This window comes from Cyprinus carpio, chromosome A14 (assembly GCF_018340385.1).
Source record: "Cyprinus carpio isolate SPL01 chromosome A14, ASM1834038v1, whole genome shotgun sequence".
In the NCBI taxonomy this organism is placed as follows: domain Eukaryota; kingdom Metazoa; phylum Chordata; class Actinopteri; order Cypriniformes; family Cyprinidae; genus Cyprinus; species Cyprinus carpio.
The window spans coordinates 13,174,452-13,244,311 of NC_056585.1; the positions used below are offsets into that span (position 1 = coordinate 13,174,452).

Genomic DNA, 69,860 nt, shown 5'->3' on the forward strand with positions numbered 1-69,860 from the left:
AAAAAAAATTATTTTATATTATTTGTTTGATAATTTTAATTTTTTATAAAATTATAAATTTTTTTATTTTTTTGAAATCAGCTAAAAAAAATATTATTTTTTTTATTTTTTTTGCAATTCCATTTGGTGCCACTAGTGGTGCAAAATACACATTGCTGTTTTAATTAAGATGTCTATGTTTGTCTATGCTTTCTTCTTCTTCTTCTTCTTCTTCTTCTTCTTCTTCTTCTTCTTCTTCTTCTAAGCTTATCTGGAAACTTAAAATTTGATTCTGTTGTAGTGGGAATTCATAGTTGTTTCATCAAAGCTCTTGGAGAGATCGACTCAGCAATGAAAGCTGCATAATTTTCCGCTGTCATGTTGGCAGGTGCTAAAGACCAGTGGAGTGATGAGAATCAGGAGAGTAGGAGTGAAAAGGAAGGAGTGTTCATCTAGTGAACAGACTTCCTGAGAACATCAGACGCCATCACCCTCCACTCTTCCCCAGCGCGACGAGTGACATGATGTCTGGCGGCTCCCTGCCAGAGCAGAGGCCAAGAAGTTAACCGTCATATTGTGCAGCGTGAACAAAGGCTGAACAAGCCCAGACGACGGTTGACACAGCCTTAGGTTGAAGTAACACGGCAACAGGGACGTCACAGGTGAAGAGCAGCACATTTCCTCAGACAAACAGACATGATAAATCAGATACTGACTGCAGAGAGAAAGCAATTCAATCCTCAGACACGCAGTTGCAGGAACTGATACAAACTGGGGTGCTTATGAACTGGTTTCACTTCAGGATCCTGGTTTTTAGATTGGAGCAAGTTGTGACCCAAAGCAGAACCAAAACAGTGTTATTAGTTATATACTATTATAGCGTTTATTAATATTTTTAATTAGCTTTCCCTTTTTATAATTTGTTTACATTTTTCATTTCAGTTTAGTTTTTTTCGTCTAATATTTCAATTTTATTTTATTTCAGCTAAAACTAACAAAATGATTTTCAATTGTTTTAGTAAACAGTAATAACATTGGTACAAGAGTAAACAAAAATGTTCTTAAAATAAAATAATATGACATTAAAATAAAAATAAAAAATTATTATTATTTATCAGTGTATTAAGTCAATAATGCAAGGCATAATACATGGTAGTCTGCAAAAACTATTATTTTTATTCCTTATAGTATTTAATGAGATTTTCAATTAGTTTTATTCTATATTTTAATTTAAGTTTTGATTATTTTGTTATGCACTTCTGTCATTTTTATATGTATATCTATTATATATTCTGTGTACCTTTCATTTATATTTTTTATGATTTCCTTTTCCCTTTTAAAAGTTAAGACTGCTATCCTACTTGTGCACAATTATATCATTACTTGCATTTTATAGATATCTAATGGATATCCATAGAATTGTAACACCAGCAATGTAGTTCTTCTTCTTCACAGCTGGTGTGTTTGTTAATTTAATTTTTGTCAAAATTGAAATGCTTTCAGTTACGGCTTTCACCATTTAATGTCATGTTTAAATCCCCAAATTGTCCTGCAGAACCAGTGCAGAAAATGCAGCGATACATCAGCAGATTCAGATACTCGTCTCACTCTGTCTTGCGTGTTATTGGCTGGCGGCTGAGTTTCTCCATCCAGTCCAGTGCATATATTGGAGGTCTGATTGGTTGTCTGGCTGTATCTGTGTTAGGTACCTGCTTTCCATTTTCTAGAATCTCTCAGTGTCCGTTCTGTCACAACACGGTATACTTCTCAGCAATGAAGATGGATTACCAAAAGGAGCGTACAGCTAAGAGGAGGAAGAGAGAGAGAGAACATACAATAGCTCCACATAAATATTAACAGAGGATTATTTTCAAGGCTGAATGTAAAAAACAGAGGAGGAACAAACGTCCCTCTGCCTGCTACCTAGCTGTCCTCACCCCTTCATTCATTAGACCTGACCTTTGACCTTGCAGAAGGTGATCACGAGATCAAATTACAGGCTGGCCTGAGGTGCTGGGGAAGGCTTTATGGGTAATATGCTGCAGTGCACATGCGATGTTTCTGTCATACGCTGTCAGGCAGCGTTCAGGTGCTGTCTTTCACCTTCTGTGGATGTTGAGTCTGTCGGGAATCTCGAGGGGTTTGCCTGAGCACAAATGGGGGCTTTTGTTATCAAACAAACACCTTTCAGATGACTCATGTTTGCACACAGCGCGGTGAAATGTACTAGTTGAGTTAAGCGCTTTATGTTCTAGTTAAGCTTTATATAATAGCATCAGCTCTCGCAGTTTGCAGAATCGAACAAAGATGACTTGTGCACATTTGCAGTGGAACACTATTACAAGAACATTTTAATTAGTTTTAACGCAGACGTATAATGAAAATGTTACTTAATTGATTTTTTTTATTACTTATTTATTAAATTATATTCATATATTTATCTACAATTATATTTTATTATCATTACTACTACTACTACTACTAATAATAATAATTTATACTACTTTAATTATTCTATTCTACTTTATATTAGTGTTTTTGTTTGTTTGTTTTTGTTGTCTTGCTTTCAAAATATGCCATCTCATGGAATCATACAAATTATTTGCTTTAATTTTATGAGTATTAACTTCTTCTTATTATTATTATTATTTATAATAATAATAATAATAAGAAGAAGAAGTTAATACTTGGTAAAATTTGGTAAAATTTAATTATTTAATATATATCATATATCTAATATATATCTATATAGATATATATAAGATATTATATTTTTTATATATATATTTATATTTTTATTTTTTATTAGATATTTTTATTTTTCATTTTTTTTTTTTTTTTTTTTGATTATTGAATAAATTATGACCTGGACATGTTCTTCACAGGTTTAATATGATTTACTGCTGCTTTCATGATGGTAGCTTGTTCTGTCACTTCAGTACTGTACTCGACACAAAGAGTTATAATATGTCCAGTAATGTCATTTTCTGTCATAGTATATCTGTCTGATGTAACAGAATGAAAGTATTGTAGCAGTCTGGGCAGAGACTATTAACTGTCCTCATGTAAGAGCCCGAAGAGTCTGAGGTGACGCTGAACAGCACTTACCATTGGATTGTCTTTATTAGCTATACTGTAAAAGTGGTTTGGTAACCTAGTGAGGTTATTCAGATTGGTGATGGATTGCTTTGTGTTGTCTGTTGACTTTAGTGCTCTGTTTTTTTTTTTTTTTTTTTTTGTTTTGTTTTTTTTTTGCTGAGCATTTTGGGTTGTCACAAGTAAATGATGTCAAGCAGCTGAAAGATGATTGTTTTCCATGGATTATTCAAGTAAACAGAACTAATCCACAGACAAATACACTGAGGATCATGTTCCAGAACTATGCTTGAGAATGACTTAAAAGATCAAGGAAACTAAATAATGCTCAAATATTTTATTTTTTTTGTTTTTTTGGTTTTTTGTGTTTTGTTTCAGGTTTATGTTTCATGTTTCATATTTTTTTTTTTTTTTTTTTTTTTTTTTTTTTAACAACCAGAAAACATTGTAGCTGAGTTGGATTAATGTTTTTGTTTTAGTTCAAATAGATCTACACTGGAAAACTGATTTTGGGATCCAGTCCCATTTCCCAATCATTCATATGATAGCATTGTTTGACTGTTTGCTATTTTTATTTACATTGTTTTTAATCTGGCTGCTGCTGGATTGTGGGCGAAGGCATCGTTTGGTCCAACATCTACACATTACAATTCTGGTAATGTCCATTCACACTTCAAACTTGTTTCCTAAAAAAACCCCACAGTAAATAGTTTTAGGATAAATCTAATTTTCATTCATTTTCATTTTCATTCGGTTGCCGTAATTTAATTGGGTTTTTCTTTTCTAATTTAAGTATAAAGTATAATACACAATACAAACATAAAAAAGGAAATACACTGTAAAAATAATTTTAGTATTTTGATTATTGGAAATTGCTTTCTACTTCAAAAATTCATGTACGCATATACAATATACACACATATGTGTGTGTGTATAGATGTAGAAATCTTTTACAAACATTTATTTAATACTTATTATAGTATACAATAGATTTGTGGGTATGTCTGAACTATGACAAGCTCTTATGTTCTCATTTGAGTATGTGTTTAGAAGCATAATGCAACAACACCAGCAGCAATATCTGATAGCAAAACCGATGAGAGGTGAATGTCACAGTGGAGACGTCTAAACCGAAAGAGCAAGAGATACAGTGAGAGAGAGTGAGACAAACACGCAGAGAGAGCAGCTTTTAAAAGGATTTTGTCGGTTATTGACTGGTTGCTCTCCACTGCTAATAGCCATTTAAAGATTATAGGCCTGCTGGTGGAAATCAAGGCCTTCATTGTTCTCCTTATTGCATTCTGGCAGATGGAGGCTGACACAACAACACGCTCTCTCCCCGCGGGCAGCCTCACTCCGCACCGCTTTCCATCAGCAGGCATTCTATTGAACCGGCCCTAATAACTAGCCATGAATTATTTATCTCCATAGTATATTGAAGGCCAAGAGGAGGAAGAGGATGACGTGAGGAAGAAGGCGGGGTGGGGGTCTGCGCGAAATCAGTGTGCAGGTGCCAGGTCGGAAGATCTTGCGGTCCGCCCCAAACACTCCCAGGGTGGCTCTTTCCCGGAACGCAGCGAGCATTCCGATCACGGGAAGGGAGGAGATAAAATATACCGGAACGCAGTAAATGTCAGTCGACTGATGAAATGAAAGCGATCCATTAGAGGCTGGCCAGGGCGGCGGTGCGGAGGGCTAATGTTTCCCGGTTGTTCGGAGGGCCGCACGGCTTTTAGTGGGCACGCCGGTGCCGCAGGGAGCAAAGCTCTTCATCTAGAAAGTTTGGCTGTGCTGCTTTAATAGGGGAAGGGTACAGGACATCTACAGAGACAGAGGATCATAATCTTTATTATTTGGGAATTGTGGCCTCGGCACCTTAGGGGGGCCAAGGTTGGTCCAACTTTTACACATTACAACTTTGGTAATGAACATGTTCACACTTTTCTACAAGAAGTCACACAGCCTTCTTATGAAGAAAGAAAAAAAAAGTGCTGTTTCAAAAAAAAAAAAATATATATATATATATATATTAATTCTCATTACTCTCACTGGTGGTTTTTATTCACTTATTAATCATTTTTTAATGTTATTTAACTCAATCTGAATTAACGGCAATATAAAAAAATACTGATATATAAAACTATATTTACTTATTTGTACTAAATCTAAGCTGTAATGGCTTAAAAGTCATAAATTGGTTCACCATCACATTTGTTGTTGAGTGTTTCTCAGAGGATTCTTTTTTCCTTTCTTGCAATTTTACACAGCGTCTAGAGATGGCTTACTGGAATTACATGGCCAGTGGCAAAGCTGTTTTCATAATTCCAAATGATTCAAAATTAAATATGTAGTGTTTGATCGATACAATTTCCTTGGTCCAAATATAGAGAAATAATGAGCAGCGGCTGAAGAATCCACCTCAAACGCTCATTATGGACAATAATGATTTAATTGCCAGGAAATGCTGTTAAAAACACTCTGTCATTTTAGTTTGCAGGGGATCATTTGCAGCCTTTAATTAAAACTCCAACACAGATTCCTCAATCACCTGGTTTTCATAAATACATATCAGATAAATATTTTAAAGTTTATTGCTTAAACATTATGCTCCAGTTATGTGAATTAATAGTCTCATTGTGTCAGTAACGCAGTCTTGATCTTTTTAGAATGATCTGTGATTTAGTGACTCACATAACCTAACCATAGGAAGCCTGTCTTGTCATTTTCCTTTTGATTTAACATGGCAGCATATGCATCAATATGACTTAAATGGTGTGTGTGTGTGTGTGTGTGTGTGTGTGTGTGTGTGTGTGTGTGTGTGTGTGTGTGTGTGTGTGTGTGTGTGTGTTTGGGTCAGTGCCACATTTCAGTCTTATGGCAGGGAAAGAGAAGAAACTTTAATAACAGTTTGGAGTCCAGCCAGAGTCAAGACAAATAGCCTTGGATCACTTCCAATGAAAACATGCCAACTGTCCACAACTGGCATCATTATTGGCTTCTTCAGACCCAAAGGAAATGCCCCCAAATGACACAATTTCCATGCCAGTAAAGAAACGGAGACAATTAACCTGAAACTTTGCAGAGCTGTAAGACCCACAGACCAAATAAACGCCTTCTCAAACATACTTGAAAAATGAGAGAGAGAGAAAGAGAGAAAGAGGATGCAGGTGTCACTGAACTGAACTACAGTTCTGCTATAATGAACTCCACTGAAGCAGAAGGAAACTTTACATCTAATGCTACACGACTGGCGCCATGTCTGCTCTCCCGTCCATCAGAACATCAAACAGAGAGTGACGCAAAATCCAAGACAGTTCTGGGATGATCCATGTTATATGATATGCAGTAAAGATGCTGAAATATTCCAGTAGATCTAAAGCGGAAGGTAGATAGATAGATAGATAGACAAACAGCTATACACGACATGATCCTACGTATGTGCATAAAAAGATGCATTAGTTAATTGGCAGATGGGTCTTAAAATCAATAGATAGATAGATAGATAGATAGATAGATAGATAGATAGATAGATATGAACAGATGGACAGACAGAGAGACAACTGGACAATTGGATGGATGAATGGATGGATGGATAGACAGATGTAGAGATGGATGGATAGACAAACGGACAGATAAACAGATAGATAAATGACCGGACAGATGGATGGACGAATCGATAGACAGACAGATATAGAGATGGATGGATGGGCTGACAAACGAACGGACAGACGGCCAGGACAAACGAACGGACAGACTTTTTTTTTTTTTGAGTTTGCCACTATGAAGAACATTTCATGTCATTTCAGCCAAGTTTACACAAAACTTGTCAAGCCAAAGCATTTTGTCTCTGAAAAGGAGTTGTTGAGATGGTGTAGGATGACTTGAGAAGTCACTCAGTGCTGTGTAGGAGAGATAGAGAGAGATGAAAACAGAAAGAAGGCAAAGAATGAGTGAAGGATGCCTGCAGGGTAGAATGAAAAAACCCAAATAAACATGTAGGGGAGGAACCTTCCACCAGCTTCTCCTAAATGAACCATCTGGGTACATGAGAAAGAGGGTGAAAGACAATAAACAAAAGAAGCAGGGGTGCCAGAGAGCGTCCGACCCTCCTCCAGGCAGGCGCTTGGTAGTTCTCCTTAAAAGGCCATCTGCAGGGGTGCCAGCTGTGCTGTAAGAAGCATAGTCGGAGCCGCAGCGCACCCTGCAGGCTGACAGTGATCAGGCTAATGGGTCCGGTCGTTGTACATCTGCTAGTGTGTGGAGTGGATTAGAGAGGTAATTAAGGTTAATGATCCACCCGCTCGGATCTGTGCTTCACCACCTCAGGCTACATGCTAGCGCTAGAGTAGATGCTAACTCCCGCCACACACAGGTGGATTGGACTGGATTGAATGTTTGGATGTTTATGGTGATTTGGTGGAAATTTGTTGATATGGTATGCTAGCAGGGATTCAGAGTTGCGCAAAATTAAGAATTGAAGAATTGGCAGTTCATGAGTTCGATTTTAAGTGAATTGGCTAATCTATCCATCTGTCTATCTATCTATCTTTTTTTTTTTTTTTCTTTATATTTTTTTTTTTTGTTTTGTTTTTCTTCCTTACATTCAGATTGAAGTGAATTGAGTTCAAATTTCAATTGAAGAAATTGATTGGAATTTAATTGGAATTTAAAAGGCATGGTGGATTCAAAATCTTGCTTAAAGTTGTCTAATTTAGCACTATATTCATTCTGAATTCCATTAAGTTTGTTTTTTTGGATTATTACTTGAAGTCAAGCTTCTAATTTGTTCTTCTATTTTGATTTTACAAAGATGCACATGTATGACAACATGGCAGCACACATTTGGCAAATGCTTAAAATGTGTAAAACAATGCATTATTGATTATATTTCAGCTCCAGGAGATTTCTTTGTGGACAATGAAACACCAACAAAGCTAGCGATGCCATTGCTATTTTGTTTCTATTCAATGCATGCATTACATACCCCATATTTTGCATCTGTAGCACTTTAAGCAGTTTAGCTTTATTAAATATCATTGAGTTTTGATGAAAACCTCCAAAGTTTGGTCTAATGAGCCTTACGCTGTCTTTGAAAACATATCTGCTTTTCATATACATTGTCGAAAGAACTGATATAAATAGATGCCATCACAATAATTAATGTTCTCCTCATATAGTTGTAATTATTTTATCACAGTCGGAATGTCTGACATGGCCCTTTCTCTCAAGCAAATATGAGTGTAAAGTGAGAATGGGGATTTTCCACGGACATAATGCGTGGCATAAATCATCTTAAATGTAGCGCCTTTCATCTAATTGCTCTGCTTTGTGTAGCGAATGCAACAGAAGGCCATCCCCTTTGGAAGGAAACATGGTCGTTTTTCACAGTATAAACTGATCAATTGAATAGGACATCAAAAAATGAAATTTGAAGAAGCAATTTTTTTGCTCTTAACCGTTTTTGAAATACCACAGTAATAGCAACAAAGTGGTTTTTCCTCAAAAATGCAGTTTCTGCTGATCAAATCAGGATTTCAGGGCAGCACATTTGAGAGTTTGAACGACAGGACCCATCAGACTTAAGTGAATTATGACCCTGTTAAACCAGGTTTTAGTGCCATCCAAAGCAGACACTTTTTCCAGCCTTTTCCTGTAATTTTTGAAAGCCTTTTTGCTGTAATAAAATATCACTTTTTCCAGCATTTATGCATTAAACGCCCATCATTCTCATGTCTCTGCTCCGATGATAATCAGATTGCATCTCGCTTCCTTTTCTACGCCTCTCTCGGATCACTCTCTATAAAGATGACACGGGGCCTGCAAACTGGACCAAATTGACCTCTGTGTCTTTCTGTCACTTCAGCTTTTCCTGCAGTCATTCGTGTTATGATTACATCATCTAAAGAAGCACTGAGGTGCTTGTGTGACTGTCACAAAGGGCTCTGATGTCCCATCATGCAGCTCTTTACCCATAAGATCCTGGGACCAAGTCCCCCATATATTCACTGCTCTCAAACTTGGTACACATACTGAAACCAGCTCTTGCAGCATGTCGGAACATCACCAACGACCATGTTTACAAAATCCTGATGTCCCCAACAGGTCATTTTACTAAGAGAGTAAGAAACTCTCAGTTTTATTTCTCATAAAGCAAACCCCCCCTCTTATTTCACTGTGGAAATATGATGACTGTAATGTGGTAACTCATTGAAAACCATTGAAACCCAGCTGTGGATATTGGCAATTAAGTCAGGCATAATTGTTTGGAAATGAGAATAAGAGGCGATAAAACAGGATGGAGGAATTGACGATCACTCTCTGAATTATCCTGCACACTTCGGTCTGTGATGAGATGGCTCACAACAGGTTTGATTCTGCATTACTGATTTGGGTTGTTCAGTTCACATTAACAATAGTGCGCCCCTCACCTCAGGAAGGCCTATTGCAATTCTAAGAGTGCTCATGACCAGAGGCAAAGATAGTTACCCATCCATAACCAACAAACCTCAGCACCTGCTGTAGCTTCCGGCGCCCATTTGTTTTCACAGCATGATGTCACAGCCGATTTGGCTGTCCCGAAATGCATTGCAGTAAGGTTTTTAATTCGTCTCAGCCTCTAATGGCACATTCACTGTCCATTCGTTCACTGTTTGATGAACATAGCACACAAAAAATGTTGGGAACTGGCAGGAATTGCCCGATTTTATAAGTCTGCCTAGTAACAAAGGCATCTACAAGGTACTGGGTTGATACAGTGAGCACATTTAAGGAGGAACTACACTGACTACACTTCTTTTGAATTTGAATGCAAGGAAGCAGAATTAAAATGAACTGCAAATAAAATAACTGTCATGACTCACAATGATAGAGAGATGACAGATAGATTTATTGTGTGTCTGTTTTAAGTATAATTTCAATTAATCTCTTTTTTTATTTTTAGAAAACAAGATGCTAAGTCATTTTGCAGTGTAAGGTGCTTTGAAGCAAACATCCACAAATATACCTTATACCATTTATTTTTTAAATTATGTATGTGAAAAATTTATTTCTTCTCATTATTATTTTTTATTTATTATTATACTATGTCTGGCCGATCAACACACAGTTCCACTAAATTAATTGATTATTATTATTTTGGTGTCAACTTTTTCAGATAAACTCCACACACAAACAAGGCAGAATGAACTGTGTGGGTTATTGAATAATGTTAATGAGAGTAACATCTTGTTATTTAGGGTAGCTATGATTATTTTAGCTTGAATCAAAATAAATAAAAATAGGAGGCGGGGGGGGGGGGAGGGGCAAAATGATAGAAATACAGGGTTTGATGTATGATAATAAAAGTGGATGTTAATCAAAAAGATGAATGAACAACTAGACAGTTGATTTATTATGTTGGTGACAGTACCTGCTGGCGAACCCATGACAGCTTTTCCTGATGGCATCCTCAACACTGCAAACACTGCACTCTTCCATTTCCTTACAATAGGCACTGTGTCAGTCTTAAAGGACAGGCGGTACTGTCAGCAGCGGCTGGGTTGGATTAAAGACAGGCAGTAAATAAAAATATGCCACATCACCGTCACAAAGCTTCTCTGGGGATCATACATCTGTCAGTCACTGACTGCTGTCTGTCTGGGCCAAATGAAAATGCATGCATAAGAAAACTTGTGATTTGAATAAGTTAAAGGAAAATATACTTATACTTGAAACATGAGTACGGCTGTCACTTTAAAGATAAATATTAAAAAGATTATTAGTACAGGTACTGAATGCATTATGTTCCTTCAATGCATTGCTGAAAGATTAAAGCAACAAGAACCATGAGTAACACCCTTGCCAAGTCAATATGCATGTTTGTTCTGAACACACTATTCAATTTTTAACATGCTGTACTGCAAATATTTATTGTTCCATCCTATTAATTTGACTATATACATTATTAAACAGCAAACAATTCCTCTGAAAAAAATCTGAAGGACATCAAAATGGCCTGATCTGACGTGTTTGCATAAGCAAATGTGAATATCCGTAAGTTGCTGCACTCTCAGAAATAAAGATACCAAAGCTGTCACTGGGGTGGTACCGTTTCAAAAGGTACATGTTTGTTCTTGTTTGTTTTTTGTTTGTTTTATTTAATTATTTATTTATTTGTTTGTTTTAGTTAATAAAATGGATGGAAAAGGTACCGCCCCAGTGACAGCTTTTTAACCTTTATTTCAGAGAGTCTGTGTATGGCTGGCATTGTGGCTACATTTAACAACATGTAGCCTGCTGTAGTCTCCTCTGTTAGGGTTTGTTTGTGTGAAAGCTGATCTGTGAAAGTGCCATAGACGAGCTGCATCCACAGACTCTGAGGCCTTGAACTCAGAACGAGCTGAGATGGAAAAATACCTGCATGTTTACTACTTACTGTAGTAGTCTAATCAAATCCTGCTTTCACAGGAAAAAGCTAAGTGAAAGACTAGCTCTCCGCAGAGCAAAATAGAAGGGTTAAATGATACATTCCTGCAAATGGAAGTCCATTTGTACAGCACTGTATTCCGTTTATAAGAATCAAAATTTTAATAAGGTTGAAACCACAAACTCTGTTAGGGCTCTGTTTGCTTATGCATTTGAATAAAGTAATGCCTTTAAAGACAGTAATAAGACTGTACCAACTACTAACTAATAGGGAAGCTGGGGCTAGTTGTCACAGCAGTAATATCTCAACTATTTTGAGTCAAAAGTAAAAATGCACAACTGTTTTCTCTGTGGTTTTCGGTGTTGGTTTTAAACTGTTTCTAAAGTTTAAATGCACAACTGTTTTCTCTGTGATTTTGCTGAAATGCCATTAAATATCTCATAGCATGACTCACTGTCAGGTCAACATGCTTAATCTTTTGCATACAATAAATAGGCCTAGGCCTATAGGCTATCCTTATATATATATATATATATATATATATATCTAATATATATATATATATATATATATATATATATATATATATTTCGTAGAAGTATCTCTTTAAATAAAAAGTGTGCAAACTAGCCCCAATCTCTCCTAACAGTAATCTTAACTATTCGCTTTAATAGCCTAATGTTGTTCTTGTATTTTGTAATAGTGGCATTAAATCAAAATGATTCATCTTACCGCCAGATCACTGTTCTTAAATATTACATTTTTTCCCAAGTGTTGTTTAATCAGTGGAATTAATATTCCCCCTATGCCCATGTGGATTTTTTATATGAGCCAGTCTATGAGCAGCTGGTTGTGAAAACACCAGTCAGACTGTGCCACCCAATGCCACTGCACGCACGAGCCCCGTTACTAATTCACAGCCATTTCCAGTTAGTGTGACAACAATAACCTTTCATCCTGTCATTTATCAATTAGAAGCGAAAAAAATGTCCAGCTGAGAGCTGTGCAATAATGTGCAGCTGTGCTGAAGAATTCGGCATCCCTTTATTACTTTGCGACAAAGGGGAGACAAAGACATATTTCACTCACTGCGTGACTTAATGAGGCCGCTCACAATCCATCATCTTAATGCCGCCCAACAGAGGACGGAATTCTCGCGGAAGTTCCTTCAGCAGCCAACGTGGTTCTCGCGAGAGTTCCAGCGGAGAGCGAATGAAACAGCAGCACGCGCCACCTGATGGTGTTAATGAGGCATTTCCTTTGGCTTTTTCCAACTTCATCTCGATTCTGAGCTCTTTGATAATGTTAAAGCCTGGGAAATTAGTCATAAACTAATGATTACTGCATGATATATATATATATATATATTTATATATATATATATATATATATATATATATATATATATATAATTTTTTTTTGTTAAAGTCGTTCTCCATACATGAGGACAAGATCAAGTTTACGCAATTAGGTAAACAGGAAATACAGAGATAATTATAGAAAATATAAAAATGATCAGAAACAGAGCTACATAATGTTGAATTTAATTCTCTTTTTTGTATTTCTTTCTTTCTGTATAACACCTTAATTATCATCTTTCTAAATAAATAAATATAATAATGAATTAATGAAATGTAATTCATTAAATTAACTGAATAACTCAAACCTATTTTTAATTTACGAATTTATTTATTTACGGTTGATCCTCCAGATATAAATTTCTTTGCACTGTATGAAATATAAAAATCCGCTGAATAATTATCTGTCAGCAAGCGATTCTTTCCTCGATTCTTTGCAGTCGATATGGTCTCCGTTCATCTCTCCTGTGGATATGCATGGTTTTTTTCATTGACCAGCGCAATATTAAAATGCTTCATTCAATGTCATGACTGCTTCATTAAGTCTAACGTCTTTACTGCATGTTTCTTTTTTCCCCTTTTATTCCAACTTTCTATATTTTTCAGTTTATGTTCTTATATTAAGTAAATTCAGATTGTTTTCCAGATTTCTTAAAAAAAAAAAAATTATAATACACAATGGCCAAATAATACCATCTTAAGAATTTAAATATGCTTATTTCATAGTATTTTAGTGCAGGCTAATGAAGATTGTGACCACATCCTCTTGCACTCAGTTGAGATGAGCCTTGTGTTTACACTCTAATGAAATAATGAGAGATGGTGTGTGTGTGTGTGTGTGTGTGTGTGTGTGTGTGTGTGTGTGTGTGTGTGTGTGTGTGTGTGTGTGTCAGGTCAGGCTGGGCAACTAGTAACCCAACCCTGCATTTTATTGAGATGTCCATTAATCCTAGCTCTCTGCCCATGACCTCTGACCTCGGCTGACCCCTGCACATGGTGTTGCTGGCCAGAGGGACCCGGGCACTGCTGCGTCCGGATTGCGTCTCCCATCCTGACAGCAGCCCACTCTCTCCCATCGGAGAGGGAATCATTAAGCGCGAATCTAAAACGAGGGCCAGGGGAGAGCTTTATCCACACAAATACAGTCATGAGAAAGAGGCTCGGCTCTCATCTCAACGGATAGAGTTACAGTGGACTGAGAATGATTCAGCTTTTAATTGCATTCTTCTAACTCCATATCATATCTTCATCCATCTCTCCCTCTCTCTCTCCTGGTCTGTCTCTCTGATTCTCGCTTGCCCAATCGTGTTGCATGCTCACCAACAAATGCCTTTTGGAGTAAAAATCATTCCAAATTGGAATTCATTTTCAAAGGGCTTTTAAGAAGACGAATATGAGAGCCACTTACTTTAAATGATCCATTTATTTTAACGCTCAAAGTCGTATCGTTTACCTGCTGCCTATAAAAGAAAACCCTAACCTGCCACCAAGAGGCTAAAAATAAAAGCCATGCTGAAAGCGTATAGATAAGCTTTCGTGAGGTATCACTGCTTTCTCACCGATGGCCTGAAAGAGAACACCTGATTGGCTCGCTGTCTCTCCTCGAAGCTGTTGTCACCTATCCGAGCTCTGGTGAGCAATTACCTGGCCTGTCGGAATCCAAGCCGAACAGATTGAATTCTGATTGATTTCTGCCCAGGAAAGAAGAGAGAATTTAAAGGTCTTCTTTTTAATTGGGTATTTGGTGTGTGCTGATGTGAGGAACTTGTCCCTCCCCAGGGATCCTTTATGGGGCAATAATGGTGCTGAGAAACAGCCTGGTCTGCTCTCTCCCTGGAAGGCCATAACCCCACATTTGTCCTGAGTGCTTTTCTATTATGCATTGATAGCTAAGCATCAATCAATAGGGGAGGGAAGAGAAAACCCAGCGAAACCAACTTCTTAAGTGTAAAACGCCTCTTAATACCAAAGCTTTCAAACAACTTAACCTGGGTGCTTTTTTTTCTGCTCAGCGTCTTTGAGAAGACAGAAGTAAGGAGAGACACTGCTGATGTTTTATTCACAGCAGGGAATGGGTTAAGGGTAAATACGTGCCACAGCATTTTTTTATTTTAATTTCTCTTTTTTTATGGGCTTTTAGAAAAGTCTGGCATGTGCACTTTTGCATAACTTTTGGCAATAACGATTAACCCTAAACAGACTCTTTGCAAATATTTGAGATTGTCCCACTTGGATCATGAGCAATAAAGCACTCAATGCATAAATCAACTATTTAATTAAGTTCTGTTTTTAAGTACAATTCTCAAGAGTGGATAGAAATTATTTGGATTTATATACAATGCTCACACATAAACATAAACCCTTAAAAAGGGCAAAATAATATTCAAACGTACACATTTTATGCTGAGCTTAAATTTTAAAAAATAATTATAAAAAAACACATCTGTGTTTAAATGCTATGATTTTATCATTTGTGTATGTTACAAATACATGTATCCACTTGGCTGGCCTTCGTAATCTTCATCATCGACATTCCCTTCTTCGCCTGATATTCTATAAGCTTGGTTTTCTTTTTTCCGGAATTCTTTGCTCAGCTGAGAACCTGGAAAATATAAAGAGAAAAATTCAAATTAATTGTAGTATTAATTTATGATGCATCAAACATTTTTAATGCTTTTAACAAACATGATTTTTATTTTGTTTAATACACTCTTAAAAATAATTGTTTCAAAAAGGGGTTTTGTGACGATGCCTTAGGGCCACAGCTCTGCACAGTTTAGCTCCAACCCTAATCAAACACACCTGATCCAGCTAATCAAAGTCTTCATGATTACTAGAAGCCATTTTTGGTTCCCTAGAGAACCTATCAGTGAACGATTCTTAAATTAACCACTTTTTCTTAGTGTGAGGAGCATTTTAAAAATTGGAAGATTTTTCAAGAAACTTTTGTGTTTTCATGGATGTTTAAGGTTCATCATGGAACCACGGATGCCAATAAAGCACTTTTATGTTTATTAGAAAGTTCTATAATTTATATACTATACTAATACATTTTAGTAGATGTTTTTTTTAATTAACAGAATGAAAATGTAGTGAACAGCCATTACCAGCATGCAAATAGGATCTATTTATTAATGCACTAAATAAAGAGCAGCATGTTTACTTTTGATCATATTAAGAAAGCTCAGCTTTTTCTCAATATTTTTGCCCACAACTTCCTGTAAAACACACGCATGCTTGATACATTTAAATATTCTCTTTCTATTTTTCTCTATAGCCTGTAAAAACCTATAGGAAAGGGTCTGTCCTGTGTCTAGAGTCACCTTTTACTTCCACCTATCCCATAGCAGTCGGGACATTCCGGGAAGCGAGGGATGGGGCAAGCACTGGTGGTGCAGATAAGGGGCAGTCTAAAGGATCAGACCCCCAGAGAAAGAGATAACAGCCAGACAGTCACAGCAACGACCTGCCACATAATACACAAGCCCTTCCACCCCTTCTCCCTTTCCCTTCCAAATCTCCCCCCATAGGGCACCTCCCGACCTCCTGTCATCACCAGCCTTTACGTTCCTGCTGGAGAAAGCCCTCGACTGGTGTACGGTTATCATCAGCTCTGTCGGATTCTCGGAAGGCCAAGTTCACCTTTAGTGATGAGGAGATGATAAACTTTGATAGTGGCATATGCGAATCGATCAGCTCCCACTGTTGGTGCATTCGCTTGTCTTTTCTGACCACGCCACAGACCGCAGAGAGAACATGAATAACCTAACAGACCTCTCTCTGCAGTGTGGACAGATATTTTTCAATGTTAAAAGAAGGCAGATGTTCAAATGAACTTGTTGTTGTTTGCATTAAGTTAAATAGTCTGTTAAAAAATACTTTGGATTGTAACTACATGAGGAAATCAACTTGTAAGACCACAGGAGGTAAGTACTAGTCAACTAACATTACACTGAAAACTCACAAAGGAGATCTCTTTGATAAAATAATCTATTAATTTGTTTTTATCAGATTATGTAGTTTCAATCATATTTGAAGTATACCAATCAAACTTATTATTATTAATATGTATTATTAATTTAAAAGAATAATTTTTTATTCTAATATATATATGTGTATATATATATATATATATATATATATATATATATATATATAGATATATTATATATATATAATATTCATATTTATTTTATGTTCATTTAATAATTATTTATTTATTAATATAATATATTAATAAACCAATAAAATACAAATAATTTTAAAATAATTATCACCATATGAAAATAATTAATAACTAAAATAATTAATATTTGTAAAATAATTTTAAAATATTTTTTTTCCTATAAAGAAGATAAATAAATTGAGGGCAAATGGAAATCTGACTGGTATATGTTCAAATAAAATGGAAGCTACATATTCTGATGTTTCTGAAACATAATGCTTATATTTTATGTTGGTCTTATATGTATTGGTTTTGTGTATATGTTATTTTGGCTGCATCTTTGTGGCCTGCAAAGGAGAGGGGTATGTTGTTTCTGAAAGTTAATGTTTGTTTTTTTTTTTTTTTTTTTTTTTTTAATTATAGTTAGGTGATATAATTTTTGGGTTTTCTGTATATTTTGTTTTATTTTTATTTTTTATGTTTTTTTTCATATTCTTTTCATCTGACCTGCTGTATCATCAACAATGAACAATTTGTTTAATTTTTCCCAAGGAATTTTAGGAGAAACAGCTGAGACAAAGTTGACAATTAAAAGTCTCCTGAGCTATGATCAAGTAACTTCAGAACAATACCATTTCTCTGGGAATATGTGTGTGTAAAACATGGAAATAGTGTTATCTGTGTGTGCGTGTGCGTGTGCGTGTGTGTGTGTGCGTGTGCGCGTGTGCGTGTCTGTGTCTGTGTCAGTGTCAGTGTGTGTAAGCAGCCCCAACAATCATGTTTTTTCAGCTTGTTCACCTCTGACCTTGTTTTCGATTGGCTGTGTTTGTGTCTATGAATGAGTTTGTTCTCAGACATACCTCCATATGTAACCTGTAATCTGGCGGAGGCAGACACCTCTCCGAAGGCGTTCCTGGCGGTGCATGTGTACACACCTGCATCATTCAGCCCAACTCCTTGAATCTGAAGCCAGCTAGTCAATTCAAACCGCCGCGGACCTCCACGGGCCTGTAATTACAGAAACACACACCATCGCACATTTATCAAAACCAGAACTGTTTGAGAGAATGAGACTAGAATGTAAACGTGATGTTTGGGAGGTCATTTATCTGTTTCAATTTTTTTCCTGTTTATCTGTTTGCATCTTTGGTTCCATGCAGATTATTAGAATATAAGAATTATAAGGTTCTTCAGATTATTATAATGCTCTTTACTAAGAAAATATTTACTTTAAAAAATGTTATTTTAAAAACTGTTAAAAATTGTGTTTCTATTGCATCAAAAAATAAAAAATAATAATAATAAGTTTAAGTGTTTTTGTTGTTGTTTGTTAGTCTTTCAAACTTTATTTTTATGGACAATGCAATAAAAATTCTAAAGATTACGTACCTATCATTATGTGCACACTGATGCCAATTTGAATGGTGCTTGGCTGTGTATTTGTTTCTATGTTGCAGTGTTGGTTACTACAATTTTATTGTCCACCAGGTACAGATTATTGAATGCGCACATACCTGTACAGCCATGCTTGAATCATCAGCAGGAAAAGAAATAACATCCTCTTCTTTACTCCACTGGATTGAGGCCATTGGATACGATGACACCTCATAGGAAAAAATGACATCACTTCCTTTGGTTATGATGATGTCATGGGGAGCATAAGTGATAACTGGTTCTGTAAAGTTTGCAGAAGATGGGACACTTTGAGATTTTTTTTAACTTTAGAGTTACTAATTATTATTAGTATAATAATTATAATAAAAAATTCTAATAATTTAAGAAAAAAAAACATCCTAAAGCAAATTTCTGCTACTCGATGCTTATTTCACACTAACTACTGTATTTACTGTAGCCATTGGTGCTGTATTTTGGTTAGACTGGTTAATTATTTTAACGTGTGAGACTGAACACTTATGAGCTGCTAATCTTAAACATGACGGTGAGGTAAATACAAACTTAACAGCTGACTTCGTATTCCCACAGCTGAACAAATGGGTTTTCATTCAGCCTTTTCCATGACAAAACTTTGAAATGTGGTGATTATACTGGCACTCAGACTCTATCCATGACAATGGTTTCTCCTGAGAGGACATTTACATCTATATATACATTTACATTAGCAGATGCATTCATTCCAAACTGATGTGGCCGTTACTTTAGCTGAGGTCGCTGAGCAAACAAGTTCTAGTACTATACTGTCAATATTGTCAATATTGCCAACAAACAAACAAACATATTTTTAATGATGATAGAAATAATCATATTTTGTTGAGAGAAAATGAAGCATATTTTAGGATGATTGCAATTGCGAATTTTAAGCCCCCCACCCCAATTCTCATTATCCTAATGCAAAAACATCACATACTCATTATTTTAAAGTCAATATAAAATTTTAACATTTAATATACAATATTTAATCATTTAATTTTATCAATGTAATATTTAAAGACATTTAAAATATATAAACTGTAATTTTAATATAAATGTAATAAATATTGAGTGTTTAGCAGCATAAATGGCTGCTCACTGCTCCGGGTGTGTGTTCACGGTGTGTGTGTGTTCACTGCTGTGTGTGCACTTTGGATGGGTTAAATGCAGAGTACGAATTCTGAGTATGGGTCACCATACTTGGCTGTATGTCACGTCACTTTCACTTTTAAAAATTTAAATGCACTTTAAAAAGTTGTAGTAATGGAAATCACCATTGAGAATAACAGGAATTACAATGTATCTATATATGTATATATTAAGATTTAATCATAGTACTTTCAGAGATACTCACTTGTCTTGCAGGGTCCGTGGTGCACCATTGTCAGCATCTGCCCTTTGCCTTGCTTGTGTTGGCCCGCCCGAAACTGACATATATTTTTATATGTCTTTCCATCAGAACCACAGAGTGCTTCCTGCTTGCTGCACACACAGATGGCTCTGGGTTCACCTGTGGGGTTTCTGCGTGGAGCTCTGCAGTGCAGCCCTTCTGCACAGCGCCCATAGAAAGTAGACCCAGATCGAGGTTCCGGGTCACACAGCTGCCCCTCATTGTTTCCACATTCCCAGCAACACCCGCACTGGTCATGAACCAGCCGGGCTGGACAACCCTGCAGCTGCCAAACATCTGGGCACCGCTCAGGGTGGCACTTTTTAGGGCATCCCTCACCTGGTTGAATGCTCTTCTGCCAGTCAAAACGACCGAGGTGCTCTAGATGGAAGGACTCAGATCCTGAAACTAGCATCAGCACTAGTACAACTAGTAAATAAGCCATTGCCTGACAGGTTAAACTGGTTGAAGTTTATAAAAACAGCAAATAGATGGGAAAAAAGTCCTTGTCTCTGATAGCAGAAGTAACTTTTATGTCAGTGTAGAACACCAACAAATGCACTCTTGAAGGGCATGAGTGTTCCTCACCAGTCACTAGGCCTGAAAATCCCAATATAAAGTGTTTCCAGGATTACCATGAACATCAGCAAAGCCTTTTCTCTCTGAGCAGTCCTCAAAGTATGCTTACAAACTAACCTGTGTTGGCAGTGTCTCAGAAGTGCAACAGGCTGAATGAGCAAGAAGGTGGGAAAGAAAACACAAGAGGCAGTTCTAACTTTGGTGACCCCCTCTTAAACTGCAGGGTGCCTCCCCCCATTTGCCCAACAAAAGTGTAAAAAAGGTGTGAACTGGGAAATGAGCAACAGCCAGTTAAAATGCTCAATTCTGATTCGGGGAGGGGGTGAAACAGTGGATACGAAATCATGGGTTTTAAACCAAACTGGACACAGAAAGGGTCATAAATTAACCCTTACAAACTTGGTCTATAGGTAGCATTGGCTTTTTTGCATAATTCACACTCCCCGAGCCTGTGTTTTCACATAATATGGTAAGTGTATCTCCTGTCAGGTACTGGGATTAAATATATATATATAATCACGCACGTGACGTTTCAAGCAGAACTGTTAGGTATTTTAGAGACGTGCATGTGATGAATTGAATGTGATCCAGTACAAACGAGCTTATCTGTGCTGTAAAAGAAAGTGAGAAGACATTTAGCTCCTCTCTCTCACTAATGTCCTTAGTTTATCTGCTGCTCTCCACACGTTAAGCCAAAACAAACAATTAGGCAGCCATTAAGGGCCCATTGTTAATTGTAAATAATCCATCATTAATATTGATTAGCTGTGGTGAGCAGATCTCATTCACTTCTTACCTCCTAATGAGTGGGTCTTAGTAGGCTAATTGCTTCAGGCTATTTCCATTCAACACCGGAGAGGCTGCAGCGAGCTCTGGAGTGTGCCTTGAGTTTTACTATTAACTAACACAGATTGAACGTCCATGATAAGATCAGACCCCACTCCAATTAACTTTCTCTGAGAATCTTTCCCAAGGTTACAATGTACTTTTCCTGTCCGAAAAGCACCATAAAAGCAGGTGTTATGACCCACACAACTCAAGTCTTCTGAATCTATATGCAAAGCACAGGACATAGAGACCTTTTTTATGGTGCTTTCTTAATTGTTTGTTTGTTTGTTTGTTTTTTGGACCTTGACAGCCCCTGGTCATAGTGTGATGACATTTTCATTGTTTGACTGTCCTTTAAGGGCTTTGACTGGAAAATACATTACTTTAATTAAACATAGACTACTGTATGTCTGTAAATGCATTGTTATAGAAAGTCATACTCAACTTCTGACGGTAACGTCAAAATTTTTTGCTTGAAGGCAAACCAGCTGTCTATAATTGTGTAAACTCTTGTTGAGATGAAAGCAAAAAGTGTCACATTTTCTCCCCATATGTGAGTCAGTGGAGCATGATGTCTGCTGGAGTTTTAAATATGTTGTCAATGTCAAAAATGTAAGAAATAAATCTACAAATGAACTTCATTTCATTTATATTTCTTATATATATATATATAATATATATATATTATATATATATATATATATATATATATATATATATATATATATATATATATATATAAAGAACTCATATATTTCATATATACAGATTGCAAATATTAAAATAATGAAAAAAACTTTAATATCCCTAAAATTAGCTTAATTTATTTAATATTTGCATATGACAGAATTTCTTTATTTCTTTATTTATTTTGAAAATGACATTTTATGTAATATAGCATTGTATATTTTATGTATATTCAATGTATATTTTACCTCAGAAATGATTGTGCTTTCATGGAAATATTATAGTGGATAAAATATAAAAATATAATGCAGAATATAGTTTCTTATTGCTGTGTTCTGTATTTTGGATGGAAATATGATCCTTTTTTGCACATGTTAGTGACTGAAGAAACTTTTGGAGGATACCAGCAGTGTAAATGTAGCTTATCATAACACAATAGATTAAAGTTAGTACAATTAAAACAGGATTTATCAGTTTGGCTCACCCAAAGAAATCAAATATTCTTTAGAAAACCTTTCATTGTCATTAGAAACCCATGAAAAGAAAGCTTGATGTATAAATCATTCTTATTCGTGTCAATTTCTGTTTTGCAGTGTAATGGGTACTTTGCTCCTGTGATTTATTTTCAAGTTGACAGGCATGTCAGATTCATGAAGATCAGTTGCCTTATCCTGTCTGTCTGTTTCTCTCATGTGTCTCACACTCACACACATGCTGTCTCACAGTCTTCATGGAGCCTCCGCAAATTCAATTCCTTTTAACAATGATGTCACCAAGCAGAGGTCACATATGGAGCAAATGCTTGTAAATCCAAATGGCTGTATAGTGTATTAAACAGGGCCTGCAATGGAATTACAGGAGGTGAAGCAGGGGAGAGATTCAGCTCACCTCGGGGACTAGATATATTGGTTTGTGATAACACTGAAGCCATGAATCAGCTCAGTGTGAGCCCTTATCATGGGCCTTGAAATGATGATCGATAGGATCTTCATGAATTTCGGCATGAATTTCACTAATTTACAATTTTACATGCTGTAGTTTGATAAGTTCCTCTACAAAACTGTGAAATCACCTCATAGCTGAAGCAATCAGGGATCGTTTAATATTTCATATTGAATTTTTTTTTTATTTCTTGTTTCTTTAGAAAATATGTACTTCATGAATACAGACATGACAGACAGACAGACAGACAGACAGACAGACATAGATAGATAGATAGATAGATAGATAGATAGATAGATAGATAGATAGATAGATAGATAGATAGATAGATAGATAGATAGATAGATAGATAGATAGATAGATAGATGTAAATATATAAATATTGGCTACACATATAATATAACATATATGCAGTATAATGTCACACATATATGTGAACATGTATGCAAAATATATGTATCTAAATATGAGCAAATGTATTGTGTCGTGTGTGTGTATACGTATATGTATTTGTATACATATGTATATATATATATATATATATATATATATATATATATATATATATTATATATATATACACACACACACACACACACACACACACCATTGAAAATCACCATTTTCAAAATCATTACAAGCACCGACAGCGATAAACCGAAAATACTGTTACTCGTTGGTTGCTCAGTAACACTTTTATGAATTTTTACAAGGCATGTGACAATGTGATACGTGCAGATTCCCAAATTAGTAATGAGTATAATTTATAAATCCGCCGCTGTCAACAAAAAGAAGCACTGACTTCCTGCGGGTTTCCATCAAAATAAAAGTAGTGTAAAATAAATTAATTAATAAATGATCAGCGTTACTGTAAATAAGTATTTTTTAAATTGTTGTTTTGTATTAGTGTACAATGTTTAAAAATAATAATGTATTCCATGTAGTGGCATTTCATTTAACATTTGACATAATTTATTATTATATATATAGATATATATATATATATATATATATATATATATATATATATATATATATATATATATATATATATATATATTACACAGTTACATTCCCTAAATACTTTTATAATGATGTAACCCAGTTACTATTTTGAGAATTAACTGTAACTAATTACTTTTTTTAAGTAACTTGCACAACACTGGTCACTACTATTGCACTATAACGCTGCTTCTGCCACCTTTTGACAATAGATTTACACTTCGAATTAGGTTGTCTGTCATTAATGACAGTAGCTCATTGGAAAAGGATTAAAAATGCCCTTCATTGTGTTTGCACTAATAAATGCTGCTGCCTGCCAGCTGAAATCACCAATAAAACGGTGTTCCATATTTTTTTATATCATCTTAAATATTAATATCGCAAATTTTTTTAAATATCATGATATAATTTTAAGGCTATATCGCCCACCCCTACTATACACATGTGGTCAGAATTGTTGGTACCCTTTGTAAATATGATCAAAGAAGGCTGTGGAAATAAATCTGCATTGTTAATCATTTTGATCTTTTATTTTATTTATTTTTTAAATACTAAATATATATTTTATATGTATCAATATATGGCTATACATGGTTCATGCATATGTTGCAGAATGTTGAAAAATATACAGTCGTGGCCAAAAATATCGGCACCCTTGGTAAATATGATCAAAAAAGGCTGTGAAAATTAATCTGCATTGTTTATCCTTTTGGTCTTTTAATTAAAAAATTCACAAAAATGTATTGTATAATAATAATTTAAAACGGAGGGAAAATATCATTATGAAATGAATTTTTTTTCTCAAATACTCGTTGGTCACAATTATTGGCACCCCATAAATTCTTATGAGTAAAATATCTCTGAAGTATATTCCCATTCATATTCACAATTTTGAGCACTCCAGCATGATTATAAACATTAAATCATAGAGCTCTGGCTTCCTGTTTCACAGAAATATAAAGAGGAGGGAAAACAAAGCCCAAATTCCCTTAATCATCCATCACAATGAGAAAAACCAAATAATATATTTCTGATTTGCAGTAAAAGATAATGGAGCTTCACAAATTGGTGAAGTGGGTTTTAAGAAAAGAGCTAGAGCAGTGAAAATTCCCATTTCCACCATCAGGGCAATAATTAAGAGTTTCCGACCAACAGAAAATGTTACAAAACTGCCTGGAAGAGGATGTGTGTCTATATCGTCCTAATGTGTGGTGAGAAGGAGAGTTTGAGTAGCTAAAGACTCTCCGATGGTCACAGCTGGAGAATTGCAGAAAATAGTTGAGTCTCTGGTTCAGAAAACCTTTAAAAAATTTGTTGTGTGGTCCTGCATCAACATGTGTTGTTTGGGAGGGTTACAAGAAAAATTCTCCAAGCTCATTCAGAAACAAACTAAAGCATATTCAGCTATCAGCCATGACTGGTAACTTTAAATGGGAATGGCTTCTATGATCAGATGAAACAAAAAAATGAGCTTTTTAGCAGCAAATACTCAAGATGGGTTTTGGTGAACACAGAGAAAAAAAGTACCTCATGTGTACAATGAAATATACTGCTGTATTTTTTGATGTTGTGAGCCTATATTTCTGCTGGAGGTCCTGGACATCTTGTTTAGATACATGGCATCATGGATTCTATCAAATACCAACAGATAAAAAATAAAAAATCAGTAAGTGACTGACCTCTGTTAGATATCTTATAATGGGCCATGTTTGGATCTTCCAACCTTACAATAACCCAAATACAAACCTCAAAAACAACACAGAAATGGGTCACTGAGCTCAAAACCAAGCTTCTGCTATAGCCATTCCAGTCTTCTGACCTGAACCCTACAGAAAATGAGAGGAGTGAACTGAAGAGGAGAAGCACCAACATGGCAGCTGGGAATTTAAAGGGCCTGGAGTGATTCTGGATGACAGGAATGGTCTCTGATCTCTTGTCAGGTGTTCTCTAACCTCATCAGGCTTTATAGGAGAAAATTTAGACCTGGTAAACTGGCAAATTGAGGTTTCAAAAAGTATTGAATAAAAGGGGGCCATTAATTGTGGCCAATGTGTATTAGAGAAAAACATTTATTTCATAATGATATTTCCCCACATTTTAAATTCTAATTATACAATGAGATGATACATTTTTTTGTGAATTTTTTAAATAAAAGACCAAAAGGTTTAACAATGCAGATGAATTTTCACAGCCTTTTTTGATCATATTTACCAAGGGTGCCGATATTTTTGGCCACGACTGTATATTTTTCAACATTCTGCAACATATGCATGAACCATGTGTAGCCATATATTGATGCATATAAAATATATATTTAGCAATAAGACAGTAGCCTACTACAATTCTTTTATTGAAATACTCATTCCTTTTTATTAACACATGGGTTTACATGCAAAATTAAATGTCTCAAAAATACATTCCCAATATGCCTTTAAAGGTCCGCAATTCTATACAGATTCAGGCAAATAAATGTCCACCTTTAATAATTCAGCAGACGCTTTTATCCAAAGCGACTTAAATGAGGACAATAGCAATCAAACCAACAAAGGAGCAATAATATGTATGTGCTGTGATAAGTCTCAGTTAGCCTAACACAGCCTAACACAGTACATGTATCAAGTTTATATATATATATAAATACCTTATAAATACTTGCTTTTGAGAGATGAACTAAAGATTTTGAGTAAGTTACAGGCTTTTGCAGGTAACCCATTGTGTGGTGCTGTTTGTACGAATTGTTTTGAGAAATGCACATACTTCTTTGCAAATATTAAGGATGTTTCGAGAAATGCACCAAAGCCACTGAGAAAAACTGTAATAAAAAGGAATTAATATTTCAATAAAGCAATGTAGTGGGCTACTGTCTTATTGCTAAATATATATTTTATATTTATCAATTTATGGCTATACATGGTTCATGCATATGTTACAGAATGTTGAAAAATATAAGAACTAGAGTCCCATATATCAAAATATATTATTTCATATATTACATTATATCTTGTTTCGTAAGGATAGATAGATAGATAGATAGATAGATAGATAGATAGATAGATAGATAGATAGATAGATAGATAGATAGATAGATAGATAGATAGATAGATATTGTATATTCATATGCCATGTATACTTACAGTATATTGTAATGTAATGTAGTTGTTTTCATTAGGTCCTTTTGCTAAAGCATATATTCATATCACTCTTTTGTTTTGTTCTCCAATATAAAGATGCATTTCCTTGAGAAAGCAATATAAATCCCATTCAGCACGTCACCTGCTGTGAAATCACAGTACGATGTTTTGTCGGGCTGTGTAAGCATGCTGTGTTGAAGGTATTGAGTTTAGCGTAATGGATTTTGGAAAACATTTCTGCTGACATTTTTGAATTGTATCTTAATTTACTTGCACCGTGTAGCCTGTTAAAGGAGGAAATGAGAATATTAAACAAAACAAGTCAAATACATCAGTGCAATTATTTTCTCCATCCCCGTCTTTGCAAAATAAACCAATCCACATTTATGGCACTTTCATTATCCATTATTTCCCTTATTATGAAACACCTTATAACCTGTCAAGTCTTTTATCTCACCAGGCAGGTACTTAACTTCAGTGTTATTAACACAATCCAACTGCCATAGACTCACCACAGGATGCTTTTCCTGCAAAGTGCACCCCTTGATTTCTTTTTAAATTGTTTTAAAGTGCCTTTATTTTCCTTTGACAGACATTAACCTCACAGTGTTAGCCACGACTTGAGGACTTGGCACGCAGGACATCAAAATGGTCAATCAGAGCCAGTAATATTGGTCAGGGTGGTTGATTTGGTCTCTTTGCAATCTTCCAGTCGGCATGAATTGCTGAGACGGACCATTTAAGCAGCATAATTCCATCATTTTAATAGTTTTAATGCTCAACAGGTACGCAGATCTTGGCACCGTCTGCTGTGTTTCCCAAAAGTCACACCCTGTGCCAAGCTGGACTTGAATAATCGAAGTGGTTTTGTGTGCACTCATTCATCTGAAGTGCTCTCTCATAAGTCTTTCTCCAGAGACGAATTTGAGCGGGAAAAGGCGGCACTGTTTCTACATTAATGAGAAGCTCTTTGCTGCATCCCAACTGGACTCTGTAAAGAATGGCTATACGACCCAACATTACACAGTTTTACAGCTATTTATCACATCAACCACAACTGACATACATGTGTGTACACATTTTGATCATGAATACTTCTCAGTATACACATTTTGATATTCAAAGAAGTTTTTGGATTTCGCACTCATCTATGACAATGAAAATAACACATCTCAGATGTACTTAGTAATGCATTTCATGGCTTTGGTGACTTATTTTTTTTTTTTTTTTAAAGGACCTAATATGGCCACCATACTCATAAATGTGCTAATCACATATTATGCATTATGCATGACTATATATATATATATAATATATATATATATATATAGTATATATATATATATATATATATATATATATATATATATATATAGTCCTGAAATGGACATAAGCCACCGAAGGCAAAACAGACACCCGGCAAACACAGATGCAGCACAACAGCAGAACTTCTACGGTTACACAAACTTTGCTTTCGCCCCCTCTAAATCAAACCCCTTTACCAGCATCTGCCATCTGTTCCAGGAGAATCTGTTTCACTCCCCGAGCCAAGCAAGGCCGTTATTGGTCCTAATGGCACTATCAGCTAAGCCGCTAAACCCAATTACTGCTTAAAAAGGGAGGCCACCCCAGCTAATCATGGCCGCCTAACCTGATTTGGCTGTGATGAAGAGATGGGATAAAGATCAGTTAATGCAGGGAGAATGATCTCACAAATACAAAAAACTCAATTCATTTCTCTGGGAGGCCAATCTGTCCGATTCAACGCTAATGGAGTGGAGTTTCATTAGACTCGAGGCGGGCTGCTCGTTCTTATCAGCCTGATGACAAATAATATCAAATAAGGGTGATCTTCATTAGGGACATGTGTCTCAAAAAGCTTCAATTTGTGAGGGGTTTGAGCAAAATGTGTTTATATACTGATCGGAACATCATGGTGGTAGGACATGACTAACATGAAAGTTTCTAAAGTGTACTAAAAGGAATATAAATTTTAGCACACTAAAATAACTCAAGATTATTCATACTTAGGGATTTGAACAAAGCCTGTGTTTGATGTTTTAGCATTTGTGTATCATTTGTACAGACATGAATAATAACTTTAAATCATGTAGCTTGTTCAAAAGAGTGAAGTCTTTGAAGTGACTTTTCTCATCTTAAAAAAATGAAGGATGGATGTGAAAATCATAGAGATTTGGGCCAGGAAGTATCCACCTGCCTAGCAATAGCAACGCACTCAGAACAACAATAAAATAGTAGCATCTGCTCTCATATATTTACTATACTTTTAATAATAATTCATTTACTTTTAGTTATTGCAACAAAATCTGTGTGCACACTTAGCATGATTTACTTTTTATTCTGTTAATTAAAGCAAGGGGTTTTCAATATTAAAATGCCATGAACCACCAGATATGATCCATATATGATATTATTGTGTAGAAAATGTATATTGTAAATGTGAAAAATTTGGAAAATATTTAGGCTACAATATTAAAAAAAAAAAATAATTCTACACAGTATAGTCCTCTACTGTTAGATGTATTTTTTAAAGGATTGATTAATTGATTTTTTTTTTCCCCCTTCTAATTTTTAGATAAATTAGATTTGTGAATTTATCATCCAGGCACTAGAGAGAGGCTTTGAGCTTATAGCTTATCAATTTTTATTGTTTATTTATTTGTATAGTTGAACATTTTATATGTCTAATTTAATATTTTAGCTGCTTTACTGTTTTTTTTTTTATTATTATTATTCATTATTTTAAAATATATAAATATAAATATATAGATATATACATGTTCCTGTAAACTTTTCCTTTTAAAGCAACAACCAGGGTCTTAATTTTTTCTACATTTTCTAACTAAATTTTCTAATTATTTCTAACTTTATAGCAAAACACAAGCGTCTTTGTTTTTCCTTACGGTGAACATCTTCAAAACGCAGCCTTTTTTCCTGTGCGGTTTTAGGCCTTAAAGTCAAGTCCTCTTAACACACTGTTGACCACACCATCTGTTAATAGGTCTGGTCCGACAGCGCGTGTGCATGCGTGTCCACCTGAGGCTAGAAACTCATTTATTGGTCCGCTCTCATCTGCAGCCCTGCAGTAAGTGTGAGTTGCATGAGGCCACAGTGCTGAAGGGCAGGTCTGGCCTAACAGAGCTGGGCCAGGCCTTACAGACGGACATTAGGCCAAACCGGAGTTAAAATCCTATTAGTTTCAACTGGGAATCAGATTATCGGCGTCTCGAGAATCACTCGTCTGGCAACTAGGGTCTAATTTACGCCAATCAACAGCAATTATTGAGGGGAAGGGGAGCATCTATTAGGGAAGCTCATCCACTTAGGCTAATGAATGGGGCAGATTCAATCTCTTACTGAAGAGACGTATTTGGGAACTGCAGCTGGGGGCGAATGCACTGCATTCAAGGGGCACCACTGTTATCTGACTGTGTGTGTGTGTGTGTGTGTGTGTGTGTGTATGTGTGTGTGTGTGTGTGTGTGTGTGTTTGTGTGTGAGGAGAAAAATGGACTACATTCATTCATATATTGAGTTTTATAACGGATGGCAGCCGTATAGATCAGACGTTTCAGATTTTTGGATTGCGTAGTATATTACTTTTGCACTTGGATCAATATATGACAACCTGCGTTATTTGCTTTGTCAATATACTGTCAAACTGTTCATGAGAGAGCTGTGGCTTGCTAAAGTTAATGTACCCTGCTAGACTCTGACTTATTACCTAGAAGGAGAAAAAGTAGGAAAAATAAAGCATTTTATTGTTTTATTAATTGATTTAATGGTTTTAATTTGTTAAATTACATGGAGGGCTAACAAAAGGTAATTGAGTAATTGACTGAACATGCCAACCGAAGTTCTGTTTTGAGAGTTTGAGAGTTGGAAAGAGGACGGTGGGAAATAAGAAGGATTGTGGTACCCTCTAGTGTTTGAAAACCGCAAGTGTTTCCTGCACAAAATTAATTTCTTAAAAAATAATAGCTTATAGTATTTAGTAATGCAAAGGTGTTTTTCCATTACAGGAAGAAATTGAAAAATAAAAAGTCAAACCTGAGAGATAAACCCAGAATTGTGAATTAGTAAGTCGCATCTTTTTATTTATTATTATTTTTATTATTTTATCCCGTGAAGGAAACAAACTTCCATACTAGAGACCTAATACTAATAAATTAATAAATGTAAAAAAAAACGTAAATAAGGTCTAGTTCAAGCAATTTTTTTTTTTTAAGTTTAATGAAGGCCACAGTTTGTCAGACTATATCGTAGTTCATATTCCATAACGCAAGATGTCAGCCTTCAACTAAAAAATGCGCATGGAAAAACAAGGGAATAAGAAGAATATGAAAGGTGAGTTGTCCTTTGAAAGCTGAAGAGGAATATAGATGCTTTACTTACCAGCTCGTCCACTCTTCACTATTTAACAAATGCGGAACATGAGGACGCTGGACTTTTACCTCTGCGTTTATAAATGGTAAATACATAGTAGTAATCAAGACACTTATAATAAAAATTGTGGATAATTGCACTTCTCCAATATTTATTATGTGTTGTAATTGTTGTTGCGTAAAAGCCAGAGAAAAAGGATCGTTATATATGGACCAATCAGATGCGTTACTGTGAAGCACGTGACCTAACACAGCACTAGCTCTGGAGTGTCTGATCTCTTTCTTCTCGTGAAGTTCTTTGTTCTCCATCTAGAAACATCAGCAGCGTCTCAACATGGCGACTAACAGCACGGGCTAACGACGAGCTAGCGTCTCCCCCTCTCACCTGCCGTTAAAGTCTGAAGAATAGTATGCAGCAGCCGTTGAAAAAGTCCCAGAAAGAGTTTACATAATGGAAACGCGGGGGATTGAGCAGATGTTCGACTTCCAGCGGTAACTCACTCACATTTCAAGCTTGAAATGATAGCAGTTGCAGAGCTAATGTAATTAGCCGTAGCATGTTCAACATCAAACTCACAAAAACACAACCGTATGAAATCTTTGAATAATCTTCAGATATATGCATATGAGACTGGGTAGTAAACATAAATGTTTTCTTGTTGCTTTTGCACAAATGTAATTTAATAAACCATATTTGCCATAAAGGCTAATCACACAGTGTAGAATAGTAACGTACTATATGGTTTATGAGAGTGTTGCAGTATGTAAGAAGTCTGGCTGTGTTAATAGTTCATTAAAATATGTTACATAATAACATTTGCTGTTATTTATGTCAACAGTAAGGCTTGTTGCATTAAAAAACTGATCTAAAAAATCAGAATCCATTAGCGTATATTATATTAGCTGATTTTCCCACAAAAACCAATAGGTTTCTTAGGCTTGTCTTTCCGAGCTCTTAGAGTGACTCATACATGACGGCAGAAATAAAGCCCTAATTAGTAACCATTAGTTGAAATGTGTGCACTGCTCAGGTCTCGGACACGGACAGACAGATGTTGGTTTCTGGCAAACGGCTCTTGTCAGAAATAGATCCTGAAACTGGTTGCTATTCCTGTCATCTCATTCTACAGGTTACCAAATGATCGCTTCATCCTGCTGCTGTTGTTGCTGTACTCCCCTGTCGGCGTGTGTTTGATGCTACTGCGAATATTTATTGGTGTCCATGTGTTTCTAGTGAGTTGTGCATTACCTGACAGTATTGTCAGAAGGTAAGAGCTTTAAGAGTTAAAAGACGCCTTCTTTAGATGTCTGGTGTCATTTTTTTTTTTTTTTTTTTTAGTTTTGAGTGTTTTAAATATTTATGTTTACCTTTAAGTATTTAGTTTTTTCTCAGGTTTAGTAATTTTAGTACTTAGCTTTACTTTGTTGCCATGGCAACATTTCTAATTTTCATGCAAGTTTTTTTTTTTCATCTACTGTTTATTTTTTTATTTCAGCCTTTTTTTTAAATGACTAAAATTATTTTTAATGGTTTTAGTTACCAGTAATAACACTGCTGCAGTGACCTCCTCAAGCTTTTTTTGAACAGCATTCATATGTAATTATTTCACATACAGATTTATAAAGAATGTGAGATTTTTGTACTTAATTTGTCACAGGAAGGATATTTAATTGAACTTCAAAGAAGGTAAAAGGGTTTTAAAAATTGTGAATAACTTCGCACCTAAAATACGTGGTTGTCATGTTCTGCCTAATACATGTATATAATTTTAATGTCAGATTTTGAAAATGATATCATATTTCTGTTATTTGTCACTTTTGTTTTGGCAGATTTTGTTTTAGAGTTCGGAATTGTTTTCAGTATTGGTCTTTGTTGTTATAGGTTCATAGTGAGAATAATGTGTTCAGTGCTGGGTCTGCATGTCCGGCAGAATAGCCCACACTTGAGGGACAAAACCTCCCGACTTTACATCTGCAATCACGTTACACATTTCGACCACAATATTATCAACCTTCTTACCTCCTGCAACACGGTGAGTGTTTCTGTTTGTCTTAGTGTTTTCCCAGCATGATGTAATCTCTGTCTCCTCCTCCCCTGCTCTGCCCTTGACCTCTGTGTCTTTCAGTTTTTTTTATTGGTTTACTCGCACAATGAGGTCTATTTCTCCTTTGGCAGCTGTGCTGACTTAATGTTGGGTAGAGGCCAGTGAATGAGGTTCAGTTCTCTTTATTTGCTTACTTCAAATGATTCGCTTTGTTTGGTTGCAGGGCAACGGGAGTAACTTGAATTCATTTTTAAACATTAGGTCATGCTGCTCAGCTTGAATTCATGTCTGCATGAGTTGACCAAGGTTTTAGTTAGAAAAAATAAATATATTTATTATACATTTTAAATGTGTATTTTATTTAGATTATGAATAATTTATTGTAACTGCAAATAAAAATAAACAAAATTGAAAATTCACAGTCAGTGTAATAAGTAATTGTATTAATTATATTAAATTTATATAATTATGTTATATGTAATTACATTATATGCTCAGTATAAATAAGTTTATTGCTATCGTTCAAGATGTTTTTTAAATAATATTTTTATTCTGCAAGGACACATTAAATTGATCAAAAATAACAGAATGTATAATTATCCAGAAGATTTACGTTTAAAATAAATGCTGCTTTTTTTAACTTTCTATTTAACAATGAATATATATAGATAGATAGATAGATATTTTGTTTGAATGTATCACAGATTTTGCAAAAAAAATATTAAGTAGTGCATCTGTTTTCAACACTGAGCAGCAAATCAGCATGTTAGAATGATTTCTGGAGGATCACATGTTTTTCTAGACTGAAGTTATTATGATGTGTTTTTATGTTTGGATAATAGGATTGTTATGATGATTTATGTATGTTAAAATTTGAAATCAGTTACTTTAAATTGTGTTAATATGTCTTAGTTTTTTTTTTTGTTTGTTTGTTTTTTGATCAAATAAATGCAGCCTTAGTGAGCACAAGAGACTTAAACACATCAGCATCCTAAAATATTCTTCCCAACCACTAACTTTTAGATGGTAGTGTATGCATTGCTCAGATGTATTTTAAAATGTACTTTTACCTTCACACAATGCTCCCTACTTGATTCTGCTTCAATAATAAAATAATAAGGCACTATAATTGCTAATTGTTTGACAGTATGGAAAAAAGCAGAGAAACTGTTTGAAACAGTACCTAAATTTCATAAACTCTCCCCTCTATGGAATAACACTAATATATTGACAGGAAAGAAACCTTTCACTTGCCCACTTTGGGCTGCTAAGGGAATTTGTACGCTGGGAGACATCTATAGTAAAGATGGTTTATATTCATTTAATAATCTACAGACTTTGTTTGACATACCTGGTTCTTCTTTTTTTCTTTATTTGAGACTGAGATCAGCCATGAAGGCTTACGGAGTTCCATGGAACACATTACTACCTTAGCATCCACTGGCAGGATTTTTTGATCCTGGAAAAGAGTCTAGAGGACTGGTTTACAAATTTATAACTCCCTTTTAAAAACTCAGTTAAAAACAGTGTAAACGTTTGCCAATTGAGGTAGTGTGGGAAAAGGACTTAGAGCAGGCTGGACTTCGGCCTGATTGGCTTACGGTATGGTCAAATATGAGTGAAACATCTCGAAATTGGAGTCACCAACTTATTCATTTTAAAACTATCCATAGAGCCTATGCGACGCCATATAGACGATACAGAATGGGATTAATATCTGATCCTAACTGCACTATATGTCAAAGATCTGTAACTGGTACAATGTATCACATGTTTTGGGAATGTTCAGTAATTAATCATTTTTGGACTCAAGTTGGTCGGGACTTAGAAGAACTGATTGACCGTAAGATCACTCCGGATCCTTGCCTGTGCTTGCTGAATGATGTCTCTTCTTGGAACCTTGGCACAGTGGACAAAAGGATTCTTTTTTCGGGTTTCACTGCTGCAAAGAAATCAATAATCACACTTTGGTGGGACACTAGGCAGACATCTCAAGACTGTGGTTACTAAATATGCAACAAATAGTTACGATGGAATGCTCCTTAGCTAGATTTAATAAAGCTAAACCAAGAATGGTACAGGCCTGGCAAAGAGCTGTAAAATCTATCGGTGACCTGTTCGTTAGGTAGTGAGATGTAGATGTATCTCCTTAGAATTGTGAAGTATCCATATCTAGGGTATTACTATGTCATCTAAAGTACTTATCTTCTATGTAAGTGCTATGTAGTGCTGACAGAATTGGTTTCTTATCTCTGTTTTGTTTAGTTTTGATTGATTTTTATTAATTTTTTTGTTTGTTTGTTTGTTTGTTTTGTTTGTATGTGTGTGTTCTTTTGAAAATTTAATAAAAAGTAAATCAAAAAAAAAAAAAAAAAAAATAATAAGATACTTTACTTACTATATATCCTGTCCTTTATTTTCCACAGTTCATTACTGTGACCATATGTAACCATGTTTTCTTGTCTGTCTGTGTGTGTTTAGCCACTGCTGGAGGGTCCTGTGGGGTTCTTGTGCTGGGCGAGGGGTTTTATGGAGCTGGGTCAGGGTGTACAGAGCAGGACGGAGCTAATGGAGACCCTCCGCAGGTATTGCTCATCTCCTGCCGCTTTACCCCTCCTACTCTTTCCAGAGGAGGACACCACCAATGGCCGAACGGGTCTCCTCAAGTTCAGGTACTTCAGCATCATGCATCTGCCGTTCCTTCTTTACTTTTAACTGTAGTAAAGTCAAATATTTTTAAGTATTTTTTTTTTTTTTTTTTTCAGCTTTTAAGTAAAGCAGCTTTGAAGAAAAACATAATGTTAATGCTTATATCTAAATATCTTCATGCTTTAAAGGCACATTTAAAAAATTACAAGCAATTACATAGACAGTCAGATGCCGATATGAATAATGTTTGATAAGTTTGGGCCGTTTTGATGCTGAATCTCCAGTGATTTAAATGTGGATCTGTTCTGGGAGGGTTGCCAGGTCCTTTCTAAGCTTCCTTGAAGGGTCTAAGATGTGATCAAGCTTTACTGATCCCTAGGTTTAGCCTTTACTGCCTGTAAATCAGCTGACACCCACTTTGCCATTAACTTTTAGATGACAACATTTCCTTTTTTCTTTAAGAAAGACGCCATTTTTAAAAGACCAACTTCTGTTCTCTCCTCAGCTCTTGGCCTTTCTCTGTGTCTGACGCCATCCAGCCTGTGGCATTGCTGGTGAAGAGGCCTTTCATAGCTTTGGTAATTACATTCAAACCCTTTTTTGTAATCCACTCTTGGTCATTATGGTTGTGACCCTTGTGGTTGCCAGGTGTATATCTCTTTTAACCTGGTTAAATTTTTAAACATTACAACAACAACAAATAAACTGCTTATTCTGAATGTGTATTTAATCCTCCCTTGAAAACTTTATGTCAGTGCTGCACTTGTCATTTCTGTAACTTGTCCTTTCTCGCTTCGCTATGAAACCATCCACCCGGGCATTTAAATGTGACTGAATAATCATGTCTAGAGTTTCCATATCTCTTTTTCATCCTCAAATTCCTGTTAATGCACACAAGAGGGTCCTTGTGAGAGTGTGGCTCATCAGGAGGATATTTATAGCAGTACTGATAAGTGATTCACAGTGCAATAGAAAGACGGACTGTCAAAGGTCGACAGATTGGCTCATAGTGACCTCGTGCTCCCATTACAGCACTGAAAAAAATGGTTTATAATTTTTTTTTTGGTGAACATTGGAGTATGTATATGATCCATTCCCTCAGCTGCTGTATTACATCAGGGTTTTCAACATTTTAGATGCCACGTACCCCCAGTTATGATAATCTTAAAGGGATAGTTCACCCAAAAATCAAAATTATGTCATTAATGACTCACCCTCATGTCGTTCCAAACCCGTGAGATCTCCGTTCATCTTCGGAACACAGTATAAGATATTTTAGATTTAGTCCGAGAGCTTTCTGTCCCTCCATTGAGAATGTATGTACGGTATACTGTCCACGTCCAGAAAGGTAATAAAAACATCTTCAAAGTAGTCCATGTGACATCAGAGGGTCCGTTAGAAATTTTTGAAGCATCGAAAATACATTTTGGTCCAAAAATATCAAAAAACTACGACTTTATTCAGCATTGACTTCTCTCCCCGGGTCTGTTATGAGCGCGTTCACAGCACATCCGGTTCGCGGAACGAATCACTCGATGTAACCGGATCTTCTTGAACCAGTTCACCAAATCGAACTGAATCATTTGAAACGGTTCGCGCGTCAACAATAAGCATTAATCCACAAATGACTTAAGCTGTTAACTTTTTTAACATGGCTGACACTCCCTCTGAGTTCAAATAAACCAATATCCCGGAGTAATTCATTTACTCAAACAGTACACTGACTGAACTGCTGACCGAGCCAGATAACGAACGAAACATTGCCTCGTTCTCGAGTCAAGAACCGGTTGCATCGGTTTTCGGATCACCGGTAGTGATGGGAAGTTCTGTTCTTTCTCCGCGAACCGGTTCTTTCGGACAGTTTGATTCAATAAACCCGGTTGCCGAAAACGGTTCACCAGTTATTTTGCACTCGACGTAATGACTTCATTGGCGATGATTGGCCTTGATTCAAGCCTTCGGTTTACCCGCGCTCATAACATTAGCACAGAATCAGTTCAGAATCAATCACCAAAAGAACCAGTTCGGTTCAGACGCGCTGTGTGTCAGTCTGCTTCACGCATGCGCAGTATCATCAGCTCCTCGGTTCTCGAACCGGACGCGTCCGACAGAAACGGTTCTTGACTCGAGAACGAGTCAATGTTTCGTTCGTTATCTGGCTCGGTTCAGTCAGTGTACTGTTTGAGTAAATGAATTACTCCGGGATATTGGTTTATTTGAACTCAGAAGGAGTGTCAGCCATGTTAAAAAAGTTAACAGCTTAAGTCATTTGTGGATTAATGCTTATTGTTGACGCGAACCGTTTCAAACGATTCAGTTCGATTTGGTGAACTGGTTCAAGAAGATCCGGTTACATCGAGTGATTCGTTCGCAAACGCGATGTGCTGTGAACGGCGCGCTCATAACAGACCCAGGAGAGAAGTCAATGCTGAATAAAGTCGTAGTTTTTGATATTTTTGGACCAAAATGTATTTTCGATGCTTCAAAAAATTCTAACGGACCCTCTGATGTCACATGGACTACTTTGAAGATGTTTTTATTACCTTTCTGGACGTGGACAGTATACCGTACATACATTCTCAATGGAGGGACAGAAAGCTCTCGGACTAAATCTAAAATATCTTATACTGTGTTCCGAAGATGAACGGAGGTCTCACGGGTTTGGAACGACATGAGGGTGAGTCATTAATGACATAATTTTGATTTTTGGGTGAACTATCCCTTTAAAATTTAAAAGGTGTCTGTCACACAACTCTGTTCCCCTTTCGGGCTTGAACTGATGGTAAAGGGGCATAGAGGACCTACAATAATGTACAGTATTTGAAAAATAATGTGTTCTTTGAACATTAAAGCATGTCAACATATTCTGCAACACCAAATATACATAATAATGATCTTTAAAAATAGCATCATATGACCCCTTTAATGCTGGGTCTTTAATTCTAAGTGTAGATGGTTCTACTCTGGAATTTCAAGCAAACTAAAAAAAAAAAAATGGGGGGTGATATTAGATGCTCATTTAACATTTTTTCCTCATGTTCAGAACACTGTCAAGACATCATTTTTTAATTTTAGAAATATTGCCAGATTACATCCTGTGTTGTCATTCCCGGTGCCTGAAAAGTTCATTAACATCTTTGTATTTTCTCGCATTGATTACGGCAATGCTTTGCTGGCCGGGGTTATAAAAGCTACCCTAAATAAATTACAGTTGGTTCAAAATTCAGCTGCTCGAATCCTGTCTGGAAACAGGACAAAGGATCACATCACTCCTGTCTTGGAGTCTTTACACTTTTTTAAAACTCTTTGGATCTTTAAAGGATAAACGCTCTACTGTAGCTTTAAGTCTTATATATGTAAATTACCTGTTACAATTTGCTTACCTGTTTGCATGTGAAATCAGCTGGTGCAGCTCACACTGACATTCAGGACAGGACGTGGGAGCGTGTTGCTCAATACTATATAGGTGTTTTATGCAAATTGTGGGTTTCATATGTTACTGTGCTTATGGTTGTGATGGTAATACTTGGACAATTTCTGAATTACCTGCTTTTGTAGCTCTGTAAATGATCTTGGTCAACTTTAGAGGGTAGGTTGCATTGTGAATGTGAAAGTATGTGTATATAAGTGTCAAGTCATCTACATGCACATAACTGTATTCTGTTAAACACTAGCATGGGGATGATATAAAAGGTCTTTCTTGGTTTTTCTCTCTTTTTTTTCTTTTCCAGAACACACCAGAATCCTCATGGCTGACAGAGCTGCTATGGACCTTTTTTGTACCATTCACAGAATACCATGTAAGGTACTACATATTACAATCTCTCCTTTGTCCAGTGGCTTTATTTTAAATGTACAATCCTCTATTGCTGCTCTCGCCAGGCCAGCACTGGTAATACGACAATAATTAAGCTTTTTAGAATTTAATAGGCTCAAGTGTCTTAGGTATGCAGCTTATAAGAGCGACAGTTTCAGTTTTAATCTTGAATTTTTGTGTATACCTGCCTGTTGCTAAATACATTACTTTTATTACTGTCACTTTTGAATATTTGGTTAGTATATGCTTTCACACAATTGCAAATATTTTGTTTTATATGATGTTGACATTTAGAAATAGATGTTAGTGTTTAATGATAATGATAATGATTTGTTGTAAATGAGTCAGAAGCATTTTGTGTTCCTGAATAGGTTATGTTCTTTCTCACTCGTGTTAAGTGTTTTTCATAAAAAAATGTAAGGCATTGTTTTGAAATGCTCTCAACCAGATGGCTTCCACCATTGTCTAAAGAAGACGGTGAATCCTATCAAGAATTTGCCAGCAAAGTTCAAGAGGTAAAGAGGCTTTGTGTGTGTGTGTGTGTGTGTGTGTGTGTGTGTGTGTGTGAGATGTCTGTGTATTATTTTATTTATCAGAGGTTGCATTTTACCTTAATGGTAAGCATAAGAGACTTTAAGAAATCGAACTGACCCCAATTTTTTTTTAATGGTAGTGTACACTTGTGGCCAAAAGTTTTAGCAGTGACATAAATTTTGTGAGAAATCGATCCATCAATAAATTTTGTGTTTTGCAAAGTTTGCTGCTTCAGTATTTGTAGATTATTTTTCCACGTTTCTATGGTATACTGAAAAACAATGATAAGCATATCATAATGTTTAAAAGCTTTTATTGGCAAAAAATAAATAAAAATACAATGAGTCAATATTTACAGTGTTGACCATTGTTCTTCATAACCTCTGCAATTCACTCTGGCATGTGGATATTAGCTTCTGGGCCAAATCCTGACTGATGGAGATCCATCAAAAAACCATTTTTTTTTTTTTTTTTAAGTTAATTTTTTGGGGGCCAATGAAGCTTTTAGCAGTTATTTAAAATGCATCTGATCACTCTACACAATAATTTAGAAACGATGTGAATGAACACCGCAACAGCTTAAAGGGTTTGTTCACCCAAAAATGAAAATTTATTTTGCTTTTTACTGAGGCATGATGGGTGTTTGTTGTTTTTTTCTTTCTTATTTATGCAGTGGAGTTATATATAAAAAAAAAATGTCTTTGATCTTTCAAGCTCTATCGTTGCAGTCAGCGGGTGTTGCATTCCTTCAGTCCAAAAACGTGAAATAAAAAGCGCCCTTCCATTAAAAAAAAATAAATAAATAAAAAGTGTATCACACGGCTCCGGGGGGTGAACAAAGGCCTCCTGTAGTGAATCAATGTGTTTTTGTAAGAAAAATATCCATATTTAAAACGTAATAATAACTTGAATCTAGCTTGCGCTCACTGTTGTGAACTAAGCAGTTCCGGGGGAATGACGTATGAGGTCAGCTTTGCACATGCGCTACTCAGAAGTGATGTTGGTTACTGCATGATGATTGGAATCGCGAAAATGGCCTTAAGCTAATACCTAAATAAACTGTGAAAAGAAACATCACGGACGAAATGGTCCTGAGAGCGCTGCACGAGCTTGCAGCGCTATCTGCAGGACAGTTCAAAGCATTCAAATGATTCAAAGCACCAAACGTGAGCAGAATCAGCACTGAAATGTGATGGCAGTGAAAATTTGAGCTTGCTAGTGCTCTCATAAAATTCACAACAGTTGTGCTGTAATTATATAATAGGCTGTAGTGTGATGCACTACATGTCTGCTTGTTCAGGACTGTTTTTAGTTGTGATTCACTTAGTGCTGCTCTTGGCTTGAGCTGCTTTAATTTGCAACATTCGTCAATAGAAACTGTTATAAATCTGTTGTTGTTTACAAAGAAGTTTCAGTGTCGTCATCCTTCAGAAATCATTCTAATATGCTGATTTGCTGAAACATTTCTCAGTTTTGCTGCTTAAAATTTTCGTTGAAACAATGATACCACTCAAACATTTGTATAATATTTAAAAAAGAGAGAGAAATTAATAATTTCATCATGCATGAAAGTGACAAAAAGTGAGTGAAGATATTTAAAATGATTTCTATTTAATAAATGCATTAATGAATTTAATATTTGATAAATGCAAATAAATGCGGTTCATTAAACTTTATATTTATCAAAAAATCCTGAAAAATAAAGTGCATCATCATTTCCACACAAAATATGAAGCAGCAATTTTTTTTCAACATTGATAATAATCAGAAATGTTTCTTGAGAGTCAAATAAATTGTAATATTTCTAAAAGATCATGTGACACTGAAAACTGGACTAATGAAGAAGAAAATCCTGCTTTGCATTACAGGAATAACAAAATTGTATAATGTATTAAAATTGGAAAAAAAAAAAATAATGTTTCACTTTCTTTTTCATTTTTTTCTTTTTTTTTTAATCAAATAAATTCAGCCTTGATGAGCAGAAGATAGTGATTTCAAAATCATTAATAATTGTAATGTTTCCAAACTTTTGTTTTAATAATAATAAATTAATAAAAACTACTTAATAATAAAAAAATAAATAATATTTGTATTTTGTATATTGATTAATTTATTATATTTTATATTATATATTATATTGTTGTCATTGTTTTTTTGTGATGTGTTTTATTTTTTGTGTTTCAGTATGTATTTTTACAATATAAGATATATTTGTATATAGCCTACTTAAATATATATTTTTAATAATGAGTGCTGTGGGCGTGGCTTGGGGCGTGCTCAGATTTTCCTTATTTTTTGTCTCTAGCTGATCACATGCTAGTTAGCTTCCTCTGCTCCTGTTAACAAACGTTGGTTTTCACGAGACTCACCTGTGTTTTTAAGAGATTCACAGGTCTGGTGTAGTACGTTGGTTTTCACGGGAATTGCTTATGTGTAAAGCTGATGTCGTAAGTTATGTTCAAGTGGTTATTACGTTTTGAATATTGATATTTTTCTTACAAAAATGCATCGTGTCACTACAGGAGGCCTTTGTTCATCCCCAGGAGCTGTGTGAGACAACTTTTCTTTTTTTTCTTTTTTTTAAGGGCGCTTTTTATTTCATGTCTTTAGGACTGAAAGAATGCAAAACCCACTGTCTGCAAGGATAGAGCTTGAAAGATCAAAGACAATTTTTTTATATAACTCCGACTGGATTCGTCTGAAAGAAGAAAGTCATATACACCTAGGAGGCCTCGGGGGTGAGGAAAACGTAGCCTAATTTTCATTTTTGGGTGAACTAACCCTTTAAGCAGCAAACTTTGCAAAACACAACATTTATTTCACTCCCAAAACTTTTGGCAATGACTGTAGGTCTATTAGTCCTATTTCCAAAAATCAGACTGCCGCGATTTCAGTCAGACTAAAGCGTTCTTAGAAGAATTATTGCACAAGATCTAGTGAAACAAACATTTGAAGAGCATGTAAATGCATTTACAAGTCCACTGCCTGTTGAAAGTATGCGAGTCATGCTTCTGTAGCAATAAATGCTTTCTGAAATGCCTTGAAATTAAATGGATTTGAAACCATTTTCAAATGTCATACTTGGTTGAATTACCATTAAAACATCTTCAGACAAACCATTACTACTTTTCACCTGCCTAACCTTCAGATCTATTTCTTGTACAGTTCAAAGCTTTGACTAGTTTTGGTGTGTGGTTTGATGTAATGTCCATTGTGTCCCTCCGTCAGCTGCTGGCCACCGAGCTGGGTGTGATCTCCACACAGATCACTAAAGCAGACAAAGCCGAGCACATCAAAAGGAAAAGACACACTGCCGCTGAGACTGCACATTCAAGTAAGAACGGATTCAATGGTGAGAAATGGAATTATGATGTATACATCCATAATGTTAGATCACTGGATCTATATAGAAGATGCATTTAGTATTGTAATTTAACACCAAACTAAATTTTTGTCTTCAGATTTGGGTGCCAGACCTCGCACAGTGGCACAGGGTTTCCTGGGCACAAATGCAGGAGCTGAAGACTCACGAGTAGCATGTATGGCACAGCAGGTGAAAGAGGTGCTGCCTGACATCCCGTTTTCGGTCATCACCAGAGATCTGTGTATGTCATCCTCCCTTAACGCTTTGCATTAACAGATTAGCTTCGTTTGCTTCAAAAAGCATATGTGCCATTATACACTTCCGTGGCTCCTGCATATGCGTACTAATGCAAAACTGATTCCTTGGGATTAAGCAATGCAGTTTGAGCCAGAATAGATTTGGTTAAGTTTTCTTTTGTCTCTGTACAGTGCAGACCAACTGTGTGGACACAACCATAACCAACCTGCTGGAGCATACTGAGCAGTTCAGCTCGGAGGCGGCTGCAGGCACACCTTTAGGTTCAGCCAAACAAACATCTCTCTCCACCCTGTCTGTAACAGCATCCACACCTAATTTAAAGGTACAGATGACCCTCACATTCTCACCCATTCAGAAAAATGCAGGAGCAAATGAATCTAATGAATTCTTTAGTCAAAATTTGTCCATTTATTACACAAAATTTATAAATAAAATTTGCAATATTCTTTATTGCACCACAGCAAAAACAGGCCCTGTGTTTTGGGTTTGATCCTATATTAGTGAATTACCTATAAATACTACCGCCTCAGACTTTTTTCTGACAGGATATTTATGTAGATATGTCTGTGTATTCATTCAACAGCCAGCTGCCAAATCTTTTGGGAGAACACCCATAGACAGACACATGTCTCTACAGGAGAGAAAAGAAGCCTTATACGAATATGCAAGAAGGTAATAGTTTTAAACTTTTAAATGATATTTAAAATGTTAAATCTTTGTGCCTGAAATTCATTGTATGCCAGTATACACAAGGTTTGTTGTAAAATAAAGGTATGTTGCACTCCGTTTTTATTTGAGTGGAGTAATCTGATTCTTTATTTTCTATTCACCCCACCTGCAGACGATTCATCGAAAAACATGGACTGAACAAAGTGGATGATCTTTGACCGTGGACAAAGACTTACCTGAGGAATTGTTTAGAAAAGACAACTGCTTAACAGAAAATCCACATAGACGAAGAAATTATAGAGTTGACCCAGAATGAAACAACATTTGTGTTCACCAAACATGCCGAGAGATGGATGGATTTTTCCTTTCTTGTTTTTGTTTCTTTGTAAATCTTCTTGCATGGCAATCATGCATGTCTTTTTATTATTTCTCTCTGCAACAGAAAACAATTATTTTGGTAAACAATTTGTATTAAGACCCAGTGACCTTGGCACACTTCATATTATTTTTATAAGGTCCTTGGATAGAGATTAGGGGATCAGAAACATATGAAGGTGAGCCGAAACACAACTTGAGGTACGTTATGTTGTCAAGGATACATGTTGATACAATATCAGCTTTTAAAGACATTAAAAATCATAGAAATGCAAAGACTGCTCTCATTGTGTCTCTTAATACATCACCTGCCTTTTATTTATCCTATTGATGCAATATTTTATTTTTTCCATGAAAATGTGGTTGTGGGAGATGCATGTTGAATTCTTGAATAGGCATATAGCATTTAGCTTTAAAATACTTTTTGGAAAGATTTATTTTCAGATGAATGATGGGCACCCAGATACACAACACTAAAAAGCTTTAACTGGTCAGCTTTAACACATTTACACAAAATTAGCTTCATAGATAAGCTTTAAACCTATTCGATTTTTATTTCTTTATTGCTGCCATATAAATGAATTATCACCTTGTAATTGTCATGAGAGAGACTAAATTGTATGGTTAAACTGTGAAAATGGCTTCAGCATTGATTTTATTGTTCTTTACAAGCAAGTGCGTTTTGGAAAATATCCCTGCAGCCCCTCCCATTTCACAAAAACGTTTGATTTTTTTTTTTAGATAAGCGCGTGAATGTCTAGAGCCGTTATTACCGCGCTTCCAGCCAATGGCCATAAAGACTTTCTAGTGATGTCAGCGCCTGTACGAACCAATCATAACAATGAGCATACAAAGCAGCCAATGAGAATGCTGGAGAGGGCGTGCAGCAACCAATGAGAATGATGGAGCTGTAGGCGATTTCCCTAGACTGAATAAGTAGGAGCACATCTCTTACTGCGACCTCATTGTCGAGGATTTTGAGTTACAAGGGGTTGGTTCGGTTATATTGTGGTGTTAAACAAACAAATAATCAAGGATGAGGGAGATTGTGCATTTACAGGCTGGACAGTGCGGCAACCAGATTGGTGCTAAGGTAGGAACTGAACATATATTTATTTTTAATCGTAGTCTGTTAAATAACAATAGGGCTTTGGGGGTTAAAAGGCTAACCCGCGGCTTTAAGAACATTAATTTGTTCTAGTTTAAGAGATTTCTAATACACTGCGTTCTATTCTGATTATCGCTTTTAATGTCCACTATCAAGAGCTGTTATCGTCTAAATATGGTCCTGAATTAATCTCACACGCAACAAGTTTTTCAATAAAATCTTATTTTTTGTATCCTCAATATTGAAGTGACGAAAACTGACACGATTTTTTTTTTAAAGAAACGTTTATTTTATGAAAAATCATAACTATTGGAATGAAGTAATGGTGAAACAATGCGTTAGTTTTAGGGTGTTGGCCGCACCGGACCGGCGTAATGTCCGATTCAAAAGCGAATCGGTTCTTTTTGATGATTTGGATGAGCCGAATTGCTCGAGTTCTCGCTCCTCTACAGATGACACCCGACTGTACAGGAGAGTTGACGCAAGCGAATCACGAACCGTTTAAACGAGTCGATTCGCTTGAAAGAATCATGTGTCGTAATGTGGCCGGTTGCATCTGGTTCAGCTCATGGAAAAGTGCGGGAACGCTAATATCTTGACGCAAATACCATTCATGCCCCGTGCAGAAATGGGATTTCAATCGTTTTGCCCCATTGAGCAATATTCGTTAACATTGGCGACATTAGTGGAACAATGACTCGCGCTGTTTCTTTAAGATCCCGGTTGGTGTAAAATGGCCCCGGTGACTTGGCAAACTCCATTTTACAATTATGGAGAGCGTGTAACGGGATGCGTTGGCCATTCAGTGTTGGATTAGCCTGCTTTTTAATCCCTTCCTTTGACTTTTTTATGAACTAAATCCATTTAAATACTTTTTTGTCCAAGGTCCAAGAAAATTTAAATGGCATTTAATTTAACTTTCTTGTTCCTATTTTTGAATCCATCTCGTTTTAGTTCTGGGAAGTCATTAGTGACGAGCATGGAATTGACCCGACTGGCAGTTACCATGGCGACAGTGACCTTCAGCTGGACAGAATTAATGTTTATTATAATGAAGCCTCAGGTGAGCAGAAATCTGATACGTTCTGTAATGTTCATTCACTTGACAATTTGCATGTGCACATAACCACTTACGATTTGTCCTAAAATTGTTCTCCTCGTCTAGGTGGAAAGTATGTTCCACGTGCTGTGCTGGTTGATTTGGAGCCTGGTACAATGGACTCTGTGAGGTCCGGTCCATTTGGTCAGATCTTCAGACCAGATAACTTTGTTTTCGGTAAGTTTTAATATGCACCCAAACGCAACGCTTGGCTGCCAACTGTTTAGTTGGGGCATTTTGGGACATCTGATTTAGAAAAGCTTGATCCCGCACTGGCTCTGAACAAAATTTGAATGCCAGATGGGTGACCTGATATGGACCTAGTTCCCTTTTTGCATAGAAGCAACTAAACGCCCAAGCTTTTTTTTTTGTTGTCCTCTGATAGGCCAGAGTGGTGCTGGAAACAACTGGGCCAAGGGCCACTACACTGAAGGAGCTGAGCTGGTTGACTCCGTTTTGGATGTGGTCCGGAAAGAGGCGGAGAGCTGTGACTGTCTGCAGGGCTTCCAGCTCACTCACTCCTTGGGTGGAGGCACAGGGTCCGGTATGGGCACCCTCCTCATTAGCAAAATCCGTGAGGAGTATCCTGACCGTATCATGAACACCTTCAGCGTGGTGCCCTCCCCTAAAGTCTCAGACACCGTGGTCGAGCCCTACAACGCCACACTGTCTGTCCATCAGCTGGTGGAAAACACAGATGAAACCTACTGCATCGATAACGAAGCCCTTTACGACATCTGCTTCCGCACTCTCAAACTCACAACGCCCACATACGGTGACCTCAACCACCTCGTCTCCGCCACCATGAGCGGTGTCACTACCTGCTTGAGGTTCCCTGGCCAGTTGAACGCAGATCTTCGTAAACTGGCGGTGAACATGGTACCCTTCCCTCGCCTTCACTTCTTCATGCCCGGCTTCGCTCCTCTGACCAGCAGGGGCAGCCAGCAGTACCGTGCCCTGACCGTTCCTGAACTCACCCAGCAGATGTTCGATGCCAAGAATATGATGGCCGCTTGCGACCCCCGTCACGGCCGCTACCTGACCGTTGCCGCCGTCTTCCGTGGCCGCATGTCCATGAAGGAGGTGGACGAGCAGATGCTCAACGTTCAGAACAAGAACAGCAGCTACTTCGTCGAATGGATCCCCAACAACGTCAAGACCGCCGTCTGCGACATTCCACCCCGCGGGCTCAAGATGGCCGCCACCTTCATTGGCAACAGCACTGCTATCCAGGAGCTGTTCAAGAGAATCTCCGAGCAGTTCACAGCCATGTTCAGGCGCAAGGCTTTCCTGCATTGGTACACAGGAGAAGGTATGGATGAGATGGAGTTCACCGAGGCGGAGAGCAACATGAACGACCTGGTGTCTGAGTACCAGCAGTACCAGGATGCCACCGCTGAGGAGGAAGGAGAGTTTGAGGAGGAGGGCGAAGAGGAGCTTGCTTAAGTTAACCAGTCGGTTCTGTTTAATGTCTTTTCCTTTTTTCTAATCTTGTGACTTCATTTTGTTTTTCTTGCTGTATTTCCTGTCACTTAATACCTTTGGTTGTACCTTTTCGTGTTAATGTTAATAAAACAAATATTAGAACGTGACTGGTTTACTAGTGTTTCTCTAAGGCAAAAGTAAAAATTATTAGACATTTGAAAGCTAAGGGGGTTGGTTAACTGAGCCTGAATTTGAACCACTTTTGCATTTTAATTGTAACTTGAAGATTTAAGATTATGCAACAATTTCAAAATATATGTATATTAAAAGTGCAGATTTGTGTATTTTACAAACATGATTAGAACATTCCAGAAATGTACAAATATGCACACAAATCCTACTTATTTTTACACATAAATGCACATACTGTGAAGTACAATAATCTTTCTATTCCATCCGCAGTCTCAGTTTGTACACATTTGTAAAGCATCTTTTATAATTTCCTGATGCATGTTAAAAATTCATTACACAGAACTGGTGTTTCACGTGACCGTCTGCTCTGAGGTGTTCAGCATTCATACGAGAGGAAGCGTATAGCCACTGCCTTCCTCTAAACCAACCACTTACATTTGCATGGACAAAAGCCCAGGCCACAATCACATCTCTGCTCTGTCTCTGTGGCCCTTGGCTACATGATCATTTCATTTCTGATGACCTAATCTGAAAGTACACTTAGCATGACATTTGATTGGACGACTATAGCAATGGATTCTAATGAGAATAAATAGTAGCTAAGTGATTAAAGTTTCTCTTTGTCCAGAGCCATGTGGTTATTGCAGTTCCTGGGTTCATTTGCAAAAATGTTAAGAGATCTTGTTGAGCTGCCCAGGATAATGTTCAAACTCTTTCTCAGCCTCCTTACTGAACGAATCACCTGGAAGCACAAATAATACAAAATTAAGCTGAAATTGGCAACCAACAAGAAAATTTGGTGCTCATCTAAAATATCTGATTAAGCACGTCATTTCATTCCCGTCAAATGTTTAACACAATCAGGCAGGCCTGAAGGTGCCAGTGAACAACAGCCCGTCTCACCAAGATGACATTTATGCAAACAGACATGGTTGCCATTGTATTTGCAGTTGCACCGCGTAGCATTGTTGAAGTCGCTCTCAGCTACCTCAAAGTTGGGGTTTATTATGACCTGAAAAAGATAAAACTGGTACTGGAAAACCTGGCTGCATAATTGTAATCAAACTTGATCTATCTAACAGAGCATAATCAGCAAAGTGTGTGGACTTTTTATTAGTAAATACTAATCCAGGAGGGTCTTTTCCAGAAAACTTCCACCCTCTCTCTGTGTACTTAACCCATGTTAGTCCCCATGAAATCAAAATTTTTGTTTTTTAGCTTTTAGTATCAATATGTTAGCCTTAAGGTTATGAATAAGCTGGTGTGTTTCAAACAATGACAAAATTCGCATTTAGATATAAGCATTCAAAACTTGCACTATCTCACTTCAGCTAAAATGGATCACGGATTTTCATGACATCACATCGCACTTCATCTTCTCATCAAATCTTCTGACCAATCACATGCTCTCTAGAATCTGTAGGTCCCGCCCCTACACTATAAATAGACGCTGAAGTCGCGTCTGTATTGTAATTAGTCACTTGTTTACAGAATAAGCATTTTCTGTGCATTGAATGGCACGTAGTGCACTATATAGGGGACAGGGAACGATTCAGACTGTAAACATGCTTTCCATCAAGGAAAAAGAAGTCTAACCACCGCACCGCACACACTCTTCTCCTGTCCAGAGGCACAATAGCAAGGAGCGGAGCACATTCGCGTGTCTGCGCAGACCAAAGAGTATCGGACCTATTTGAATTCTACCCAGAATGCTATATTTTATAGCAATATGGATGTGATTGTGGCTGTCATGCCCTGTCAAATGCGGCTTTGGTCTGGCCAAGCTGTGGTATAAACGAACGCTATTAGCTATTTAAAAAGGGGACGGGGCTGTCCCGCCCTGTTTTCCTGTTTCAATTAAAATGACGTCAACACATAGAATAACGCTGCTACGCACCTTAAAAACCCGCCAATAAACCCAGAGAAGAAGAAGAAGAACGCTGCGTGTGTCAAAGCATTTTAGGGGACCTTTAAGGTTTATAACATCATTAATCAATCCAAATCCTATTACTCTTCTAACCCTCGCGTTCCTGGACATGATGCTGAGTGCTGTGCTGTGACGCATCTCCAACACTAGAGAGCAGAACTGCAACAGCTCTTTGACAGCTATTTGACTTGCTGAAATGGGGTCCTACAGGACCAAAGCCTGCTCATGTAACAGTCTCTCCCGTAAGTATGCTATCTATCCATCTATCCATCTATCCATCTATCTATCTATCCATCTATCTATCTATCCATCTATCCATCTATCCATCTATCTATCTATCTATCTATCTATCTATCTATCTATCAGAAATACATTTCTACCAAAGAACCAATGTGGTTACTCTTTCTGTGCCAAGGTAGCACCACAACTGAATACCTGTAGAATGTAGTTTCCTGGTTTAACATTTGTGATGTCAATCCACTGGCAGTCGATATCATGTCTGTACAAGTCCTAGCAGCCCACTGTGATGCCCTGCTCACCACAAGTTGGGGCACTTGTAATGTTTCGAAACACCTGCAACAAGGTAAGCAACACCTCAGTGGAGATCCAAGCCAGTAGAACACTGAACTATTCTAAGGTGTCCTTCACACAAAACGTGTTTTTGCCATGATTGTTGCATTTCACTGTGCTTCTTTTCCATTGTTTTCTATTTAAATATGCTTTAAACACTTGTCTTTGGCCGTTACTCTCTGGCCTCACATCCTTTACAGCATCTCAGGTGACATGCTATCGAAAAAGCGTTTTAAAAAAAGGGCTGCATCCAAAAACTTAGGCAGCAGACTCGCTGCCGTATGAGGCAATGACTTTGCAAGCAGCGTTTTTGCACGAAGGCACCTTATGAAACTGATTTCTGACAGGCTTCTGAGGCAGCGTAACAGTTTAATGATCTACAACAAAATAAAACGAGTTTTGGTAATAACTAAACAAATATTTCATTACTATAATACTGATTTCTCACTAGAAATAATATCAAAAGTGCAAAAAGTTAGTGAGAAATATACATTTACACACAAACTGACCACCAAACGCAACTTTCAGATGCCATCTTTATTTTTTAGCTCAACAGTCACGGAATGGAACGCACAGGATTGTGGGATATCAAAGGCCGGAAGTGAAGGATACATCTATGTTGCCTTCAAAATTTGATTAGAAGTACCTCCGGAGAAAGGAAGTAAAGCAGAATTTGGATTCGGATGTGCTTTGTAGATGAAGTCAGTATTTTAGAGCTTATGGATGCAGCCGAGGTCATATAGACTTTTCAAGTATAACTTTTTAAAGCGTTATGAAAAAGTGGCACTCGCAAGCGCAATGAACGAAATAGAAAATCTATGGAAGCCTGTTTCTAACACTGAATAGAAAATATAGTAATTGCGACTTTTTATCTCGTAATTCTGAGTTTTTTGTTGTTTTTTCTCAGAAATGCCTGAAATAAATTCACAATTGTGACTATGTTACACGCAGTTGCGAGATTAAGTGAGAACTGTGAGATATAAACTCGCAATTATGAGAAAATATCAGTCTTTTCCACCCTCAGAATTGGACTTCGTAACTCACAACTTTGAGATACAAAAACACAATTCTGAGAAAAAAAGTTTATATCATGCAATTATGAGAAAAAAAGTCAGAATTGTAAGATAAATGTTCGCAATTACCCTTTTATTTTTTATTCAGTGGCGGAAACAGTCTTCCATTTATTTCTGGGAGTTGTGAGTTCATGTCTCACAATTCTGACTTAATAACCCACAATTGCGAGTTTATATCACACAATTCTAAGAAAAACTTGAAATTGTGAGTTTATACATCGTAATTCTCAGGGGGGGAAAAGCCATTATTTAATATTCAATGGCGGAAACAAGCTTCCATAAAAATCAGTGCTGTAGAAAGCAAAAACATTCTGTCTGAATGGTCTAACTTAGCCAATGTGGTTAGGATGAACTGTTTTACTGGTTTTAGAAGGTTTTTAGATAATTGGAGACCAACTAAACCAGCTTAGATCAGCTAAGACCTTCAAACTACATTTGGCTGGTTTAATGTCTGTAATATTTATTTATTCAAATTCAAAGTAGCCTATTGAATAATAGTAGTTGAATAAATGTAATGTGACATCATTATAACTGATGAATAAATTTCTATACCTAGAAGTTTAGGGACCCCTAGTGGATAAAGAACTGCCTTGACATGAAGTTACTCAAAAATCACTCGACATAAATATTTTTTTCTTTGAACTTTGGCAATACGTAATAAATGAACCTCAGTAATAAAGTTTTTAAAAAAATATTTAAAATATTTGGGCCAGGTTTTACAGACAGGGCTTAGATTAAGCCAGGATTAGGCTATACTTCAATTAGGGCATTTTAGTAGTTTTTATAAACATACCTGTGCATCTTGAGACAAAACAATGTCACTGACATAATTTATATATAAGTGCAAGGTTTTATTTTTTTTATTTATTTATTTTTTTTGTCAGTTGAAACAGCTCAGACATGTATTTTAGTCTAAGACTAGGCTTAAAGGGATAGTTCACCCAAAAATTAAAAATTCATTTTTAAGGGCTGCCATTTTACAGATGCAATAGTTGCTCAAATTAAGTAGAAAGAAAACAAGAAATTATAACCGTGCAGACATAACAATATTAATATTTAAGGATTAGACCTTGCTTCACCTCTGTGTAGTTAAATGTTAGAACCATAACAAACAGAAACCACCGTGAGTCTGATATAAGCAGCCCTGGATTATGTCAACACACACGTGTTCATTTAAAGCAGAGACCACTAGCATGAACTTTCATTCACCCTGTAGGTGCAGGGTCTGAAAGCTTCTGCTGTGGTTTGTAGGAAGAAATTTATATCATTTTATGACCTTTGGAATAGACATTCAGTCTAACTTGACCACTAGCGCTCCATATTAGTAAAGCCATATGGGTCCATGAGCTGCAGCTGGATCAGCATGAAGCAAAAGAAGATTCAGCAAAGCAGCCAGATGCTCAAAAGAAAAACAGAGTTGACAGATCCCTGTTCAAACCAAGCAAACCAATCCAAGTGCTCTATGTGAACAACATTAGCATAAATGAACATGAATCTATTTATGCATAATTCAGTCTGAGTTCAAGTCTTGATGCTGTCATGCTTAGGCCTGAAACACACTCTGTGCTTGGCTAGTGCATTGAAACATAAGCCTCTTTCACACAGAGATACTGGAAAATATACAGATAATGTGTCCCATGGTTTGTCCCAGGATTGTTTGATTTTGGATCATTCACACTGTCAGTGATTTTCCAGAATCTGTGGGTGCGTGCACACAGTCCATAAAGACATGCGACATTTGGACATGACGTATGATGTCACTCATACCGTTTCACTAAGCTGCTGAACGATCTCATCTTCAGCACGGATAGTGAGGAGCTCCCTAATCTCCACTTTATTCCAGTTTGTGCATATTTTTTTCGTTGTGAACATTGATCTGCCTTCAAAACACCCGGTTAATAACTACGACACACCTTTTACGGCATTGGTCCTGGCTTTTGTTCAGGGCTCATTCTAGGACTGACCCAGCAATGATATACCCATCCCGGGATCATTCCTGGGATCAATCACGGGGCATGTTTACGTTCACACAGAAGGCACTCTGCCAATTTTTCTGGATCAACACGCTATGTGAAAGGGTCTATATTTAAGTACATACTTAACATGCTTTCTTGCATTACTGGACAGCATCAAACCTCAGCACTGGAATGAACTTCAAATGTCTGAGGCATTAAATTGGAAGTTTAGCAAAGTTTAATTAACTTGCTTATCTTTAAATTGTTTGCCATGACATTAGTTGACCTGAAAGACAAAATTGACTATAGAAAAAGACAGTTTATAGATGATGGCCATTGTATTGCCCATCTTAGGGCAATGCTGATAATACATTTACAGTAGTCCATGCATTAGGCACCATGAACTAACAATGACCCTTTTTTTTTATTATTTACATCATTTATTTGTCTAGGATCCAAGATGGATAAATGCTATAAAAGCATTGGTAATTTTTATTTCATGTTAAACTCATCTAGTCACAGTCTCATTGTGTGAATAATCATATACTTTTGCAAACTATTCTATTTCAAACTTTCAGGGAAACGTTTTTTTAGTGGTGGTGATATTAAATTCATGTGACTGTGGCGTAATTCGTTTATAGCCTACATTTAGCGTTTTACTTCTGGTGATTGAATTTAACCTCATGTTAAAGGAGCGTTTTAATAGTGTATGTTTTTGGGTGTTAAACACATGCTCTACATGAAAGATAAGGCACATATATGGCCGGTCAAGTATATGAGATCTGAAAATAAGCCACAGCTCAAGTGTTTAACTATGGCATTTGTGCCACATCCAGGAGTGGCGGCCGAGCCGAGGCCAGAAGTCAGACTTGCTGATGTTGTGTATCTGAGAGGAGAATGTGCATACATACTGGACACACCTCAATGTTTTAGTAACCTGATCTGGACTATTTTAACTTCCACTGCTTATTTGTCTGCTAAGTGGCAAACTAATTCCACAAAAATGTAGCCTCTAGCTAATTTATTTATTATTCTACACCGTTCAAAAGTTTTAATTAAATGCAGGCTAAATACAGTGCTAACCAGGTATGAGTCAACTATGCTAATGCTTGAAGTACAAAGTTCTATACTATCACATACTATCTATAGTGATTTTAGTGGATTATTGTGATCAGTCGCAGAGGCTATAGGGTATTTTTAAAAATTAAAGTATTGCAGGGCTAAGAGGTCTTAGCATTATGCCCTGTTCACACTGTTTTGAAAATGTATTGTTATGGTAATCAGTTGAAAACTTCCTGTCAGTGTGAACGCCTACACTGGGAAAAAAAAGAATCTTATAATTCCATGCAAATATCTCTAAACATTCCTAAAACATGATATTAATTTGAGAAGCAAAATGACACAAATTACGTCTTGTATTTGGAGAAAATTAAATGTGTTTATGCCAATGGGATAGAAAAAATTAAAAATAAAAATTGTTTTCACTTTGAAAGTTTCTTTTTCTGACCCCACTGGGATTTTTTAATTGTTTTAAGCTTAAACTTAATTTTAATACATTTTCTGAAGACAAGACTTGATATTATTAATGTCATTTTGCTTCTTAAATAAATATATTTTTATTAAAGACTTTAGATATTTGTAATGGAAAACAAGACAAAAATACTAATGAACAGAAATAATTGTTTGCAGTCTATTTCAGCGGTGGCTGAATTACATAACACAAAATAGTTTTCATGGATCATCAGCCTACTTTCCTTTACTACTTTCAAGAAGCAACCTTTTCTGTTCAGATATTAAGCTCATTCAGCAATCTTGTGAATTCAAAACCTGCACAACATTTGCGCCCATGGAAAGTTCAGCAGAAACACCCATCAATCGTAAAGAATTTTTCCAGATTTTCCCACATAATCAACACAGAAATTGTAGAAAGCATACAGATTCTGTCTGGATCTACTTATTATTAATGCACTGCAGGTTAAAAACTGTGCCAAAACATGCTGTCACCACTTGATCTGCTCAAACTGCTTAAAAACATAATTTTCAGATTTGAAAACCCTTGTAAAAAAATGTCTGTCTAGCTATCTCTTTACATGTCAACCTTCTGATTGCTCTGTGTCTCTGTAACTCTGACCTTTGTAAATACAGCTTTGCATGTGATGCTTGAGATGTGGTTTCTGTGCAACCCCGCAACATTAATATTTTTTATTCACCTGAACTATTTATATGTGTGCATGTGTTGTATGTTATACAGCGGTTATCTTACTCTCAGGCCACTGCTCGCATGTCCCAACCCCAGCTGTCTGCACACTACCATGGCCTCCCAAGACGTCCATCTGTCCCCGCAGACCAAACCCCAGTCCCTCACCCCACTGCCTGTAGAGAGCAGCAGCTCAACACTCCCTTCCAACCGCGTTCGACCCCCTGTCATACGGATCTGTGATGGGTTACAGAGCAAGCATGTGAAAGAATTAAAAGACTTAAGGACCTTGACTTTGATCATTTAACCTGATAAGCAGGGCTGATCTAGGGCTGTGAGAACTTGATTTTACCTTGCATTGCATCACCTATTTGAATAAAAGCATGCTCGTTTTAAGTGACTTTACAGATTTGCTGGTGCAGTGCTTTAGTTTGGATCAGCCTCGAAAAGCATTGTTAGTTTCATAGTTGAGCTAGGAAAAACGTTTACACAATGCATAAAAATGCACATAAGGGTTGTGTTTTTTGCAAATGAAGGCACTTTGATGAGAGACTTAAAGGTTTCCTCTGTGTGGACTCTGAAGGTTGATACATCAGAGACAATTCTGGTTAAGTATATTAATTGTTAAATAAAAGCAGATTTAAGGCAGTTTCTTCTCCAAACACATTACTTTAACTGTAGAGTCATGATTTATATGTCTGACCGATTTCTCAAAGCCCATGTAAAGGATGTTGCAAATGACGGAGACGTCCTCCATGTGTTTGCAGTCTTCGGCAGTGATGCTCTTATGAGGACAGTCCCACAGGCTCTTCTCATCACCATGACACTGAACTTCATTCATGTAAATGCGACCCATGCCTATGGAGATGAGATCATAAAAGGCTTTGAATGGAGACCATATCTGTCTGTCAGTCTGTCTGTCTAGCGATCATTTTATTTAACTGATTATCTGTCTGTCTAGCTATTTTGGGGGTTCAACAGATTACAAAACTTATGGTTCAGATCGTATTATGGTTTTTGAGTCACAGACTATATAATTTTTTTGGGTGGGGTATAGGGGGATGAGACTAATGTAACTTTTTATTTATTACTTAACACTTTAAGTACTTCTGTAATATCACATCAAAAACTATTAGCCTAACTAATAACGTTTAAACTTTATTGACAAGTGAAAAGTCAGTAAAATAAGAACAAATACACAAATTACAAGCATAGAACAAAGTTACAAATAACAAAGTCTAACAGTATTATTCAGGTACAGGAATGTTATTTTGTGTAAAATAACACATTATAAATTAAATATAGATCTTTAGTGTTAAATATTATTAAATTAAATATAGTTATTGTATTAAATATATAATCTTTGTTAAAACATGGTTGATGCTTGATTAACATAAATGACAAAGACAGCAGAAGGTATTTATAGTCTATTTATTTTGCCACTTTAAGACAAAATGCCCAGCTCCAGTATGATACACTTCTGATGTCTTTCTGTTTATGTTCACATCACTTAAGACATAATCGACTGTGTTTACGAGAATGGATTGAGAATGTTTTTTCGAGAATGGAATATGGATCACAATCAGTTGAACCCCTACTATTTATCTATCTTTCTATCTGTCTGTCTATCTGTCTGTAAGTTATATGGAAGCCCACCTTGGCCCATTCGTGCTCCGGTCAGAGCCCCTTTATCAGTGCCGAAGTCCAGCTCTCTACACACCACACTGGAGGACGGCAGGTTCCAGCGATCGTCACACACAAACACACACTCACTCCCCTTCAGGACCTTCACACGACCCTCACCTGTCTTTGCCCCACCCTTCAGACGCACCTGAGACTGGAGAATGAGAAGGAGCATGGCCACCGGAAGCCATAATGTAGGTGTTCTTTGAATACTTTTGTTATTATCTTCATGAATCCTAATTATTATAAATTGGTTATTAAAATTAGCTTTATCTGATAACCATTGGATTCAGCTTGACTCAATGCGAGCTCTGCCCTGTGTGAACAGCAGCCTGGGCACACAGCTGACTACAGCAGCTCCTCCATCGGGACAGGAGGCATTAGAATTTGCCTTACTGAACTCCATAGCGCATGCTGAAAGATGGGCCTCATTTCCTGTGCAGGCCACTGAATAGACCCTATACACATTATGGAGACTAAACAGAAACACATTTGATCAAATGAACAAAAATAAACACTGTATCCCAAAACAATAGGAAGAAATTGCAATAACATTCTGCTGAAAGAATAATTACAGCTGTATGTGAGAAGTAACAATGGCAGCAATTAATTATGTACAGCATTCAGTAGAACCAGAAGATGTCTTTGAATTTCTGAACTTTGAAGTGTTCAGAAAAGGAACTCGAACAGAAAGCATGATAGATTTCTCAGATTCTATCAGCTTGCTGAGAAATAGTGTCCAGTCCAGTTTGAGCAAATAGTGCAAGCTGACATAGTTTTTTTTCCACTGAAGGCCTTGTTCAATTTACTCTTGGAACATTTGTATACTGCCGCCCAGAGTTTGGAATAATTACAATATTTCAGTGTTTTTGAAAGACGTCTTTTATGCTCACCGAGGCTGCATTTATTTAAAAAAATCAATAAATCAAAATAGATTCAAATACATTAAAAACAGAAATATTATTACAATTTATTTTAACAAAGCTGAATTTTAAGCATCATTACTCCAGTCTTCAGTGTTACATGATCCTTCAGAAATCACTGTAATATGCTGATTTGCTGTTGAAGAAACATTTCTTATTAATATCAATATTCAAAACAAACCCCCCCAAAAAACAGCATTTAGTACATACATACAGGGTGATTTCATGTATGTTATATATAGGGGTTATTTCATGTATGTTATATGTGCAGCAGCAGTATTCCTTACATGATCACAGCAGCATATCTGTGGATGTATTTGGCAGTAGCAAAGTCTCTGTACTTGCCATGTATATTACAATGTTAAACTCCCAGAGACAGAAATACAGTTTTTTGTAATGTGCATGGGGGGTATATGCTTAATGGTCTTAAAAAAAAAAAAAAATTATAATTTTTTTTTTAAAGATAATCTATTATTTCTTTCTATTATCTGGTGAAATATGACCCAGACATGTTTTTTACAGCTTTCCAGAGATTCACTCGCCTAGCGTGCCTAGCTCACACTGCAGTATTTGCTTTATTAAAGGCTAGACTTTTACATTGGTTCGCCTGATTTATGACGCGTTCTAGACTCTCACGCAGGCGATGACAGGACCATGAGTCTGGTATGGAGCAATATTACTGTAGTGAGTGTCAGTATGAGGTCGAGTCACCGAGGTTTTAACACCCCTGAGAGAAAGGATACTTTCCTCTCACATGTGTGTGTACATTACATATTCTTTCCAAAGCAAAGTTATCTGTCCAATTAAATGAACCTGATGGCATAAGCAAACAAATAATTTCACTACAAACAAATAAAATATTATACATTTTTGCACAGTGACTTTAATTAAGACATTTTAGGTGTGACTTTAGTCTCCAAATACTTTTTGGGACCACTATATGTTGTAAAATCTGGCTTTTTAAATTTAATTTCTCATCTGAGAAGAGTAAGATATCATCCACAGTCGAAATGTGAGGAGTGAGCTATTTCTGAAGTGTATCAAGCACTTATGGCATGAACCTGATATGAATGTCATAATTACAAAGATGAAGAGAAGTACAGTATTTTACACATTCCTTTTAATAAACTGTCTGAGCCCACAATCATTTAAACGCACTGGAAAAAATAAATGGCAGCTTTTTCATCCACTGAGGATTACTTGTGTTTAGTCAGCTGGAAGACTTTAATATTAAGCAACATTTAGTGTAAATAAAATGGCTTTCTGTCAAGAGAGGATTTTTCATCAGTCAGAATGAGGAACAGCCAGCAGGAGTGTGTTTTTGGAGCTTAAGCGTAAGCTGACCTCATACCTAATTCCCCAGTTTTTTTTTCTTTTTATAAATGTGAGTGCAAGCTAGATTCAAGAGATTATTACGTTTTAAATATGGTTACTTTTATTACAAAATTGCATCGATTCGCTACAGGAGGCCTTTGTTCCCCCATCGGAGCCATGTGAGACACTTTTTTTTATGGAAGGGCGCTTTTTATTTCATGTCTTTTGGACTGAAGCAATGCAACACCTGTTGACTGCTACGATAGAGCTTGAAAAATCAAATAATTTTTTAATATAACTCTGACTGGATTCATCTGAAAGAAGAAAGTCATATACACCTAGGATGCCTTAGGGGTGAGTAAAATGCAGCCTAATTTTCATTTTTTCGGTGAACTAACCCTTTAATACACATGCAGAGAGCTCATTATTTGAAATCATAGCTATTCTCTCAAACAATCAGGATGCACATGTGAATTCTCAGATGCTTGCTTGTTTTTCTGTCCAGTCACAGACTGCTTACATTTCACCATCTGCTGTAAATCAGTGTCAGAGTTCAGATGTGGATGATTGCTCCAACGCAGATGGAGGAGAGAAGCCATACAAATAAAGCAGATCAAATCAATGCAATCACATTCAGCCATATCACAGCATCATCAAAAACTTGCCGCCACAAGCTATGTGGTTTCTAAGTTGTTCAGAGTGGTATTTAGCATGTTTCTATTAAGTTGCTATGGCGTTGCTAGGTGTTTGGTCTTTTGAATTTAAGCAAATAAAGAAAACGACGAACAGTAAAAAAAAAAATAAAAAAAAGGATTGTAATCAATTTTAAATTTTTGTAAATAATATTTTTTTTATTTTAAAACAGCCATATTCACTCACATAAGAGTGAATTTGTGAATATGTCAAAAACATATTCGGCACAAAAACAAAATGGCAAAATGATTCTTGTCTCACCACATTCAATTATGAATTACATAAATCATTTAAATGATCCATCTTATATTTTCAATTCAAAACAGCAAAATCATTTAGTTTGGTCATTTAAATTTTGATTGTAAAACAGTTGTCAACTATTAAATATTTTGCTATTTACATATTACCTAATTCTCTTTCATAGTTGAGAACTGTTTGACTGTTAAAAATCTGTGATCATCTGTGATGATTGATATTTTGAAATATTTTTCTCAGAAAGGGTGCTTATGCTATCTTTCTTTATATTAAATATCACTTGGCTTGATATTTTGTTTTATAATGCAGTGGTCCATGTAAATTTCAGGAAAAATAAATATGTATTTTACAACAGTTAAATACACTTTGTGATCAAAACAGCATTTTAAAAGCACCATGGTCTGTTTAGAAGCCCTAAAAAAATTACTTTTAAAACTTTTTGGCATCCTAATAACAAACAGCAGCAATTTGGCCATTTATAATTATATATTATACGGTGGTTACAGCCTGGTTTGCAGTACAAATGGTGAAGGATCAGATCAAATTAACATAGCATTTGGTACATATCGCAATGATATTAAATCAGAATGAATCAGAGAGACAAAAACAAACAGTATTAAATTCCCATCAATGCCTCACTGATCCATAAGGTACATTTTTCACTGGCACAATGATAAAGCTTCCACATCCCTCACACAGTTAAAAACAAGTTGGCCAGCAGTGGGATTGATTTCCCTTTTTTCAGAACTTTGTAAACATTTGTCATTACTTCATGTGACAATGCACTGAAACTGTGATCTTCTTAATGGTGTATATGAACTTTTCATTTTGAGTATTTGGGGAACTAAGGAAAACTATCTATGTGGCTTTGCAGTAAAAAAAAGACAAAAAGACATGCATTTGAAACAATCTTTTGAATCTCTGGATGCTCTGGCTAAAATGCAAACACTAAAAATAGGTTTTAAATAACATATACATAAAAACTGCACAATAACATCCCCTAAGAATCCAAAATAGTCTAGATCACACAGACAAATGATAATTTAGAGCAAGCCATTCAGCCGCAAATTAGACAGTCAGCTTCGAGGAATTCCAAATAGACCATGATGCTTTTAAAAGGCTGTTTTGATCACAAAGTGGCTTCAACTGTTAGAAAATATAATATTTATTTTTGTTTACAGCTATAAAATACCTGAAATTGCTCCAAAAACCACTGCACTATAAAACAAAATATCAAGCCAAGTGGTATTTAATATAAATAAAGATAGCATAAGCACCCTTTTTGAAAAAAAAAAAACTTTCACAAATTAATGAATTTAAGTGATAGGGTTTCTGTTCAAAATGGAGACAATGTACGTTTACATCAGTAATCTAATTATTTACCTTATTCTAAGTTTTACATGTTATAGTTCCAAGATCGATTAATGGCACACGTTATTACGTTCCCACACGACGCCATCCAATGTTCCCTCCAGAATTTCACGTATCAACATACAGTTCGTCTTCAGTACTATACTGTTTTGGGTGTTTCATTTTTAATTTTACGAAAGCTTCAAGTGCAGTTAACTATATGTCATGCTATATGCTTGAAGCCATGCTCTTTTGTTTGCTGTCAAATGGCTGAGCACTGTCGTGTGTGTATCCTGTCGCAAAATGTGGGGCGAAAAGTACTACACAACGGTAATAGTATGATTAAGGTGTGTACATATCTACAGTATACTGCACTTCAATAATGTGACTAAAATAGGAATACTCCACATATCTTAATTTGATTTGTGTTTTGTGTTTGACTTTAGCCGGATTAAGGTAATCAAAAATTGCATCTAAAACATATGCAGAACAGGTAAATTGGCTGTTGGGCATTTACAGGCTTTGAGATCAGTTTTATCACTTTATCATGTCTGTGGTGAAGAAGTCGTCTTGTGTCTTTCTGAAGGTTAGGCCTATAATTAGACTGATATGTTTAACTAGTCAGATGCAGTCTCCTAACTAAATTGCATGCAGTATTCCATGAGTTTTTCATGAACGAGCCAGTCTCTTTGGCTCATACTGGACACAAGTCATCTCACATGAGGATCTTTGTGGTAACGGCCAAACCGCACCGTGCATTGGCTAGAACACAAACTGTCTCCACCATTTACACAAGCACTTCCAAATGTCTGGCCAGAACGGTCCACGAAGTCTGCTGAGCACCTTGCCATGAGACCATTAACTGAAATCTGATTTTGGAACCTGAGTCGCAACCTAAGGCTGAACTGCAAGCAAAGAAGTAGCAAACTCCATCTGTACCAGTCGGCATTCTCATGCAAAGCATTGTGAGTTTAACGAAAAGCTTATTGTAAAAGCTCTTGATTCTGCTTTTATTTGTTGGAACTTTGACCTCTTAGATAATTTTGTCAGAGAGAAGTTACATTTGTATAATGTCCAAAAGATTTCGATTTCAAATAAATGCAGTTTTTTAGAACTTTATATTTATCCAAAAAAATAAAAAATGTATCACACAAAAATATTAAGCAGCACAACAGTTTTTAACATTTATAATAAGGAATGTTTCTTGAGCACCAAATTAGTATATTAGAATGATTTCTGAAGGATCATGACACTGAAGACTGGAGTAATGATGCTGATTTCTTATAACACAAAAATATCAGTAAACAACCACATAGCAATATGCAAAATAAAAACCTTTTTTTTTTCATGCACAAGCACCACTTAACTTTTTTTTTTTTTTCAGAAGATCTAGTAATTTTTGCTGCTTTAAATGTCAAACTAAAATGCTAAGTTAAAATACATTTTATAAACTTCTGCGCGTGTGAATACTCATCATACAAACATTCGGACAGTTGAAACGATGCCAAAGACGTAATGTCATATATAATGAATCTGGTGCTTAGATATTTCAATTGTTTATTGGTTTATTCAGTGTTTCTGGCTGTGTGTGTGTGGTTATGTCACAAGTCTGCACTATGAGTTAGATAACTGACATCTAAAAACAGCAGAAAACAAAACAAATGACATTCAGTTTCAAACAAAAATTGCATTTCTTTGAATTAAACAGTGTGAAATTATAATTACTTTGTGAAGTTCTTTCATTCTTCTTTTCAATCTGTGTTTTGTGAATTTGGACATGAAATCAGTCATTTGCACCATTCCAGTAAACTCTGACACATCTGTAGTGAAACACAAACTGCAGAGTTTGCCAGAGGCTCGTTTGACACCCACTCATGTTCTCTGCGTTCCTTCTGCCTTCCGGACAAGAACACAGATAAACCTGGCACTTAAACTGAGCAGCTGCCCTTTTGCATGTACTCTGCTCTTCCTTCTCTTCTCTTCTCTCCTGCATTTCAGTCTCTAATTCTCCAAGGTCTCATATCTCTACATCTGTCTCTCTTTCTCTGGTGTGGTTCCAGCACACAAGCAGATCATCAGAGACTAATTTACAACAAAGCAAAGACTTTTAATTCGAAGTAGAGTTACATTGACTGTGGACTTTCATTCTTTGCATTGGGATGAGGAAGAGAGAGAACACTGGAGGAGAGAGAGGCTGTCAAATGGAGAGAGAAGATGAAAAATGAAGTAGGATAAAACAGGTGAAGAGATAAAAGCAATGCATAAATGTGACGGAAAGTAAAGTTCTGTGTATGTGACGGAAAGTAAATGTGTTTTGTGGTTTTTTGTTGTTCAGTTATGTGAAAACTCTTGCTTTGATAAGTAACAGTCCACCTCTCCTCAACATAACTTAAAAATGCTAAGAAAACAATGATGGACAACTAATCAAGTATGTTGAATCTTTAAGCACTGATCCAAAACACCATCTCAATAAGCATTTTGATATTTATCTTCTTTTGTAAGCAAGAGGGGAACAATTGTTTTGAGAATAACCACAGGCAAAACAGAACATCATCAATTAAATGTGCTTTTGATTCTGAATGGCTTGCATGCAGGCTGAATCTTTGTTATTTGGCATGCACTTCTCAATCAGCATTACAGTACTGCACATACAGCGGACTCTGTTAAATCAGATTCATTTCTACAAAATTTGGTTTAATATAGTGTTGCCAGGATGCCTTATTTTTGTAGGCCAAATCACAGAAACAACTATTTTAGCACTTCCAGTTTCTTCATTCTGAAGTAAATGTTTTGGGGGTTTTTTAGGTACCTTTTAAGATGCTAATATGCAACCTTTCAGGGTAAATAAAGTACAAAGGTGTACCTTTTGACAGGTATGACCGCAATGACAGCTTTTGTACTTTTTTTATGAGAGCGTATAGAGAAAGCTAACTTTCAGTTAGAAAAAATGAAATACCTAAACCGCACAAAAGTGAAAATGATGTTTTACTAATAAGATTCATATTTAACTATCCAGTTCCAGGTTCATACTTGGCACTGTGCGACCAGCTTAGTGCCTCCATAAACCCTAGATGGCGTCAGAGAACATGAGTGTTGGCCAAGGTGAAGTCGTCATCACAGATGGTGTCCCACTCTCCCTTCGTTGTGCTTGCTATCCCACAATCCTCCTCTCAGCATGGCTTGAAAGTGTGAGAGAAGAAGAGAGCAAGATAAACTGTAAAAGAGAGTGTGAATATATGTTAATGTATATAAATTAATTTGCAGGGTTAAAATGTGCATGTAATTACACTAAAATAAAGCAAATATCACTTAAATTTTCAGTGTTTTCTGTTTTCATGAAACAGAGCAGGGCTGAAATAATATCAAACACTGTTTATATTAGAAAACATAGAAAATAAATGAAAAATATTATCCTCTGTTTTATATTTGTAAAGTTAGAAATTAAATGTAAAATATTATATTATTTGTTTTTATATATATTTGTGGGTTGTTATCAAAAAATTTGAATATTTTGTTTTAGTTCATTATTTCCATAATGTAATGATAAAAATTAAACTTTCATATATTTTAGATTCATTGCACACCAACTGAAATATTTCAGGTCTTTTATTGTTTTTAATACTGATGATTTTGGCATACAGCTCATGAAAACCCAAAATTCCTATTTCAAAAAATTAGCATATCATGAAAAGGTTATCTAAACGAGCTATTAATCTAATCATCTGAATCAACTAATTAACTCTAAACACCTGCAAAAGATTCCTGAGGTTTTTTAAAAACTCCCAGCCTGGTTCATTACTCAAAACCGCAATCATGGGTAAGACTGCCGACCTGACTGCTGTCCAGAAGGCCATCATTGACACCCTCAAGCGAGAGGGTAAGACACAGAAAGAAATTTCTGAAAGAATAGGCTGTTCCCAGAGTGCTGTATCAAGGCACCTCAGTGGGAAGTCTGTGGGAAGGAAAAAGTGTGGCAAAAAACGCTGCACAACGAGAAGAGGTGACCGGACCCTGAGGAAGATTGTGGAGAAGGACTGATTCCAGACCTTGGGGGACCTGCGGAAGCAGTGGACTGAGTCTGGAGTAGAAACATCCAGAGCCACCGTGCACAGGCGTGTGCTTTTGAACCAGAAACAGCGGCAGAAGCGCCTGACCTGGGCTACAGAGAAGCAGCACTGGACTGTTGCTCAGTGGTCCAAAGTACTTTTTTTCGGATGAAAGCAAATTTTGCATGTCATTCGGAAATCAAGGTGCCAGAGTCTGGAGGAAGACTGGGGAGAAGGAAATGCCAAAATGCCTGAAGTCCAGTGTCAAGTACCCACAGTCAGTGATGGTCTGGGGTGCCATGTCCGCTGCTGGTGTTGGTCCACTGTGTTTTATCAAGGGCAGGGTTAATGCAGCTAGCTATCAGGAGATTTTGGAGCACTTCATGCTTCCATCTGCTGAAAAGCTTTATGGAGATGAAGATTTTGTTTTTCAGCACGACCTGGCACCTGCTCACAGTGCCAAAAACCACTGGTAAATGGTTTACTGACCATGGTATTACTGTGCTCAATTGGCCTGCCAACTCTCCTGACCTGAACCCCATAGAGAATCTGTGGGATATTGTGAAGAGGAAAGTTGAGAGACGCAAGACCCAACACTCTGGATGAGCTTAAGGCCGCTATGGAAGCATCCTGGGCATCCATAACACCTCAGCAGTGCCACAGGCTGATTGCCTCCATGCCACGCCGCATTGAAGCAGTCATTTCTGCAAAAGGATTCCCGACCAAGTATTGAGTGCATAACTGAACATAATATTTGAAGGTTGACTTTTTTGTATTAAAAACATTTTTCTTTTATTGGTCGGATGAAATATGCTGATTTTTTGAGATAGGAATTTTGGGTTTTCATGAGCTGTATGCCAAAATCATCAGTATTAAAACAATAAAAGACCTGAAATATTTCAGTTGGTGGTGCAATGAATCTAAAATATATGAAAGTTTAATTTTTTATCATTACATTATGGAAAATAATGAACTTTTTCACAATATGCTAATTTTTTGAGAAGGACCTGTATATATATATATATATATAGTATATATATATATATATATATATATAGATATATATATATATATATATATATATAAAAATATCTCAGGTTGAGAAATGAAATCCCCAAATATCACTCATTGGTTTTTTTATTTTTTTGTGTATTTCCACAGGGACGAATAAAATATATCAGGCCAAGAAAGGATATCTCTAAATTTTACTCTTACTATAATATTTAAATGTATTTTATGTTATTTTTATATACTTAGAAACTTAAAATGTTTACAAGAGTGACAGAATTTAGAGCATATTTCAGTTGTGGGATTTACACAAATTCCTAACCTCAAGTTGGATCTTACACTGTACTAAAGCAAAACATTCCTCAGGCGGTCTTTGAATATCATCTAGAGTATTGTTTAAGATGACAACACTCATTTAACAACTGAATTATAACCACAAATAATTATAAAAGTGATGTTTAATGATTGTTATGTTTAATGTTTGATTTTTGCATGCAACTATTTTTAGTACTCTTTTCAAATAAAAATGAGTATATTTTTAGTATTCTTTTTATTTTTTATTTTTTTTTTTGTTTTTTTGAATAAAATTTTTAAAAATACATTTTAAATAAACTGCATTTAAGCAAAATAATTTTATTTTTATAGTGTCCATGCTATATTTACCTGAATCCAGGAGACAGATTTTCTACTAAGTCAGTTGGTTGTGGGCTCAGTTAAGATCTGATCACAGTTTGATCAGTCAGTGGAAGTCTAGAGCATCAGGAGAAATCACAGCACGCTGTTGCTGTCTGCAAATATAGCCTGCCTGCTTCACAGGTTTATGGGGAGGCAGGTCTTATGTAGAGGTCTCTCTCAGAGTCACTGAATAGAAATGTCACGTTATGTCCTCTCCATTTCTGGCAGATCTGTTTTTGCATAATCTGGAAAAGACTCTGAGGATGCACGTGTACAAGGAGGTGGGATGATCAAGAATTTCTCCAATCTCTCCTTTTAATGATATTCTATTTCACATACAGCATCTTCTAAGTTTGAAATTAGACCAGTAGCCCCTCACTGCTGAACACAAGATCCAGGGGGCGTGGTTGGATCCACATCTACGGGTGGAGATTGGTAGGTTTAGGGGTGGAGATGGGTGGGTTTAGGGATTAGGGGGTGGAGACGGGTAGATTTAGGTATATGTCAGGTGGGAGGAGTTGGATCTGCATTCAACCACGCCCCCTGGACTTGTGTTCTGCAGTAAGGACCATATCAATTAGACACCTCACCCGTGTAATAAACACTTCTGACCTCCAACTCAAAGCAGCTGACAGCGCCATCTCTTGGTCAGTAGCACATAGTGCATAGAATAGGTAAATGCTCTTCAAAGCAAACATAGGCTATGGTTTGACATCATGATATTTCCAACCAAAAGACTGTCAGGGCGGTACAAAGTCTCTTAAAATACCAGTTATATTAAAGTACCTTGATATTACCATGTTTTGGACACGCACCCGGCAATAGGGAATGGGATAACGTTTCTGAAGATTTTGTATTTCTACGAAATATTGATTTTTTAAATATTCAATTTCTATAAAAACAGAACATATATGTAGCAACATTGCTACGTATTGCCATGTATTTTTTTAAACCTTTAAATTCACTGTGTGCACTGGTTTGGGTGGTTTATGAGGACACAAATTTGTATAATGACATGGGTATGACACAGGTATTACAATATGAAGGTGGTTTATGAGTACACTTCCTGTATCCCCATAATTCAAAAGGCTTTAAAAACATACTAAATGGTGTTTTTTGTTTTGAAAATCTAAAAAGGTTTTCTGTAAGGGGTAGGTTTAGGTGTAGGGTTGGTGTAGGACGTTAGAAAATACAGTTTGTACAGTTTAATAACCATTACGCCTATGAATAGTCCCCGTAAACCTCCAATACCAACGTGTGTGT

The 69,860-nt window shown here is 36.3% G+C and overlaps 3 protein-coding genes and 1 long non-coding RNA gene across 7 annotated transcripts; 2 read left to right on the forward strand and 2 right to left on the reverse strand.

The window, feature by feature from the left end:
* Window positions 1–1,520: 1,520 nt before the first annotated feature.
* LOC122147421 lies at window positions 1,521–12,663 on the reverse strand. Its single transcript, XR_006161613.1, has 3 exons — window positions 12,569–12,663; window positions 10,484–10,608; window positions 1,521–1,783 (listed from the first exon to the last, which is right to left on the reverse strand). It is a non-coding gene; the product is annotated as an uncharacterized LOC122147421 (long non-coding RNA).
* Window positions 12,664–13,065: 402 nt separating this feature from the next.
* LOC109090901 (kazal-type serine protease inhibitor domain-containing protein 1-like) lies at window positions 13,066–20,835 on the reverse strand. 2 transcript variants are annotated; one of them, XM_019104725.2, is made up of 4 exons: window positions 19,785–20,785; window positions 18,517–18,677; window positions 17,863–18,010; window positions 13,066–15,439 (listed from the first exon to the last, which is right to left on the reverse strand). In XM_019104725.2, exons 1-4 carry the CDS (start codon window positions 20,263–20,265, stop codon window positions 15,318–15,320), a joined length of 912 nt encoding a protein of 303 aa, XP_018960270.2. In that variant the 5' UTR covers window positions 20,266–20,785; the 3' UTR covers window positions 13,066–15,317. The 2 variants fall into 2 exon arrangements, with proteins under 2 accessions (XP_018960270.2, XP_042626630.1); XM_042770696.1 differs by lacking the exon at window positions 13,066–15,439 and having other exon boundaries at window positions 17,513–18,010; window positions 19,785–20,835.
* Window positions 20,836–31,461: 10,626 nt separating this feature from the next.
* Window positions 31,462–45,380, forward strand: LOC109101655 (lipid droplet-regulating VLDL assembly factor AUP1). Of its 3 annotated transcripts, XM_042769908.1 has the most exons (13): window positions 31,462–31,479; window positions 31,707–31,885; window positions 32,524–32,661; window positions 33,276–33,426; window positions 35,920–36,110; window positions 36,593–36,665; window positions 39,819–39,892; window positions 40,353–40,419; window positions 43,667–43,790; window positions 43,900–44,043; window positions 44,231–44,382; window positions 44,644–44,732; window positions 44,902–45,380. In XM_042769908.1, the coding sequence occupies exons 2-13, from the start codon at window positions 31,845–31,847 to the stop codon at window positions 44,945–44,947; spliced, it is 1,290 nt and encodes a 429-aa protein (XP_042625842.1). In that variant the 5' UTR covers window positions 31,462–31,479; window positions 31,707–31,844; the 3' UTR covers window positions 44,948–45,380. The 3 variants fall into 3 exon arrangements, with proteins under 3 accessions (XP_042625842.1, XP_042625841.1, XP_042625843.1); XM_042769907.1 differs by lacking the exon at window positions 31,462–31,479 and having other exon boundaries at window positions 31,675–31,885; XM_042769909.1 differs by lacking the exon at window positions 31,462–31,479 and having other exon boundaries at window positions 31,675–31,885; window positions 43,667–43,772.
* A 659-nt stretch (window positions 45,381–46,039) lies between these two features.
* Window positions 46,040–48,903, forward strand: LOC109101654 (tubulin beta-4B chain-like). Its single transcript, XM_019115050.2, has 4 exons — window positions 46,040–46,197; window positions 47,167–47,275; window positions 47,378–47,488; window positions 47,697–48,903. Exons 1-4 carry the CDS (start codon window positions 46,141–46,143, stop codon window positions 48,755–48,757), a joined length of 1,338 nt encoding a protein of 445 aa, XP_018970595.1. The 5' UTR covers window positions 46,040–46,140; the 3' UTR covers window positions 48,758–48,903.
* Window positions 48,904–69,860: the final 20,957 nt, after the last annotated feature.

Coding starts and splice junctions, on each gene's coding strand:
- LOC109090901 (XM_042770696.1), bottom strand. CDS start 20,265: ATGGCTTATTTACTAGTTGTACTAGTGCTGATGCTAGTTTCAGGATCT. Junction 18,678..19,784: donor CCACGGACCCTGCAAGACAA/GTGAGTATCTCT, acceptor CAAACTTTACAG/AACCAGTTATCACTTATGCT. Junction 18,011..18,516: donor ATTCAAGCATGGCTGTACAG/GTATGTGCGCAT, acceptor CTGTAATTACAG/GCCCGTGGAGGTCCGCGGCG.
- LOC109101655 (XM_042769908.1), top strand. CDS start 31,845: ATGGAAACGCGGGGGATTGAGCAGATGTTCGACTTCCAGCG. Junction 36,111..36,592: donor ACGGGTCTCCTCAAGTTCAG/GTACTTCAGCAT, acceptor TTCTCTCCTCAG/CTCTTGGCCTTTCTCTGTGT. Junction 43,791..43,899: donor AAGTAAGAACGGATTCAATG/GTGAGAAATGGA, acceptor TTTTGTCTTCAG/ATTTGGGTGCCAGACCTCGC.
- LOC109101654 (XM_019115050.2), top strand. CDS start 46,141: ATGAGGGAGATTGTGCATTTACAGGCTGGACAGTGCGGCAACCAGATT. Junction 46,198..47,166: donor GCAACCAGATTGGTGCTAAG/GTAGGAACTGAA, acceptor ATCTCGTTTTAG/TTCTGGGAAGTCATTAGTGA. Junction 47,489..47,696: donor ACCAGATAACTTTGTTTTCG/GTAAGTTTTAAT, acceptor GTCCTCTGATAG/GCCAGAGTGGTGCTGGAAAC.